At 44.8% G+C, this 72,089-nt stretch overlaps 2 protein-coding genes across 2 annotated transcripts; both read left to right on the top strand.

The window, feature by feature from the left end:
- The first annotated feature begins 23,631 nt into the window (after nucleotides 1-23,631).
- Nucleotides 23,632-31,088, top strand: LOC126481706 (serine protease persephone-like). The gene is made up of 7 exons (XM_050105655.1): nucleotides 23,632-23,719; nucleotides 25,876-26,106; nucleotides 27,443-27,531; nucleotides 29,000-29,115; nucleotides 29,879-30,129; nucleotides 30,649-30,800; nucleotides 30,930-31,088. Exons 1-7 carry the CDS (start codon nucleotides 23,632-23,634, stop codon nucleotides 31,086-31,088), a joined length of 1,086 nt encoding a protein of 361 aa, XP_049961612.1.
- A 26,955-nt stretch (nucleotides 31,089-58,043) lies between these two features.
- Nucleotides 58,044-59,356, top strand: LOC126481707 (serine protease persephone-like). The gene is made up of 4 exons (XM_050105656.1): nucleotides 58,044-58,048; nucleotides 58,110-58,360; nucleotides 58,891-59,042; nucleotides 59,172-59,356. The coding sequence occupies exons 1-4, from the start codon at nucleotides 58,044-58,046 to the stop codon at nucleotides 59,328-59,330; spliced, it is 567 nt and encodes a 188-aa protein (XP_049961613.1). The 3' UTR covers nucleotides 59,331-59,356.
- Nucleotides 59,357-72,089: the final 12,733 nt, after the last annotated feature.

The raw sequence follows: 72,089 nt of genomic DNA on the forward strand, positions 1-72,089 counted from the left end.
TGTCAAACACATTTGTCACATCGGTTATAAATACGCTTCGCCATTCCTCTAAAAGTTCATTGCACTCCAGACAAATAATATGGTCACTACTTAATACGACAATCCTGTGTATTTCGTGCTGTTGTGCATTTCGATATCTATATACCCCAAGGTTTTTGCCTTTCATTAACTAAGGAGCTACCCTTTCGTCTTCATACCAATGAACATGTTATCATCCGCTGAAATTGTTCTCTTACTTTATTGCCCACTCAAACAGACGTCTCAGATGGTCTCTCCATCTCATGTCTCTTTGTTGTGTTGATACGTAACCTCTCCAGCGGCACACTTCTTCCACTGGGAATCTCAGTTGTGATTCTGAACCATTTTGGTCCCACGAGATGATCCACCCAGACAGAGCCCATTTCCTTAGGTAAGCCTTTTTTATAACTGAGTTTCGTCTGGTACCCCAGAGCTCAAGGGCTGTTGTGCTTCAATAGCCATGCATTTCATCGGCGCACAAGACATCTTGAGATTGAGGTATTATTTTTTTGTGGATAACATCCTTGCGACCCAGGCAGATAATCCGAAATCTCTGGTCCCTGTGACACACAGTGTTTGACGACCGTTCAAAGCGGTGGTCGCTGAGCATGTCCAGAACTTAGGGCTCCAGAGGGCTGACGGAGCTTACCAGATCCCAGTTGAGAGGACCCGGGGCTCTCCAAGCCAGAGCGCGAGGTGCCGGCCCATTACACACGACCTGGGCGGCGTGTACGGCCTATCGAGTACCACGGCTGCAGCGAGTAGAACGCTCCTCCTGATCTGCGTAACCCAGTGACGGGTTAGTTTCTCCATTTAAGTCAAGAGCGACTGGTTAACTCCTTCTCATGTAGCGGAACTAGCGCTTCTTGACCTGAAGCTGCTATGAAGTCAGCGCTGTTTCTGTGGAAAGAAGATATGGGCATTAACGTGAAGTGATACGAAGATGACATACTGGCTAAGAAAGGAAAACGTGGAGGACGTCACACTGACTATTATGAAACGAAGTGCAGCTGGATGGAGTAAAGAGCCAGGCTAACCAGAGTGAAACGTGCTACAGAGTTTCTTCAGTGGGTTCCTCGTGACATGAATCGATCTAGTTGACGACGATGACCTAATGAAAGAACGTGTGTGCTGGCACTGTATGTAGTTTTTCTTGTCAGTTCATTTACAACAAGCTCCGTCACAATATTTGTAATACTACATGTATGTATTGTGTGTGTGTGTGTAAGTGTGTGTGTGTGTGTGTGTGTGTGTGTGTGTGAGTGTTGTATGATGTTTGTGTTGTATGATGAAGATGGTGATGATGATGGTGATGGTGATGATGATGATGATGACGACAGAAGGGAGAGGGCTAAAACCAGTGCCGGCGCACAGGCTATTCCTCGCGAGTAGCACCAAGGTGGTTGCCAAGCTTACCGTCCTCATCCGCATGTACCGGCGAACCAAAGTTAGAACCTGACTGCCTGAAACCGGAGAGAGTTACAAGGGGTTGTCATAATGTTTTAATTATCATCTGGAAAATATAAAGGTACATAGTAAATGTTTTTCTTGTTCGTTTTCAGTACACGTCAGCAGTTCTGGAACACACTGAACCACCTGTGCCACAGTACGAGTACAGTAGCACGCCAGCAGAGCAGTGAAGACCAAGCGGCGCTGGACACCTGCGCTCCAGGAGTGAGGTACGCCAGTTCGTCCTTGACTCCTCCAGCAGTGTGTCACGGCACTGTGGCGCGGACAGTACCTATGTACCACGACTCCTGACGTCTGCCTGCAAACAAACAAACAAAATATTTAATACGTGACTTTATACTCTCGAGACGATAGTTAAACTTTTATGACTACTCCTAGTACTATGGCACCAGGAGAAAAAAAAGGCCTGAAAACAACGGGTTACGTTTACACAATGGACACACTGCTTTTACCATGCGATACTTCAGCTGTCATATGTTTCTCCCTTCACTAAGGTAAAGGTCATCATACACTCCTAGAAATTGAAATAAGAACACCGTGAATTCATTGTCCCAGGAAGGGGAAACTTTATTGACACATTCCTGGGGTCAGATACATCACATGATCACACTGATAGAACCACAGGCACATAGACGCAGGTAACAGAGCATGCACAATGTCGGCACTAGTACAGTGTATATCCACCTTTCGCAGCAATGCAGGCTGCTATTCTCCCATGGAGACGATCGTAGAGATGCTGGATGTAGTCCTGTGGAACGGCTTGCCATGCCATTTCCACCTGGCGCCTCAGTTGGACCAGCGTTCGTGCTGGACGTGCAGACCGCGTGAGACGACGCTTCATCCAGTCCCAAACATGCTCAATGGCGGACAGATCCGGAGATCTTGCTGGCCAAGGTAGTTGACTTACACCTTCTAGAGCACGTTGGGTGGCACGGGATACATGCGGACGTGCATTGTCCTGTTGGAACAGCAAGTTCCCTTGCCGGTCTAGGAATGGTAGAACGATGGGTTCGATGACGGTTTGGATGTACCGTGCACTATTCAGTGTCCCCTCGACGATCACCAGTGGTGTACGGCCAGTGTAGGAGATCGCTCCCCACACCATGATGCCGGGTGTTGGCCCTGTGTGCCTCGGTCGTATGCAGTCCTGATTGTGGCGCTCACCTGCACGGCGCCAAACACGCATACGACCATCATTGGCACCAAGGCAGAAGCGACTCTCATCGCTGAAGACGACACGTCTCCATTCGTCCCTCCATTCACGCCTGTCGCGACACCACTGGAGGCGGGCTGCACGATGTTGGGGCGTGAGCGGAAGACGGCCTAACGGTGTGCGGGACCGTAGCCCAGCTTCATGGAGACGGTTGCGAATGGTCCTCGCCGATACCCCAGGAGCAACAGTGTCCCTAATTTGCTGGGAAGTGGCGGAGCGGTCCCCTACGGCACTGCGTAGGATCCTACGGTCTTGGCGTGCATCCGTGCGTCGCTGCGGTCCGGTCCTAGGTCGACGGGCACGTGCACCTTCCGCCGACCACTGGCGACAACATCGATGTACTGTGGAGACCTCACGCCCCACGTGTTGAGCAATTCGGCGGTACGTCCACCCGGCCTCCCGCATGCCCACTGTACGACCTCGCTCAAAGTCCGTCAACTGCACATACGGTTCACGTCCATGCTGTCGCGGCATGCTACCAGTGTTAAAGACTGCGATGGAGCTCCGTATGCCACGGCAAACTGGCTGACACTGACGGCGGCGGTGCACAAATGCTGCGCAGCTAGCGCCATTCGACGGCCAACACCGCGGTTCCTGGTGTGTCCGCTGTGCCGTGCGTGTGATCATTGCTTGTACAGCCCTCTCGCAGTGTCCGGAGCAAGTATGGTGGGTCTGACACACCGGTGTCAATGTGTTCTTTTTTCCATTTCCAGGAGTGTATTAGTTTCCTCTACGGGGAGGATGTAGAGCGCAGCTTTCGTCGGCTGGAGAAGCTGCGCTTGAAACACTCACAGCTGCTGAGTTATCTGGCTTTTCTACAACGTTGTCGTGACAAGGAGGTTGTCCCAAATTTTGCAGTTGTCAAATATCGCATCCGAACTGGTGCAGGTATGAACTGGACGCCAACACTCGCTCCTTGTATACTTACCACCTGTTTTTGTCTGCAGTTTTGTCACCTTGGGACTGGGAATGGGTCGACATGACCTTGGCTGCACATCAGCGTGCTAATTTAAGCCAGACTACAGCAAAACAGGCTGATAAATTTCTGCGCACTGTTATCAACTTCTCCGAGAAGGAAATTGATGGCGCCACCATCTCAGTTCTCAGTAAGGGACTGAACTTTTCTCCAGCTCCACAAAAGCTACCAGTGGCCGAGATTATCAGTGGAGTCGAACAAGCGGTTCGGCACCTTCCTGAAGAGGCAGCACATGAGGTAAGGCTTGCAGACTAGTCGCATTTTAGCAACAGCCAAGCCTCCTAAGTCCAATGTAAGCAGAGTGGAGAAACTGGCATCGAAATCGTTTGGGAAGGACGAAGAGTTAGTTGTACTACCAGCCGACAAAGGGAATGCCACAGTTATCCTCAATGCTACCGATTATCATAAGAAAGTGGCCCTATTATTGGAAGACGCCACGTACCAGATCCCACAGCAGCACTTAGCACGAACACAGGGGAGCTACTGAAGAACTCTGGCCTCCCAGAAGGACTAGTCAAGAATCTACGACTAAGAGCACCAAGGCCACCCAGGTTATATGGTCCACCCAAAGTCCATAAAGATGGGGTCCCGTTGAGACCTATTGTTAGTGCTATTGGGCCTCCTACATATTGGTTGGCAAAATACGTAACCACATTATTAGCACCTATAGTCGACCACTGTAGCCATCACATTAATAACTCAAAAATGTTTGTTGACATCATAAAGCAGATGAGGATAGGTCCGAATGACATCATGATCAGCCTAGATGTGGTCTCTTTGTTTACAAAGGTACCGGTGGAAGATGCGTTGAAACGGTTGGCTACTCATTTCTCTCCTGAAATACTGAAGTTATTTCGACTGACTTTGACGACCACCTATTTTTTGTATGGTGGAAAATATTACGAAATGACTGGCGGAACAGCCATGGGTTCGCCACTGTCACCAGCCATAGCAAACTTCTTCGTGGAGGATTTCGAAGAACGAGCGTTGAACAGTGCTCCCTTACGTCCATCCTGCTTCTTCAGGTCTGTTGACGATACATTTTTAATCTGGCCACATGGCAATGATGCATTGCAGCAGTTTGTTGATAATTTGAATGGCATACATCAGAACATATGATTTACAGTGGAGGTGGAGAAGGATGGGAAGTTACCCTTTTTAGACGTGCTGGTGGAGCGAAAATCAGATGGACGTCTCGGACATTCTGTGTACAGAAAACAGACGCATACAGATTTATATCTAAACGCGCGTTGTTTTCACCACCCAGCTCAGAAGAGAGCTATGCTGAATACCTTGGTACACAGAGCAACGACTATTTCGGACTAGGATCATCTCGGCTCCGAGATTAACCATCTGACGATGGTATTCAGAAAAAATGGATATTCCGATCGTGATATCAGATCTACTCTGGCGAAGAAACCTAGGAAGGACGCTGTTCGAACAGATGAAGAGGACCAACACATCGCACGGCTACCATTCTGCGGTGCAACGACCAGCAAGATCGGCAGAGTCCTGAACCGGCAGGGAATCAGACCAGTCTTCCGGCCACCCAGGAAGATTTAAGGAGATGTTGCGAACCGTGAAAGATAATCTTGGCCTGAGAGTGCCGGAAATTTACAGCATTCCTTGCGAGTGAGGAAAAAATTATGTGGGCCAGTCTATAAGAACTGTCGCCGATCGCTGTGTGGAACATCAGCGTCACCTGAAATACAGGTACATAGAAAAATGAGCGGTGGCTGAGCACAGTTTGTTGGATAAACATAAGATTCTATTCGATGAAACAAGGATACTTGCTCACGCTTCAAACTATTGGGACTGTGTCATCAGGGAAGCAGTTGAAATTAGATTCAGTGAAAATAATTTCAACAGAGACTCCGGTTATGCACTCAGAAATGCATGGAAGCGCGCAACTGATAAAGAAAGAGCGCAGAGGGAGACTTCTTACACTCCTCGCAGTTCTCCGCCTGTTGCGATGGATGGCGCTGCAAGCAACGCTGGATAAAGTGCGCAAACAAAATGTATGGACAGAGGGGCCGCCACCTCCGTATGCGCCGTTTTCACCGAGACGTCGTCTAGCCAATGAGAAGCAGCCCACTGCTTATAAAAGCGGAAGCCTCACCAGTCCACGACAGTCAGCTTTACTCCTGACGAAGATAACGGAGGCAGTCATCGAAAGCTTGGGATGTTACCCAAATTTGACGCGGCAAGTAAACCGCGAACTTTTTACGCATGGACTCCGTCGCGAAAGACTTCGTAATCAAGGTAAAGGTTAGTCTGAAACGTAATCATTCGCTTAAACCGTTATACCGTACACCTTGGTGCGCAGTAATGAGGCGATAATGCAGTATAGCTAACTTGGCGCACATAGGTCGTGACCAAGCTTCGCAGAATTTCTCCGCCATCCGTACGAAGTGTGTGGGAATCGCACACAGCCAACGGCAAGGTGCTGCGGCCTTGTGTGCCGTTGGTCTCCCGCCGGCGGCAGCAGCCGGTGGATCCCCGAGTTCCACTCCACACCGTGCTGCCAGAAAAAATGGGTAGGAGAAACGAAACTACGATGGTGTAGGTTCGAACGAAACGCAAGTGTTACGGAGGTGGTTCGGGAACTCAAATGGGAATCCGTGGAGGGAAGGAGGCGTTCTTTTCGGGAAACACTATTAAAGTAATGTAGAGAACCAGCGTTTGAAGCTGACTTTCGAACGACGTGAACGTAAGGATCACGAAGAAAAGATGCGAGAAACTAGGGCTCATACGGAGCCGTACAGACAGTCGTTTTTCCCTCGCTCTGTTTGAGAGTGGAACAGGAGGGGAAATGTCAGGTAGTGGTACAGCCTATCCGCCGCCACGCAGCTTACGGTGTCTTGCGGAGTTTCTACGGAGATGTAGATGTAGATTCGTTCTTTAAAACTAATTAGCCGGCCGAAGTGGCCGTGCGGTTAAAGGCGCTGCAGTCTGGAACCGCAAGACCGCTACGGTCGCAGGTTCGAATCCTGCCTCGGGCATGGATGTTTGTGATGTCCTTAGGTTAGTTAGGTTTAACTAGTTCTAAGTTCTAGGGGACTAATGACCTCAGCAGTTGAGTCCCATAGTGCTCAGAGCCATTTGAACCATTTTTTAAAACTAATTGTTCTATCAAATTCCAATAAGTATGTGACGTTACTGCAGAAATGAGCTAGTCTGGGTCACGTAGCGTTTTGCACGAGTGTATTGTTCCAAATCATCCGCCTCTAACAGCAAGGACGCAAGATCAGGTAGCCGTTCGCAGCGGTAGGAACGTTTGTACTGTTACCAAACACAGGAAAGTTTGTAATGCCACCACACAACCGGAATTTAGCTAATCAAGCCAACTATGGTAATTACACAGGATGTTTCCGTAAGAGCGAGCAATAATTTAACAGCACACAGAGGATGCTCCACTGAACAATTTGATGTACGGAACCTGGGGTCAGTCAAGCCACCTTAAGGAGGTAGTAGGAATAAAATCACGTTACTGTGTACGTTTTTATTTGTATTTGTTACAGTTGACCGTAAATACCGACATTTACACAGTGAACGTACCATTTGTACTGTATCTAACAAAATGAGCTGAAACTGAAGCTCATCAGCACCAATGCAAGCATGACAAATATGTCTGTTGTGATCCTCGTGTTGTCAGGTCCCTCTTTTCTTCCCAATGAACCAGTCTCCCGCATTTGTCGATCGAGAGAAATAACACACGCCGTGACGGGTGATGCCTGTTAGGAAATCGTTCCCTGTACGGCCTTTCAGCAGCGAGAGCTCTGCAACGCACTTCCCCATACGCAAGGTGCGTGTCAGTGAGTTCTGCGAAACTCTACCGGCACTGCTCCATCGTACTGTACGCCTGCGAATAGCGCCGAGTAACGAATGAGTGTGTCGTTGATTCGTAGCACGTTTGGTCGTGGGACAGTTTGAGAAAGATACAGCAGAGCTACCTTATGGACAGGGAAAGTAAACAAAACCTCCGTCATGATTCCTAGTAATCAGGCTCGTCCTCCATGTTTCCTTGCAGGTAATAAGGAATATGTATGTAAATAAACAGAAGAGTGCATGTAAACTTGTACCCGTGTTAATTGTAAATAAGGTGGAAGACAGTACGGACTCCTACGGAAACGCCCTGTAGATACAGTTCTACAGCAGACCGTGACGTGAGCGAAGGAGGCAACTGAGAAACAGCACGTTCCACGTGGCGCTTGCTTGTGCGTCGTCGTGATGTTGAAAGGACAGGTAACAGAAGCGGCATCATTTAATTCAAACTCGGCGGAGAATGCAACGATAACGTCAGTCTCAGGCCTCGTGCAGAAATCGACGTTACCTGCAACTTTTAACAGACAGAGGTTCTTCTGTCGTTCGTAATGGAGGGGCGTGCCAGCAAGGCTAAGTGGACTGACGACACTGTAGGGGGGAGTGCGGGGGATGCTCTGCAGCTGACCGCCAAGAAGCGGCCGACGACCTTTCTTATGGAACACGAGGCGGCAAGCCAGACTGGGCAGCGTTAAGGAGCACACCTGTCGTAACATGTTCTGCGATGAAGATGATCCTCCGACTCATAGGTAACTAAAGCAAATCGTAATCTGCGCGCGATACAGTTACCGATGTATCCTTGTCGACTCAAATGCCACGTTCATTTTTTGGCATTATGAGGTCATCCGCGCCCCGCTCAGCGATAAGACGCATGCACCGCTGAGGTCACCACAGCTGAAACTATCCACTCTGCACTGTGCAGGTAAATTTCCCGTGCGTAGCAAAACCCTGGCCGTATCGCTCCTCCCATTTCTCCCAGCCCACCGAAATTCTGAGCACTTTTCATTACAGCCCATTCATTGAGATTCATGAACGATTTACACATATTTTACCAGGCTTCTTCCTTCCACAAACTCTACTGCATGACGAGAGGAAGTAAAAGACTGTGTATTACCGTCTCCACCCATCCTGCAGTTCTAGGAAACAACCATAGTCACAAATACCGCTGTACAGTTCTGAATGCATAAGGAACGCTCACATGAAAACAGAACACCGGCCACAGCGGACCTTGGACTGGTTCGATTGAAACGTTGTCACCACACACGTTTAGACATTCATCTCACTGCGAGGGGAGACGACCAGTTCCTGTTTCGCGGAACGCGTTCGGCCGCTGACGGATCTACAACCGCACCCAGTCTAGCATTTCCTCGTTCGACAGAAACAGACGTCCAAGTATGTCATTCTTCAGGTCGGCAAGAATGTGGAAATAAAACGGTGGAAGCCCGGGTCTGTGGGGGGGATGTTACAGAGTTTGCCAGTGAAATCTGTGACGCGTAGCCTTTGTCAGATTCGCAGCGTGGGGACGGGGGTTAGCGCACAACGGGATGATTCCGTCCAGAGACATTGCAGGCCGTTCTGACCTTACGGCGCTTCGCAGTTTCTGCAGAGTGTCTTCATACACTGCGTATTAAGCGTGGTTCCACGCTCGAGAAACTCGAGGAGCAGATGGGGCATCCTGTGCACGATAACGCCCGCCCTCACACTTCCAATCAGATGGAGGTTACGCGTCAGAGATTTTGTTGGGAAACACTGCAGCTTCTGTACTGTACCTCCTGTAGTGTACCTAATTTCTTTAATCGTTTCTCTCTCTCTGTCTCTCTTTCTCTTGATTTATAGAAAGGTAAACATAACAAGATTATACAACATGTGGTATACAATCAATGTTCTCAGTAACTTCAATTTCTTTAAATGTCCTTTTGTTAAAAGTTTTCTTTTATTAATGTTTTCTCTTGTTTCGGACGTCTCCATGTTAGGATGTTTTATGGAGACGCTCCATCTTTTGTGTGAAGCAATAACAGCGGAAGCTTGCATCTCAAAAAAGTTTTTATTACAAGTTTCGAGTGGTGTTATATTAATAGGAGCAGAACCCCACGTGCATTAAGATTCCTTCTACAAAAATTTTATATCATAAAGACGATGCGTTATCACGATGACACGCTGAGAAGAAATTTATTTATCTAGTACAAGGAAGGTCGCGGAAGAAGATTCTAGAGCTGCTGCTATCAAGAAAAAACGAGGTAAAGTGATGACTTCCGCGGACAATACTTCACAAGACATTACTGTGAATTGCTAGAGTTTCAGGTGAACGTAACAGCAGCCGCTGTTCCGTCTGCCACCTTCTCGACATATCTTCAAAGAGTTATCATTATTTATACAAATTGTAAAAATAACTAAATCACGACGCCTCCATTTCACACCCACCGTACAGTCCGTCTCTTTCACCGTGTGGTTTTCACATCTTTGACGATCTGAAGCAAGATCTGCGCGTACGTCGGTTTCAGCCTGACGAGGAAGAACAGGAGGGGTGCGATTGTGGATCCGTCAGCGGCCGACCGCGTTCTGAGAAAAAGGAATCGAGCGCCTCGCCTCGAAGTGAGATGAACGTATTGCCGGGTGTGGTGATTACTTATGAATGGAACCATTCCTAGATCCCACTGTGGCGGATACTCTGTTTTCATTTGAGTGGCCCTTATAATATCGAGCGATGGCCATTTATCCTGAGCATTTCTGCGAATACTGCTTCTATTAATGTGACCGGCTTCTCTTTCCGAGGAATGCTAGACTAACATTTATCTGGAGACCTTCTTTTGTTCGGGTATTTCAAATAGCTATAGAGGCAAGGAGAGTGATGAGCTGTTAATTAATCCTAAGCAAAGACCGACGAATATTCCAATACTTTCTTACTCGAGCACAGGCGCGGCTCGTAATTAAAGGCTCTGAGGCGGAGCCGCCCCAAAATATATGTTAAAGTAAATTTCGCAAGAGCATATTACAAAATTTAAATTATCAGGAAGAATTTCGCACATTTCCCATTCCGATTAAAATAACGACGGCCAACGTTTTTGGAACTGTTTGTATCGATAGATGTTTTCGGAACGGTTAGTAGTGTTTAGGCTGCGCCTTGGAACGTCCGTAAGCTGCATGTAGTAGCGGTTTGGGGGCGTGGCTTCTACATAGTACCGCTCTTTATGGGCGACCCGAAGGCTCAGAGCTTGCAGCCTACGGGTGTCATACCAACCACCACACGTTTTTCACGTTCCACTATCTATGTAATAAAGGAATGCAGAGTGGCCGAAACTTCGCTATCCAATCTCTGTCTCTGCACATCTCTGCTACGCTTCGAGGCGTCATTAATCGACGTTTAGTATTATTGTTTTGATAATGTTTTACATTGTTGTTTTGTTTCTACCATTGGCTATTTTATCCACATTTAGAATTAGTTTGCAAATATCCCGCCAGAGTGCACTAGACTACCGTAACTACAGGCTCTCTAACCGTAACAACAGTACTGCCATCTAGCGAGAGTTTCGTAAGCGATTAGAGGACAAAGCGCGCGAAATTTGTCCCGTGACTGTACTTTCCTTGCTTGCTGGTGCTGACTGCTTTTGTTGATATCGTGTGATATTAGCAAGTTTCTTTTTCGGAGTGTATTTTGCAAGATTTTAGTGAGTTTTACTTGCTTGTGAAACCAGCGCAATATGAATTCAGTGTGCAATTCAATAGGTAAAAACTTGGAACACGGCCATAGGATGCAAGTGAAAGAACTTTGTGCACCCAGACCCGATCTAACGATCAATCAAGAACAGAAACAGTGCAAATCTAGGCAAGGATACAACCGCAGTTTTAATAGAGCAATGTACGATGCAGCCGAGTGGTTGTGTGGTTGTGAAGTGAAAAATGCATTTTTCTGTTTCACCTGTCTTCGTACAAATAGTACTGACAGTGCCTGGACTGAAACTGGTATCACTGACTTAAAGAATTTTCACGTAAAGGTGAAAAAACTTAATTCCAGCGAAAAACATTTAACTTCGAGCTTTGGAGGTAAACTACAATAAACGCCTTAAATTTAGAACTGAAAACACCAAAAATATTAAGCAGCCGCAAAGTTAACATTCATCGCATTAAAGATCTCTCCGAAACGCGTCTTTTCATATGATTTGCTGCAAAGTGTCAGAAAATGTAATGATGACGTAGAAAAACACTAACCAAAGATTTTAACTCGAAGTTAGCCTCTAATGATATTTAATAAATACCTGATTATAGAAGACACAGTACGTAAAATTATGGGTAGAGAGTGATCTGCCCACCCCCCTACCCCTGAATTCTTAGTTGTTTATGTCAGACTAATCTGTAACGTAACCAGAGGTCTATATTGGCTCCGATTGATAAATGCCGCAGCCTTCCCCAGTATAGAAACCACGAGCCGCGCCTGCTCGAGCATCTGCTTCCAGATGTGGTTTCTGAATAGGTACATCTTCGTTTAGTGTGTGGGTGCCGCTAGTAGCTGGTCTCAAGCGGCAGAAGTCTGCAGCAAGTGCCCGCTGCCACTGACGTACGAGCACCGTGTACTGCGCCCTTCCCTCCTACACCTCTTGGCAGGGACTAGTTCACGGAACGTTGTCTGCTATGCAGAGGTCGGCGTGTTGCTGCAGATAGCGGGTCAAAATTATTCATCCATCACGTTTCAGGTTTGACAGAGGGAGTCATTTTCATTTATGTCACTAAAATACGCTCTAACAAACAAGAAAAAAGAAAAGACAAACCATGAAGCAATTATTCGAGTGGCTCGGAAGATATGATGTCCATGTACAAACAAGCAAAATAGAATGATTTATTCAAGAGAAAGGGATTCACAAATCGAGCAAGTCAATAACATGTTAATACAATTCGTCTTGGCATTCATTGACAGATTTGTTGGGTGTCTCTTGAAGGATAACATAATAATAATAATGGCATCCGTCCATCCTTGAGGGATGATGGTGTAGCATGCTTGGTTCAGAGTCTGCAGCGTCTGCTGTGGCTAAAAAGTCCCACTCGAGAGTGGCAGTCCCTACTGCGGTTTGGACATGTGAAATTTGAGGGACTTCCAACAGAAGCCGCTCTGTCTCTTCGCGTTGTCCTCTTCCTGATTTGTTCCTGTGTACGTTCGTCCTCTGAGAGCTTGGCGCCGTTGCGCACAATTACTCGCCACTTGACACGGTCATATCAGCAATGCTTTCCCAAGCGACTTGGACCGATTCTGGTATCGGTCAGGTCTCTCTTGCAGACATCCTCGAAACCAAGATGCGGTCGTCCTACTGGCCTTACACCCTCCTGAAGTTCTCCGTACAGCAGTTGTTTCGGTGTCCGTTCAGGATCCATGCGCCTGACATGTCCCAACCACCTTAGACGTCGATGACTCAGGAGTGCAAAGATGCTGGTTGTGCTTGCATGATGAAAGACTTCGGTGTTGGGTACTCTATCTCTCCAAGAGATCTGAAGGATCTTCCGGAGACAGTGGAGATGGAAGCTGTTGAGTCGAGATTCATGCCTAGAGAGAGTTGTCCATGTCTCACAGCTATAGAGAAGGGTGCTTATAACACAAGCGTTGTAGACTTTTAATTTAGTTTTTGTGGTAAGCAGTCCGTTGTTCCATACTCTGTTTTTCTGTCTAGCCATGACAGATGATGCCTTTGCGATTCTGTTAGTAAGTTCAGTGTCCATGGACAAGTTGCTACATATTGTGGATCCCAAGTAGGTAAAGTCATCAACTATCTGGAGAGGATTGCCATCAATGCTAATGGATGGAAGGTTGGTAGTGCTCTGCGCCATGATCTTAGTCTTTTGAAGGCTGATGAGTAGACCAAACTTTTCACAGGCATTTGATAATTTGTTGATTGTATACGGCAGCTCATCTTCTGTGTTCGTTACCAGAGCTGCATCGTCCGCATATAACAACTTACGGATAACAACTGTATTTACTTTGGTCTTGGCCTTGAGGCGAGCAATGTTGAAAAGATTTCCATCAGACCTCGTATATAGATACACTCCCTCCTCACAGTCTTCAAAGGCAAATCTGAGCAGAAGGGAAAAGAAAATCCCAAATAATGTAGGAGCTAACACACACCCCTGTTTCACACCACTATTAACAGGGAATGCTTCTGATGTTTTACCGTTGAAGCAAATTGTTGCTTGTGTTTTCTCATGGAAAGAGAAAATTATCTGTAGTAGTTTAGGTGGGCATCCAATCTTCTGCAACAGCTTGAAAAGCCCATTTCTGCTCACTAAATCAAACCCTTTAACAAGGTCAATGAAAGCAATATAAAGTGGCCTCTGCTGCTCACGACATTTCTCTTGTAGCTGTCTTAAGGAGAAGATCATATCTACGGTTGATCGGCCAGGCCTGAAGCCACACTGAGATTCTGGGTAGATTCTGGAAGCTAAGATCTATAATGGCATTAGGATGACTCTTGAATAAGCTTTCCCGGCTACACTTAGTAATGAAATGCCTCGGTAATTGTTACAGTCACTTCTGTTCCCTTTCTGTTTATATTGAGTAACTATCCTCGAATTCCGCATACTCATCGGGACATAACCTTCTTCCCAGCTGGTTGTGGTAAGTGAATATAAATGATTGAGAAGAACAGACTTGTTATACTTAATAACCTCTGCAGGGATCCCATCTTCACCTGGGGCCTTTCCGTTAGCTAGAGAATCTATTTCTCTACTAAGTTCTTCCATAGTAGGCATTGCATCTAGTTCTCCCATAACTGGCATTTGTTTGATGGCGTCACATGCATCCTTGCTAACTTCATTCTCGGCTGCATACAACTCGAGGTAGTTTTTAACCCAGCGTTCCATTTCTTTGCCTTCATCAGTAATGACTTAACCCGTCTTGGACTTCAGATGAGCTGTTTGTCTGACAGTTGGTCCAATTGCTTTCTTAATACCAAGGATATAGTGCCCAATTCTGTCAAACTGGCGCAACAGATTGTCAAAATCCCGATATGTTTGGAGGGCGCTGCACATAATGCTCAAATAGTTGTCAACTGTGCAGAGATCCAGCCACCTGTCTGGCTAATGGAGGGTTTAGCAAGCGTGAACACAAGCAGTAGAAATTCTCGCCATGTGCGGGCAGCCGGCCGGAGTGGCCGAGCGGTTCTAGGCGCTACAGTCTGGAACCGCGCGACCGCTACGGTCGCAGGTTCGAATCCTGCCTCGGGCATGATGTGTGTGATGTCCTTAGGTTAGTTAGGTTTAAGTAGTTATAAGTTATAGGGGACTTATGACCTCAGAAGTTGTCCGCCCCAGTAGCTGAGTGGTCAGCGTGACGGATTGCCGTCCTCTGGGCCCGGGTTCGATTCCCGGCTGGGTCGGAGATTTTCTCCGCTCAGGGACTGGGTGTTGTGTTGTGTTCATCATCATTTCATCCCCATCCGGCGTGCAGGTCGCCCAATGTGGCGCCGAATGTAATAAGACCTGCGATATGGCGGCCGGACCTGCCCCGCGAGGGGCCTCCCGGCCATTGACGCCAAACGCTCATTTCCATTTCCATACCTCAGAAGTTGAGTCCCATAGTGCTCAGAGCCATTTGAACCATTTTTTTGCGGACAGTCATTATCTTGCTGTAATGTGAGTCCCGGGTGGGTTTCCACGAAGGACAACAAATCGGGATTCATCATAGCGTCGACGCACCGTTTTGCTGTAAGAGTGCAGGGGACGTCAACTAAAGGTGTCCTGCTGTGAAATAAATTTGCAGTCCTGACCATCACTCTTGGTTTTCGGTTCGCACGCCGTGTGACAGCCAGGTTGGTATGACACGGTTGTCCAGGGCGTGGTTCGGCCTGGAACATCAATGACTTGAGTAGAATTATCTCCAGTGATAAGTCCTACTTCGAATGGAGTACCGGTGGCCAGCGATGCCATGTGAGAAGACCTTCCCCCATACAATGATGGGATACCAAACTAGCACCCACCATACGGCTCGACAACCAGGACCAATGGTCTGGTGTGCCATTTCTTTTCGTAACAGGACTCCTTCGGTTGTCATCCGCGGAACCCTTACAGCACAGCGACACGTCGAGATGTCCTACATCCCGTTTTGTTGCCCTTCAAGGCAAGTTATCCCGTGTTTACATTTCCTCTACATAATGCCCGCTCGCACACGGCAAGAATTTTTACCGCTTTTCTTCATGCTTGCCAAACCCTACACTGCTCAGCAAGGTCCTCACATCCCTCCCCAATTGGGAACGTTTGGGGTTATGTGGTTAAGGATTTCCGACCAGCTCGGGATTTTGGCGCTTCAATGCAGGAATTGGAGACAATCTGGTACGATATCCCTCAGGATGACATACAACAACTCTATCACTCAATGCCAAACGGAAAGACCAGAGCTGCACCAACACTTTATTGAGTTGATCAATTTGTCAAGGTCATTCTCTTGAATAAATCATCCAATTTTTATGATATTTTAGTCATTCGTTTGTCTGTATAGCACATGTAACGAATTCCGTTCGATTCTGAGAACTCCTTCACGACGTAGCATTCTTTTTTTCCTTTATTGATGCACATCCCGCGCACAAGAAATTTGTGTAACACGTTACCAAACTTATCTGGGAATATCCTAAAAATTAGACAACGCTTACTATTCAAATACATTGCGGCCGCTATGCTATCTAAAGTACTTGTTGGTGACCATCTAAAAGCGTAGGGCTGACAAGTTTGGGCCGTGCGCTACCCTCTCACTGTAGCTGCACGTAATGGCAACAGATTATTTTTTGGGATGAAATTTAAAGTGACTGTTCTATGAAATACCGTAACATTCTCTCGTCTCCCAGAAGAAACAGAAGCCGCAGCGCTGCTGTAATAGACATGAACTGTTGTTGTTGTGGTCTTCAGTCCTGAGACTGGTTTGATGCAGCTCTCCCTGCTACTCTATCCAGTGCAAGCTTCTTCATCTCCCAGTACCTACTGCAACCTACATCCTTCTGAATCTCTTTAGTGTAATCATTTCTTGGTCTTCCTCTACGATTTTTCCCTCCACGCTGCCCTCCAATACTAAACTGATGCCTCAGAATATGCCCCACCAACCGATCCCTTCTCCTGGTCAAGTTGTGCCACAAATTTCTCTTCTCCCCAATTCTATTCAATACCTCCTCATTAGTTATGTGATCTACCCATCTAATCTTCAGCATTCTTCTGTAGCACCACACTTCGAAAGCTTCTATTCTCTTCTTGTCTAAACTATTTATTTCCATGTTTCACTTCCATACGTGGCTACACTCCATACAAATACTTTCAGAAACGACTTCCTGACACTTAAATCTATACTCGATGTTAACAAATTTCTCTTCTTCAGAAACGTTCTCCTTGCCATTGCCAGTCTACATTTTATATCCTCTCTACATCGACCATCATCAGTTATTTTGCTCCCCAAATAGCCTCTCATTTCCTAATCTAATTCCCGCACCATCACACGATTTATTTCGACTACATCCCATAATCCTCGTTTTGATTTTGTTGATGTTCATCTTATATCCTCCTTTCAAGACAACGTTCATTCCGTTCAACTGCTCTTTTTCAAGTCCAATGCTGTCTCTGACAGAATTACAATGTCATCGCCGAACCTCAAAGTTTTTATTTCTTCTCCATGTACTTTAATACCCACTCCGAATTTTTCTTTTGTTTCCTTTACTCCTTGCTCAATATAGAGATTGAATGACATCGGAGACGGGCTGCAACCCTGTCTCACTCCCTTCCCTTTCATGCCGCTCGACTCTTATACCGGCCATCTGGTTTCTGTACAAATTGTAAATAGCCTTTCGCTCCCTGTATTTTAGCCATGCCACCTTTAGAATTTGAAAGAGAGTATTCCAGTCAACATTGTCAAATGCTGTCTCTTAAGTCTACAAATGCTAGAAACGTAGGTTTCCCTTTCCTTAATCTATTTTCTAAGATAAGTCGTAGGGTCAGTATTGCCTCACGTGTTCCAGCATTTCTATGGAATCTAAACTCATCTTCCTCGAGGTCGGCTTCTACCAGTTTTTCCATTCGACTGTAAAGAATTAGTGTTAGTATTTTGCAGCCGTGGCTTATTAAAGTGATAGTTCGGTAATTTTCACATCTGTCAACTACTGCTTTCTTTGGGATTGGAATTGTTATATTCTTCTTGACGTCTGAAGGTATTTCGTCTGTCTTGCTCACTAGCTTGTAGAGTTTTGTTAGGCCTGGCTCTCCCAAGGCTGTTAGTAGTTCTAATGAAATGTTTTCTACTCCCGTGGCATTGTTTCGACTTAGGTCTTTCAGTGCTCTGTCAAACTCTTCACGCAGTATCATATCTCCTATTTCATCTTCATCTAAATTCTATTCCATTTCTATAACATTGTTCTCAAGAACATCGCCCTTATATAGACCCTCTATATACTCCTTCCACCTTTCTGCTTTCGCTTCTTTGCTTAGAACTGGGTTACCATCTTAGCTCTTGATATTCATGCAAGTGGTTCTCTTATTCCGAAGGTCTGTTTAACTTCCCTGTAGGCAGTATATATCTTACCCCTAGTGATATGCACCTCTACATACTGACATTTGTCCTCTAGCCATCCCTGTTTAGCCATTTTGCACTTCCTGTCGATACTATTTTTGAGACGATTGTATTCCTTTTTGCCTGCTTCATTTACTGCATTTTTAAATTTTCTCCTTTCATCAATTAAATTCAATATTTCTTCTGTTACCCAAGGATTTCTACCAGTCCTCGTCTTTTTACCCACTTGATCCTCTGCTGCCTTCACTATTTCATCTCTCAAAGCTACCCATGCGTCTTCTACTGTATTTCTTTTCCCCATTCTTGTCAATCGTTCCCTAATGCTCTCCCTGAAGCTCTCTACAACCTCTGGTTCTTTCATTTTATCCAGGTCCCATCTCCTCAAATTCCCACCTTATTGCAGTTTCTTCAGTTTTAAAGTACAGTTGATAACCAACAGATTGTGGTCAGAGTCCACATCTGCCCCTGAAAATGTCTTACAACTTAAAACATGGTTCCTGAATCTCTGTCTTACCATTATATAATCTATCTGAGACCTTCCAGTATCTCCAGGCTTCTTCGATGTATACAACCTTCTTTCATGATTCTTAAACCAAGTGTTAGCTATGATTACGTTGTGCTCTGTGCTAAATTCTACCAGACGGCTTCCTCTTTCATTGATTAATCCCATTCCATATCCACTTACTACGTTTCCTTCTCTTCCCTTTCCTGCTATGGAGTTCCAGTCACCCATGACAATTAAATTTTCGTCTCCCTTCACTGTCTGAATAATTTCTTTTATTTCATCATACATTTCATCAATCTCTTCGTCATCTGCGGAGCTAGTTGGCATATGAACTTGTACTACTATGGTAGGCATGGGCTTCGTATCTATCTTGTCCACAACAATGGGTTCACTATGCTGTTTGTAGTAGCTTACCCACATTCCTATTTTACTATTCACAATAAACCTACTCCTGCATTACCCCTATCTGATTTTGTGTTTATAATGCTTTAGTCACCTGACCAGAAGTCTTGTTCCTCCTGCCACGGAACTTCACTAATTCCCACTATATCTAACTTTAAATTATCCATTTCCCTTTTTAAATTTTCTAACCTACCTGTCCGATTGAGGGATCTGACATTCCACGCTCCGATCCTTAGAACGCCAGTTTTCTTTCTCCTGATAACGACGTCCTCCTGAGTAGTCCCCACCCGGGGATCCGAATGGGGGACTATTTTACCTCCGGAATATTTTACCCAAGAGGACGCCATCATCATTTAACCATACAGTAAAGCTGCATGCCCTCGGGAAAAATTACGGCTGTAGTTTCCCCTTGCCTTCAGCCGTTCGCAGTACCAGCACAGCAAGGCTGTTTTGGTTAGTGTTACAAGACCAAATCAGTCAGTCATCCAGACTGTTGCCCCTGCAACTACTGAAGAGGCTGCTGCCCCTCTTCAGGAACCACACGTTTGTCTGGCCTCTCAACAGATACCCCTCCGTTGTGGTTGCACCTACTTTACGGCTATCTGTATCGCTGAGGCACGCAAGCCTCGCCACCAACCGCAAGGTCTATGGTTAATGTGTGTGGGGGAAAGACATGAATATCAATTAAAATTAAGCAATACTTGCACATATCGCCATCGAGGTAGGTAAGAGTTGAAAAGGTAGGTTAGAAATAAACTCAGGGGGCAAATCCTAGGTCATTAAAGTATCACAGTAGTACTTAAACCTAATACTTCTCTGATATGCCTACTTCACAATTCTTTCTACCTTACTCCTCTGCTATCTCTCATTTTCGTCCTCGTGGTCACACTGTTGATGCGATTAAATTTAAAGCTTGCTCTGAGCCCACGGTACGATGCCGTTTAAGGTGTGATTAGTGGTTAACGCAATGTCCACCAGGGCTTTGCCTCTGACCTTCTAAACCAGCGGCTCCACTCTTCTTTCGTGTAGCTTATCCGCCGTCCTCATGAGGTACATTGGCCTCGGCTTCTCTGACCTCACACAGTGGACTCCCTCGGCACTGCCGAAGATCACGTGCATGGCTTCCGCGACACGAGCAGGGCCGCTGACCACTGAGGCAGGCATCCGGACTCTTGCACAAGATTTGTCCAGCGTAAGACGGCGTGCCGGGAAGGGAAGCAAGAGACCCGGAATTATATCCACGTTGGCTGTCACATGACTCATTTCTAGCGGAGAAGACGAATTTTGCCTCACGAGTAAGCAAATGCGCAGACGCTTGCATCAGATTGGCGTAACGGTCTCACAGCGGCGCCGGTAGGAAAGCAGAAGCTTCCTGCCGTGATTCGCGTGTGAGGGGGGACCCCTGGCCAGTCTCTCGTACACATGTTGCGTCACTCAGAGCTTCAGAAGCACCTCGCTTACTGCTCCGTATTCTGTCTTCCTTCCACTCCCTAACAGATTAGATCCGATGCACTGTCGGGTTCCGTTGGCCTAGAATGAGCATAGTATGTCAGAATCGCAGAGTGTTGTCGCCGAAAACAAGTACGCTCTCATAAACTAAAAAATGTTGGTGAACAAGGTGGGAATATATTGTGAAGAACGTGTAGACCGTAGTAGGATGATTTTATTCTGTGTTTTTAGGGCTGTAATACAAATGACAATTCTTGCAGGGCAACAAGTAAGTAGGACTCGAACCACATCGACTCTGGAAACAATACAAATCTGGTTTACGACTGTGCAACTAAAATTTTGTTACAGTACAACATAAACAGATACTGACCATATTTTCGAACCCGTATAGCTTCGTACAACTAAATTATAAGGTTGTGCACAGCATAGAACTCATTATGCATGTTCACAATATCTACACGGAAGCTAACCATCTACCTGTAAAAGTGTTTTTATCTCTATATCTGCTGCATGTGAAGAGAGCAAAAATTTACTGTTATTGAAAGAGATATTTTCCAGTCAAAATGAGTACATTCATGAAGTGTTACGATAGAATTGTGTAAAAGTAATCGGTATGCATGCCACACTATGCGTGCCTAATACGTTCCATAGCGTCTCGAATGAAAACGGTATTTTCCGGTGTTAATATCTCGGACTCTATTACTGATAAAGAGGTGAGGCCAAGTGTTAAGGGTAGCCCATCGGCTGGAGACCATTTGTATGCCAACAGAAGGATCAACTTAGTGTCACTATCCTACAGTATAGGGGCAAAGTGTCACTACTGCACTCTTACTCCTACAGTACTTAGAAAATAGAGCGAATCGGTTCGTTCTTTTTGCATTTGATGTCGTCTGCGGATGGCTTGATGGAACTTATGGATGCACCGTTAGATCTTGGGCGGTTCCTCGTAAACCCAACAAAACAGATTTTTGAAATTATATCTTCGCTGCTACCAGTAGACCAAAAGCGAGCCCGGGGTTTCGTATTCGTTATGCACAACAAACGTCCGTAATTTTTGCGGTGTACTCCTAACATCCCGATTTTCATCCATTTCCGATATAAAGAGGTTCAGAGTTACAGTACTTTTACATGTGAAATACATACGCAAAATGCAGTGCGACGCAAATTCGTTGCTCGTAAAGTACTGAAGAACATGCAACATTTTTATGCACAGAAAATCCGGTCACAGGTTTCATGTAAGTTGCATACCCTGCAGTAACACGGCAAAGAACTGAACCAGCGGAAAAATGCTGCTATTGGTGCACAAAAAATGCGAATGTGTTCCTCTTTATTTAAACGACTCTGACTGAAAACTGTGACACCAGGTGGCTCATTCTGGTTTCCACAGCATCTTTAATAATTTTCCTGGATATTTTGGAATGCGAACGTATTCGCGCTTTCTTATCCTGAGAGAGAATACAGTGGCAACAACAGAAAAGTGAGAAGAGTCAGCAGCAGTAGGAAGGAAGGAATGACATACTAGCAGGAAGAGAGAGCAAGAGCGAGACGGTGGTAATGAGAGGAGACTGTAGTAGTAGTAGTAGTAGTTGTAGGGTAAAACGAAGAGAATGACAGAGATACACAAAGAGATAATGACGTTGTGTTGGGCTGAATGAGTGAGTGAGAAATTGCAACTGTGAGTGGATGGGTATGAGCGACTCACAACGATGGACTGGTGGGTGTAAATGAGTTACAGTTGGGGGAGCTTATGGGAGTATAAGATGAGTTGCATGTTTAAAAAAGGGGGAATATGATCGTATGCAAAAATTTTTGGGAAATTTTTTGAAGGTACTAACGAATGTAAAATGAAGCGGCTGGTATGCCACTTTTCAGTCAGAGACTTTTAAAAACACAAGGAACTCATGGTCAGATTTTGTGCTCCGATAGGAGCATTTTTTTGCTCGTTTGTGTTTTTATTCGTAGTATCCACTTGTCTTATTTTAGTCTGTAACTGAATCTTTTGCTTTCCTTCATAAGATTACAATGAAGAGATCTATTTAGTCGATACTAATTACTGTGGAAGATAATTTATAGGTCAAATGTCATGTATTATGTGCTAATGGATGATGCTATACTCGATGAATATCAATAAGGGTACTTGATGGTCCACGGGGTTTACTAATTTGCCCCTCACATTTGTGAATGTACAGCAAAGTCTCTTCGAAAAGATACTGCACGAAGAGTGGTGAAACTTGCTAGGATGACCTGGAATGCTCTGTACTGGTGCAACAGTGTGTGAAATATGGTGTGCCATGAAATACAACTGTCCATTTCTGTAGCTAAGGGGACGCCGTAGCTGACTACTGCCATGTGCGGGACCGGTGTTCGATTACCGAACCTATCATGTATTTTTCCTTGGTGGTACGGCTGCAACGGGTCGCTCTCAGCCTTGTGATGTCAACTAAGGAGGTATCTGACCCACTGCACTAAGGAGGTACCTGACCCATTAGACTAGAGAGGAACCTAACCCATTAGACTAAGAAGGTACGTGACCCAATGGTGGCGGCAACAGATCTACTAAGCCACAAACTGCTGGGAGTGCGGTGTGATGACCCTCCATCCTTTCATACTACACCCAAATGAAACCATTTACATCGAGTGTAGAAGGATGACACGGCGGTCGGTCAGTCCCGCCTATCACCTCTGTGGCCAGGAGAGTGGTACTACTGTTACTATGAAATTCAAGTAATGTTATTGAGCGCAGTCGAATCTTGTTCCAACCTACAAGACTAATAATGTATCAAGCCACAAAAGCGAATAACGAGTTATGCTGAGAGGTTAAGGAATGTCGAGTCGAAGATCCGACCCTTTACGTGGAATGAAAGTATTGCACAGGATCAGTGCCAGTGGAGATTGTGTAACTTGCCATGCAGTTTGACAAACGTGCATTTTCGGGATAATTACCGTGAAAGAAGGAAGTGTAAGGATAGACGAAAAGAGCGTTGTGGGCCCGGAACAACGGGCATCGGTCACAGCTTCCTTCCTTCCTTCCTTCCTTCCTCGCTTGTTTCCGTGAGCCCGCCGCGCGTCTCTCGGTGGCAGGACGCGGGAGCAACGGTCTGGGACCCCTCCCCCCTCCCCCTCCCCCCTCACCAAAATGACGCGCGTCATCTGCCTTCGCCCACGATTTTCCTCTTCAGCTCCACCGTCGCTATATAGCACGCCTCACCAGCACTCGCAACTCAGTCCACAAAATCTGACAGTCGAGCACTCACACAATGGCGACAACGGCTATACGTGTTACTGTGTCTTGCGTGTTGATGCTGCTGTTGGAATTTGCAACGTCTAGCCCTCTCTTCCTCCAAGGTGAGTCTATGCACAAAACTTTAGTTGGCTTTCACTATTTCAACCTAGTAGCATTAGCTTTTTCTTTTTTTTTTTCTCTCTGTCCGCAGCCCGTGGTCGTGCGGTAGCGTTCTCGCTTCCCACGCCCGGGTTCCCAGGTTCGATTCCGGGCGGGGACAGGGATTTTCTCTGCCTCGTGATGACTGGGTGTTGTGTGATGTCCTTGGGTTGGTTAGGTTTAAGTAGTTCTAAGTTCTAGGGGACTGATGACCATAGCTGTTAAGTCCCATAGTGCTCAGAGCCATTTGAACCATCAGTTTTTGTCTTTCTTGGGGACAGGACACAGGGAAATATTCTCTAACTCGTACCTCTCTTACGGTGCTACTATAACCAAATAATTTTATCGGATGAGGAAGCTCTCAACAGTCTAAAATAACATCCCCTGTAGAACTTTAAGCTGTCAACAGTCTAAAATAACATCCACTGTAGAACTTTAAGGTCTGCTTCTGGTTAAGAAAGTGAAGATTTTTTTCCTAATCCGCGATGCTGTTCTGTGAAAACTAGCGAGTAAGACGTACTTAAGGTCCTCCGCAGGACCAGAGATAAGTGGATGAAGATATTAATTTTAAAACGATGTCCCTCAATTGCTCGACGAAAAGGTACTACAAGATTACTGTAGCCTTATTCCACGTCACAGAGTAGAACAGTTTTCTACGAATCCTAATTTACCAAAGATAATCTGTTGGTATATCCAGACGAACTGTGCAATGTGTCTACAAGGAATGCTGTCTAGACTCCCCCCGCTATATGTACATGGACGGATCAAAGCATTTGAATACTATGCGGTACAAGTATTCAAAGTATTCGTGGTGCAGCATAACTATGCTCTCCCTCCAGTTGACACAATACAACGGTTTTCTGCGAAGTCTGATTTACTACAGTTCAAAACAGGAACTATTAGTTATCCCATTAAAAGAGGACACGGGTTGCTTTAGAATACAGTACATGTCGAAGGAGTGGCACCAGGTACTCGTGTGGCCGTTGTCCACTGTTGTAAGTCATGACAGCAAAGCGGTGCATATGTGCGAATCGGGTTTGTAGAATCAGCACATTTGAAGGCGCGATGCAAGGGGAATAAGGAACCATCGTGAATAAACGTGTTCGTGACCACACTGTCAATTTGTTCGCACAGCGACGAGAAGTTACGAGTCTGTCTACAGGGAGTGGTGTACCACTCATGGCCATGACAGACGGCATAAGGTCGGCGGTCGTGAAAAGGTCCCAACCAACAGGGACCCCTGCACGAGTATCGCGCCTTGTCAACGACAAACGGTTTGAAAAGCGACAGGGAGTGTTGTTGTCAGTGAAGGCAAGTCCATTAGTAGCACTTACCAGGTGAGCATTGCAAAGAAAACGACTTGTTACGGACGTGAGGAGTCGGGTACTTTTCTAAAGGTCCTCGCTAACGCAGCTCAACTTCGCTGGGGCAATCAACCCGAAATTGGACAGTAGGTCAGTGGAGGCATCTTGTGTGGTTTGAAGATTCATTTTTCCGTCTAAAAATGATGCAAGACATCGAATTCGACCACGATTTAATTATGTATGTTGAGACTATATTTCAGGTCAGGGGCGATTCTTTGAAATCTGGACGGTGTTTATCGTACCACAGCTTGGTCCGCCCATTGACAGTTGTGAGAAGATGAAGCACGATATTTACTTTAGTGTTCTCGGAGACCAAGTGTCACCCATTGTTCATCTTGGTGATGAGTACACTGTGGAAGATGACAAACGCATTGTTCACCGGACTTGAAGCATAGTGTCCCAGTTTGATGAAAATTTAGCCAGCCCATTACATTTCATTGAGAGCACAAAATCACCCAATGCTAATCTTACAGGAAATGTCTCGGAGTGTTGTGAACTTACGAAACAATATTCGGGCAGTTCGGTTGTGCTATGAGATTTAATCATTAACGTGTCACATGATCTGGTTACGACGTACGTGAAGAAAACTGCGGGTAATCCTCGTCATACAAATAAGGATTTTACAAGGGGCAGAAGCGGCCTTAGACGGTATTAGCAGTACGAGTCCTGGGGCCCTGTGTGCTCGTCACTTAACTCGGCCGCTACAGCTGAGCTGACCCACCTGACAGTGGAGGTAACTCCCCTGGTGTCCGCAGAGGGCTCTGCCTGCGCCTCCGGCAGCTGCCGCGGAGTGCACCACTGCCCGGCTGCGCTGCTCGCCATCCGCCATCGCCGGCCGCTGCCCCCGCGCTGCGGCTTCTCCGGCCTGGAGGAGGTCGTCTGCTGCCCGGAGGCGGAGGTGGGGGCGGAGGAAGGGGACTCCAACGACATCCCCAGCGGCGACGCCTGGGCCTTCCCTGCGGCAGAGCGGCGGCCCAGCGAGGCAGGTGAGTCCGCCGCACACTCTGCCCTGCCCTGCTCTACCCCCACAACTCCTCTGGCCTCACACAGTGGACCAGCACTGCCCACTCGTGCTGCTTTACTTGTTATCCTTTACATCTGACTCACTACCTTCTTACTAGTAAAAGTCGTCTTTTCACTATATCATATTGTATATATACTAAAAATGGAGCTAATTTGTTTATTGTAACTGAATCAACTGTGGGTTCTTGGTGAAACATTCTAACTTAACAAACCAAACACTAATTTTTTGCCTTGATTCACAAATATGGTTTCTGAATGTTTTATGAAACTTGTAGCTTTTTTATGGGTGAAGCTTTAGAGTAATTATGGAGAGTAAGTGTTTAAAATTCCCAATTTAAGTATTGAGAGCACGTCTGTAATGTTTTCACCCTGTCGCTCACAAGTGGCGCGGCCTACACTTATACTCAGTTCCTTTTTTTTTTCATCTACTGTGAAGTCGAGGATTTGCCATCCATCCCCTGTAATCTACTATTAGTGTCTAATGTACGACTATTTCATGACACGCTCGTGTCAGACACATTTAATTACAACCTCTCGAGTCTCTCTCCAAATACTCCATTAACATGTATTCAGGACGTCATACATCTTCTGCCCACACTTAATTACTCCGTATGGTATCGCAAGACAGTGAAAAGCCCGTTGCTGCTTTCACTAACATCTCTGCCCTTCACGCAAACGTCATCTGTGTATAAGAACACATCCAAAGAATACAGCAAAAATTAACGTCGCTGTATTTTCAAACAAGAATGAGAAAAACTCATAATTTCTATGAATTCGATGCGGCCCACATTGGCAAATACCTCGTGTCCCTGGAACTATGCAAGCACCATAGTAGTCACCAAATGGCCTACAGTTACTTCCAGACAATAGCGCGCCTGGAACCAATCAATGAAAAGAATATATAAACAATTATACAAGAATTCGACAGCTGTAATGATATCAACCACATAGTTTCTGTCAGATAGGTGCTTAGTATTTCGGCATTCGCACATTTATGGCACCGGATATCAGAGTTTGAACTAAGCTACTCGGAACTCCAAAAGTGATAAGTATTCCGCAAGAGAACGGTCGTAGCCTACAACAAATATATTTCACATAATCCAGTAATTCTAACTTTTCCATTTAGAAATGGAACAATTATATTCTTAAAATCTTCCATTCCATTATTTCTTGAAGGTAATTTATTGCATTATGAAAATTATACATCTCTTAACGTAAGTCATGATAATGAGGTCTCTTACATGAGTGGAAAGGCTATATGTAACGTGTATTACATTACATTCTTTCTCTTATCTACAGCGTGCAGTTCTTACAAGGATATGCAGGATGTTCTGGAAGAGTACATTCTGCCTGGGAAACTGGCTGGTCCGCATGAATTTCCACACATGGTGAGTCCGAAAAATTTTAAAACGTCGTTCACCTCTGCATGAATCGCGTCATTGTAAATTCACTGGTCGTAACGTAATACAAGCATAAATTTGAAGATCCAATGAATCAGAAATTCGTAGAATGGAGAACGGAGAATTTCTACAGCAGCAAACTGCTAACGATAGCACATCGGTTCTGGTTCAGTGGGTCTGCATCGATTTCTTTTCTTGGCTCTCTTATCACACTTTGTTCCTTGATTAAGGCACATAAGCGACACTGATTTATTCTTTGCGAGTTATTTAAACAAGAATATTCACCATAGTTACGCTCACCCAAAGAATTGTGGTTACACAAAAATTCAAATGGTTCAAATGGCTCTGAGCACTATGGGACTTAACATCTGAGGTCATCAGTCCCCTAGAACTTAGAACTACTTAAACCTAACTAACCTAAGGACATCACAGACATCCATGCCCGAGGCAGGATTCGAACCTGCGACCGTAGCGGTCGCGAGGCTCCGGACTCAGCGCCTAGAACCGCGAGACCACACCGGCCGGCGTGGTTACACATCAAGATTAAACGTCTATACTTTCTCTAAAATATTGACAGAAAATCTTTTCCCTTATGCTACGTCAATTTTACGGGAATATTAATTTCTGCACGTACTGTGGACCAAGACACAAGTTATCGACCCCATTTTCTTTGATTACACTGCGTTTACTGTAGCAACCGTATTAGTTATGAATGCCCTAAATAATTACACTTTGTCATCAGACGTAACATTGTATGGGAGAGTGGCCTGCTATCGTTATGAGGGAGCTTAATATGAGGCTCGCTACTCAACAAACACCTAATTTCTCTCATGGTAAGCAAACTATGAGGCAGACGAACCACAGCATTACTCATTTGGTTCGCCATTCCAACCTTTTTACCATCTTTGGATCCAATATCAGTGTTGCTAAATGTTAAAAACAATGTCCTTTGATTGCCAAAAGTTAGTAAAATGCATCTCTTGTTGGATTGAATGTAGTGGGAATCGAGCTCAGAGTAAGGAGGGATGGCCAACGGTCGATGTCTCTGGATTGCTGGGGGAGCGGTTTGGGGGAGCGAGGAGCATATGATTAGGGGCAGTGGCAAGTGTAGCAAGCTTTAGGGCGACTTTAGTAGTACTGTACGATACAGATGCGGAAGGATTCAAGTGTGTTCTTTTGCATTACGCCTTTGTGAGTTAGGGAAGCCAGAGAAAATCTGAAGCAGTATGATCATAGGAGGATATGATCTGGCGACCTGCCGAATGATACTCCAGAGTCGAAACAAATATACCCTCTCGTTCGGTCTCAGTATTTCCGCTTGATATTCATATTATAGAAAATAAGTAATACTCTCAACAAATGCATGGTGGTATTTGTGTGTAGGATCTGTGTTTGCCTGTTACAGCGAGGACAAAATGCTGGATCAGACTCTTGAGACGGCTGTGGTGTGTTGCAGGCGGCGCTGGGCTTCAACGTCCCCAACACGGAGGGCCTCAGCTGGCTGTGCGGAGGGACCCTCATCAGCGACCAGTTCGTCCTCACCGCGGCCCACTGCTGCGCCAACAGGGTCACGTGAGTAGCCTCCTCCGTAGATTTCCTTAAGACCACAGAAAACTGAAAATGCACATTCCACATGTGTAAAGAGATGGTGTTCCACTCACGAATCGCGTACATTCACTTTTGGTAGTTCGCTGAACTGTGACCAGGACTCGGGACTCGAGCACATGGTTAGTTCAGTGTCTCACGAAAAGTGTCACTTTTACTATTGTAGAGGTACGAAGCACTTTCCCATGATGCAAGACGTAGTAAGCACACTGGCATAGTTGACAAACCTAGCACATCTCGTAAAGACAGCGAATGTAGAGGTGGAAGGACAGACGGAGGAAGTTTCAAGCAGGGAGCATAGATCAGTGATCAGACAACGGATCGTATTAAAGAAAGTTAGACTTGCATTCGATTCGGACCCTGATGCCTTTATCCACAATATGCCACACATGTCTGGGAACAGAGTTTGTTATTTGCGACCTACTTCTGCTCTCTGTTACCATTTGGGGGGTCAGAAATGTGACGTTCGAGGTACGAGAGATTAGGGAAGCCATGGATCTTTATTTTGGTATATTATGGACAATGGTGCGCCCATCTTCAGTGTCCTCTAATTACGAAGCATGTGTTGATTAGTTAACTGGCGGTTCAAATTTCTGTTGTTTACGTCTTCGCTCTGACCCTTTAATAGGAACGAACATGATAGCTCAGTATTTCAGATGCAAGTATGCAGTAACTCTAGGTCAAGAGCGGTCAAAGCAGCTGTGAGAACCGCCACGTACGTGTGTTCCAGGGGAAGGCCAGTCACGGTGCGCCTGGGAGTGAACAACCTCACGGCGACAGCAGACGGCGCAGACTACGGGATCTCGGAAATCGTGCTGCACCCCAGCTACAGGAAGCGGCAGTATTACAACGACATAGCGCTGCTGAGACTGGACAGGAGGGTGGAGTTCAGCGACGCCGTCTTCCCCGCCTGTCTCAACACGCAGGACGGAGACCCGCCCAGCTTCACTGCCGCTGGCTGGGGAGCCACGAACGCTGCCGGTAAGCGAAGGAGGCCGTCTTGTCTGAAGTCCCACACAAGTACAGCGTTGTAATCCAGTGAATATTTTGTAAACTACGTCAGCTGAAAATTATTCCTTTGTTTCTCTCTTTCACACTCAGACCCACTCTAATAATTACAAGGTTCTGCTCATTCCCTTAGAGGTTGACAATCGTTACTTGAAATAAAAAGTTGCTCTTTCCTGATTGAAAATTAAGCGCTTTTATCATCTTCAAAACACTGTGGTGATACGATTAACAAGTGTTAAAACGAAGCAATATGAGAAAACATTCAGTGTTCATGAGGTGTGGATGTATGGTCATTAAAAGTGGAATAATCGCTTGACATTAAAATCAGAGTATCTTTATATCCAACAATTTATCAACGTCCACTCAGCTCACATGCCATACCCTCCTACTCTCCTTTTTTGACACTTTCTCATTCATACGGTACAAGCCACACCGTTAGCATACCATAATTTACAACTAATAAACAAAGTCGTTACTCTCTCTTTGTTCCAGGAACGCGACTGAGCTCTGTGCTTCTGAAGACCACCATCTACCCACGTGCGTTATCACAGTGCCAAAATGCCTACAAGGACAGATTTCCACAGGGAATGGACTCGTCAGTGATCTGTGCCGGAGACCCACAGGGGAAGACTGACACCTGTGATGTAAGTACTCACTTTCTACGACCAGACGGATGACACCTGATGTGTCCCACAGTGACAGACAACTGGAGACTCCTCCAGTGAGCTGTGCCCAACGACCGCCCCTCAGTACGGCGTGCTCTCGTTTTCCAGGGCGACTCCGGCTCCCCTCTGGTGACTGGCAGCTCCGCCCCCTACACGGCGGTGGGCGTCACCAGCGTGGGTCCCCGGCCCTGCGGCGGCGCCCTGCCCGGCGTCTACACGCGCGTCTCCACACACCTCGGCTGGCTGGAGGGGCGCGTCTGGCCCTAGCCACTGGCCCTCCCTAGCGTCGCGTCTCCACTGCTGCGCTCGTGGCCAAAGAGAGGCCCGGAGATCCAACTCGTCTGCACTTCGTAGCCTGTGTAGTACACAGTACCTGCCAATCTGTGATACGTTACGTGTGATATATTTATGTGTTTATACTGCGTTACCTGTTAGTTGAGAATCGTGTTTCATAACGTTTGTTGTATAATATGTATTACACGTAGAAGGACTTCAAAACCTATGTTGGACTGCTGCTCGATTAACAGTTAGTTTTACAGCTCACTACAACTCCCTCTTTTATTTTTGCTACCATTTATTCTGAGTATTATTTCCTGAAGTAGTTCGCTAGCACAGTTCGGTGGTTCATTATATTTGTGAGAAGCGTATCGAACTAAAATGCTACAGGCTTTCACATACACATAAATTCAAAGCTGACAGAAACTGTATCGTGCATATTGCACATTAAGGTCCGACAATAATTCAGAAAAAGTAAAAGTGGTACAACGACGCCAAGCATTCGTATGAAATTGCTATTTATTGTATAAATCCTATGATATAAGTAAAGAAATGGTAATTTTTTAATGTGCTCGAGAAACAATTACGACAACTCACTACTTGCCCATTTGCTATCATTTCTGCAATGGGAAGAACATATCTGCTCTTCAAAACGCTTAAACACTGTTTTATTTCAACTACCTTATGACGATAATTTATTAACTTTTAAATATTTTTGTAGTTGCATATTAAAATATCATCATCATCAGCATTATCGTTATCTACGACTCTACTGTGTATATAACATTATTGTTTAGTGACCATCACTTTTCTTAATAAAACAGTTTAATAAAATTTTCTTCTGTCTTATATCTTTTAGCAACCACAGCTGTCATCTGAATGTTGAATCTGATATTAGTAACTGCAGGAATTGTGTGTTTTGGGCAACGGATATTTCTAGACGTAATACACAGAGAGCACACAAATTGCTGCAGTTAAAGACAGGTTAAATCACTGTAGAATCGCTCCTTTTTATTGGTTTTGTTTTGAAGCAGGTGTTCCTGTAAGGGCAAGCATAAGTCTCAATCGTACTTGAAAGGGCATCCATTAAGTAACATCTTTGTAGGTCTTGAATTTATTCTCCATTTTTCACACATTATTTCACAAGTTCACAACCAAAACTAATCGATAAGGAAAGTAGACTGCTTAGCTGTAATCGAACAGGTAAATGTTGCCTGTTCGTTTAGCAATTTCATTTTAGCGGCTACACTTCCACTTTGCATACATCGTGACCTCATCTTTCCTACACGTCCTGTTTTTTCCGCTCTACTCAACACTTAATGATGGAAATAAGCTTTCTGAGCAACCTCTTGATATAACCATTGAGACATTCTCGCATCTTTGGGAGGTGGGTTTGTCTATCAGCCAATGGAAAGCTTTCAGTCGTTTGGAAACCAAGGGATGTTCCTCATTTGAATATCCATTCGGCATTCTGGTGATATTTTTCGTCGTGTTCAATTCTATTCAGCTTAGAAAGAGGAATGGCTTTGTCTAGTTGGGGCGAACTCCATCGGAGTTTTTAGAACGATGAACAAAACAAGGTAGATAATTTGAGTTACATTCCGGGGGAATGTTAAGCGACTGGTTAGCACATTCCTAGGGTATTTTCTAAATATTCGTGCAGTTTAATTCTTGATTATTTTGCGCTCGAGGATGTGAAAATATTCTTCCGCTACGCGAAACGTAACTTCACAGTCTGCTAACTTTCTATTACGTGGAAACTAATTGGAGGAACAAACGTTACCTCTTCGACGCTTACCGCTGTAGATTAAACACTATCCTCTCCCGAATTATAAAGCAGTCGCTGCCCTGTGTAGAGTGTGTATTGCGAACATATTCTTCCCTTTAAGCTTTGTGAGAATCACATTTGTTCAAATGGTTCAAATGGCTCTGAGCACTATGGGACTTAACATCGATGGTCATCAGTACCCTAGAACTTAGAACTACTTAAACCTAACTAACCTAAGGACAGCACACAACACCCAGCCAAATCACATTTGTATTTGCTGTTCTGGCCGCCCATGTGCGGTCGTGAATGATCGGCATTCTTTCGATTACAGTACATCTGTCTGCTTATGAGAATCTTTTCTGAATTGTTTCTGCCCAGCTCATTCTTTTGTTATTTGTACGTTGTGCGGTGGAACACTGCCACGCACCCATATTGCTGTAATGAGTTGACCCTAACTTTGTGATCCCAAAGAAGACACGTGGATATTCTGGTACATCAAACGATATTCACTGAATAAAGCGGCAGTTACGATGTATTAGCAGTAAGTTACATTTCCTTGCATGAAATTAGGCTTCAGGAGCAGAAAGAGAGAGAACAGCTGCTGTCTGTTTCCTCAATACACTACAGAGTGATCAGGTGCTGTAATGAGGTATTAGTTGAAAGTGGTATCCATAACTTGTGTGTTGATCTTGCTGGTTCATTTATTCCTTCGTGGTTAGAATTAATGTTTAGAAGTCTGAAGAGATATCCACGTCTGTACTGCCGGAAGCTGTAAGCCGTAAGCAGCTACATCATTCCGTGTTGACAGTCTCTCTGTGAAAATTACGATTTCTCTTGCAATGAACTGTAAATTATAGCCCACAAACACAAAGTAAGTGCTTGAATTATTCCAAAATCTCCAACTTCTAATCAAACTAGAAAGAAATCATATTTCTGAACTTAAAATTGGTTTAGTGTGAAATTAAAATTGCAACAGAAATGCAGCAGTTTCGCTGTGTGGCTGAAGAAGGGAATAGTGCGAGAGCCTTTGTCGGCTTTAGTGCAGCTTGCAGAAGCAGCTGATAGTAAATGACTGATTGTAGCGCCGCATCTCAGGAGCACATAACTGATCCTCAGTTTTTTATTAGTTACTGAGTTATGGACCACCGTCACGCAAGGTACCGTGGCATGGAAGCAGAACGTTTACGAATACATATTGATGACATCGTAGCACGAACTTTGCTACTTCAATTGCAGTACAATACTCCGAACAGTAGGAAGCAGTACCACGAGTCTTAAGTTGTTTTGGAAGATTATATTCTCTAAAATAAGGGACAACGAAACATTACTATTCATTTGTTACGAGAACAGGTAGCAAATCTGAAAATTATACGCATCACGTTTATCCTCGTTTACGCACAAGCAAGTTATCAGAGGACAGTAAATGTACTATCTTCGCTACGAATGCCTTAGAGAACTTGTTACCAGACGTTAACGAAAACTGCGCATATATTTTACTTTGAAACCAAGTGTTCGTTTTGCTCGTGCTTTATGATCCAGATAGATCGAATCACACGCAAGTCAGAGAAATAAATCATATGCAGATCAGATGTAATAGACCCCAGGAGGAAATCTGGACTGTGAACCACTACAACAGACCACAACTACTTGATGACAACTGATTCTCAATCCAAAGTACAAGGTACAGTCGTTTTACGGTATCGGAAAGCAGTGTGTGTGTGTGTGTGTGTGTGTGTGTGTGTGTGTGTGTGTGTGTGTGTGTGTGTATGTATGTATGTGTGTGTGAGAGAAAGAGAGAGAGAGAGTGACTAGATTTGACAATATTTTTGTACATTGTGAGTCTCTTTGTGCTGAAACGGAGTTTTCGTTTAGTTCTATTATAATTAGGTAATTATTGCGCAACATGTAACTTTAAAATTTTACCCTCCTGTTTATATGACACATATACTGTGAATCGAGCGTTTACTCAATAAAAGGAACTATGGATTAATATTACACTTTCCTAATACACATGGTGTTTCAGAATTCCTATTACAGGCATCTAGGGTTTGTAGAGGGGATTTAGTAGATGAGGTACTGTTGAGGAACCACTGTCGGTTTGGATGTGCATCAAGTTTGGAGATCAGAATATTTTGAAATCTTCCGCTTCATGGTACGATACCTAATGTACAATCAACGTATCTGGAACGGTTCTGGATCACTCCAGTCCTTCACATACCATTTTCTTCCATCTAGAACAACGACTACGAGAAGCTGGTACGTTCGGAACGCGGAAGGTTGACTGTTGTGCTCCACGGACGCTCCGGACCCTCGCCTTTGTAGAGGCGGCGCTTCGTCACACGGAAGTGATCCCGACGACAAATGCTAGACACGCTCGCTATGCCAGCGGCGCCTGTAGAGCACACACTGGTCTGACTTCATTCACTCCGCTGTGTGCGTGCCGCAAAGCGGATGGTTCGACAGCGATCCTATTTTTAAACATTTTTCACATCGGGACCGATACAATTCAGGATAGGGGTGCAGTATAAGAACTTTGTCTACTAGGTGCTCTCTACTACCTCTGGAAACCTGCATTTCGAAATGTGAAACTGCCAGCAGTAATGGTTTCATTGTAATTCTCCGAAATGCGTATAATTATTCAGGGACTGATGCTGCCGTAAATTGGGTCCACTGATCTTGCGTGGCTTAGATTGGAGCACACGGACAGGTGATTTGCGGGGTATCTACGTAAATGTAGAGACGGTTACTATGTTGGCCTCTCATTTACTGGCGCTTCTTCAGAAGAAGCAGTGAAAGCTAGCTGTGGTGACACAGTGGAGTTAAAAAAAAAAAAGAGAAAATAAAATAAAATAAAATAAAAGAGGGCCACATGTGAGTAGGTCTCGCACTTTGAGGGTTCCTCACAAACTTAATTATGTATGGTAGTTCATCTGTTCCTCTAAGCGAGAATGTCCACCATCTTTACGTGTTACCGACGCCGATACTGGCGAGATATCATTCCTGGGGGTTCCAAGCTTAACGAGAATGTTTTAATTACAGTAACATAAATGTGACATAAAATCATGCAGGATTCCAAGCTTTACGAGAATGTTTTAATTGCAATAACATAAATGTGACATAAAATCATGCAGGAGGCAGACGGCTGAGTCGTAATTGTGAAAGCCAAACTTCGGACAAGGAATGTCTTTATTGTTTATATGACACATTTCGGAATTTATCCATCATCAGACATCCAGGAGCAATTACTGCACGTAGAGATGGAGCTTCAAGTTGTAGGTGAGACAAACATTCGCAGACCAGACTTCAGTATGTATTGTGAAATAAATTTCAGCCTGATACGTCGACCCGTTCATGAGGAAAAGGGTTTTTAGCAGTCGGGGAGACGCTGACTGATGGACAACACAGGCACACTGTAAAGATTCCGCTATTACCGACTGAGGCACGACGGAACCATAAAAATTGGAAAAATCTGGGCAAATGTTTTGTCTGAAAGGAAAAAATATACAGTATGTCAGCGAAGCATTTTACCTGCCCCACTTACTGTACACGCCATGGAGAATCATTGACAGGAGTGTAATGCGTTTCTCTACTCTACTGTATTTCTTAGATTTAGACAAATCATTTTACAAAATATATGACCGGATTTTTTGCGTGACTTTTTTATCTTCAAGTTTATTCAGAAGACATGACGTATAACCTATTTCAATACCGATCACTATTGTATTATTATTGAAGCGTACAGATCAAGAGCGGAGTTTCAATCTATGCTGTAATTTAACTTGACGGAAACTAATACGTTCGTGTCGATACGCTTTGGATAAGGTAGCGGCGGTGCTTTGATTCGGAACTCTGGCCCACGGCGTGTAGCTGGCTGTGGGTGATGGGGTGCCACTCAAGCAGGGAAGAAAGAGGGGAGGTCTCTGCCGCTACAGAGGGGACCACCCTGTTAGCAACGAGGTGGTCCAGGGCAGTGGGTGGGGGGGGGGGGGGGTGCTGATGCTGGTAGGCGGTAGGCTTTCAAGTTTGGAGGTGGCAACGCTGTGTGTAGTCACACGTGAAGTCGTCGCTTCTTTCGGCGACCTCCTTCGCTGTTGCGGAACATTCAGTGTGCTAAAGCCAGATTCTAATTCTACCACGAGTGTACGCTGTTAAGCATTACGTACAGAGAGGCAGTTGGCAGTCATCACCTCCGTAACGCAAGATAATGGTGAGCTTTTTTGTGCTGTACTGCATAATAACTGAGTTGTGCCAAAGGCACGTGTACTTGTTGGGTCGTTGCTCCAACAATAAGTTCTTTTTCTCCTTTCAAACTGTAAAGGAAGTGCCAGTGATAACTTGTGTGTGTTTTGGGGTTTGTGAGCGGGCCCATAACCGCTTGCTTGGTACTTTGCCGTAAACATCTTTTGGATGCTCTTACTCAAATGCCCGCTGTTCTGCCAAAGAGTCCGCGCAGTAACTACTTCGTCATAGCTCAGTTTATATGGGCAGTTCAGGGATGTTAAGTATGCAAAAATGTTTCCTTCTTTTAAATGATATGGATTGTTTTAAGGTACTACTGTCTGCGTGGTAACATTCTTTTCTATTTCAGAGCCCTAAAACTTAACTGTTCTTTTGCTGCACGCGTTAAACCAGCGACGACAATTTGCGACCGGTATCGAATGAATCTACCAGCCGGAGAAAATTTCTAAGCGCGGCGCTGGCGTTCTTCGTCGGCATGAAATCTGGTTTGCAGTTTAACCTGCGTTACTGGAAGTCTGTACAAAGTGTAAATCCATGGAACAGTACAACGTTTGCTCTAATTCTTGGCACCTGTACAATAGATTTTGATATTACATTGGCGAATTCGGCCTCTGATATCTTTTGATGCTAAAGTATCTTAATATTGGCGCCTTGAAAACAACCTTTTGGTTGTACATTGTCTGATTTAGTCTTTGCTGCTTTTAAAGATTTCTGAAAGCAAACTATCCATTTCTTGGCGTCTGTAAACTATTTTGTCAGCAGTGATTTCTGATCCAGTTATTGGGACCCATTTAATTAATTCTGGTGTTATATGGTATGGCTATATACTTGGGGTTTGATGTGAAGTTGACACTTTAAGAAGTGTCGCTTTAAATAACGGTTAGAGTGTCAACCTATCAGACCATTTATTGCCAACATGGCAGCATTTTTTAAGTTTTATATCACTTGATGTATGATACACATTCCGTTAATAGTTTGCACTTATTTAACTGAATAATTAAATGTGCTCAGTCTACGCGCTTGTACCTCGTCTAAATTTTTTGTGTTAAATAAAGTAGTGAAATTTTGATTGAGAGTGGGTTTAGTGGCTTACCACTTCCTTGATAACCTCATTCTATACAGTTTCACACTTTCCACAGTAACGTAACTTTTTACGCGCAGAATAGCTAGCCCCGGGAAATATGAACTGTTTGACACTTCATTTACACAGCAGCTGTCGCTAAACATTTCACTAATAAGGTGTTTCTTAACTACTTCAAGATATTAAACCATCTTTCACAACTAGATCTTTGTTTGTCAGTTTGATATCTCATTTGTCTATTTCCCACTCTTCGTTTGGCTATGAAAATTCGGACAAAAACCCGTTATATTATTTTATATATTTTTGCTCAACTCAAATATTTGATCAAAAAAGTTGGGCAGATCGAAAGCATTTACTGCTTAATTGACAATAATTGTTTAATGAATGGAGATGGACTAAAATTAGCGGTGTTTACGCTAGTGCAACTGATGAGAGAATAAAAATACGCAGCATGATTGTTTTGAATTCATAAGAAAACTCAAATCTTGCAGGAACAAACGTGAAGAAACACTTTAAAACGAGACAATAGAAATGGCCGCTAGCATTATTAGTATTCATATAGTCGTCATGTATTTCATAGTGAATGTCGCAAGTGTAACTACGCCCTTTAGTCTATGGCGTTCACGAACGTATTAAAAATATCACAGAGAGAGAAATTGGAGAATCTGGACCCAGTGGCAGCGTAGAACCTACGCATCTCCAATTTCATCCCACGATTGCACTCGATGGGAACGTACGAAGAGGCAGAGACTGAACCAAAGACCTAGGCTGACTGTTTGGCGAAAAGGCAGAGAACTACAGTACTTTCCTCCCATTAGCGGGATATACAGCAGAGATTAAAATCTCTCCCGGCGGGAGAACCAGCGCCGGCTGTCTGCCGTTCGAGCGCCAGCGCCGGCCGCTGCCCAAACGAGTCCAGACTGCGCCCAGCACCCACCCACTGCCCGCCTGCCCCTCGCCTTCATCTGCGTCACGGCGCAGCGCACATTAGCGTCGCCGCAGCTCCGAGGCGCCCGATTAGATCTGAAGGCGTGGAAGTGTCGTGAGGCGTGACGTCTGCTCGGAACGTCACTCTCAACTGTGGAACAAATGCAGTACGATGGAGTAATTAAGTTTCTTGACGCCTTGAGGGGGAATGACATCAGAACGTGTGTTACGTAGCCTGCACGCAAAGCAATATGAGACAAAACTCTACCAATTATATCGTCATTCTGTGGTATGTCACCATAAGCTACTTACTCGTCTCTTCCTAGACACAGACAGTACGATCCACTGACCACACCCGATGCGCACCTCAGCAATCAACACTACAGTGTGTTAGTGTACACAGCGTACTGGATCGTGACCATCTGGACCACATGTATGACAAGTTGGTTTCCCTTGCCCGTTTCACACTGGGACAGTGCGTCCAAATTTCTGGCCCTAAAGCAGCACATCGGATTGAGGACATACGGATGGACTGTAATACGTGGGAAACCATCCTTGATGTATTCAGGCAACGTGGGTACTTAAAGATGAGTACCAAGATAGGTGTTTCTTCTAATTCATCACTTACCTGTGTAAATACATTTTTCACATCGGTTACTATTATGCTTCGCCATTCCGCTAAAAGTTCATTGCAGTCCAGACACATAATTTAGTCACTATTTAATAGGACAATTCTGTGTAATTGGGACTGTTGTCCATTTCGATATCCACATACCCCAAAGTTTGTGGCTTTAATTAAGTAAGGCGCTTGAGTGGATATCATTGCCTCTGACGGGAGGCTACCAATCGTAATCTTTTAATAGACATAGGAGCTCCCTTTTGTATACATATTGGGATATTCTCTCAAATGTGCCCTCTTTCCTCTTCATACCAATGAACATGCTATCATCCACTGAAATTCTTCTCTTACTTTATTCCCCATTCAAACAGATTTCTCATATGGGCTCTCCATCTCGGGTAGGTAACCTCTCCAGCGGTACACGTCTTCCACTGGGAGTCTCAGTTGTGATTCTCAACCATTTGGGTCCCACAAGATGATAGGCATTCATTCATCCAGCCAGACAGAGCCCATTTCCCTATGTAAGCCTTTTTTATAACTGACATTCGGCGGGTCCCCCAAAGGTTGTCCCCAAGGGCTGTTGTACCTGAATATCCATGCGTCTCATCGGTGCACAAGACACCTTGAGATTGAGTGATTATTTTTTTGTAGATGTTTATACCATCCTTGCCACCCAGGCAGTTAATCCAAAATCTCTGGTCCCTGTGACACACAATGTTTCATGACTGTTCCAAGTGGTGGTCGCTGAGTAAGTCCAGAACTTAGGGATGCAGAGAGCGGACGATACTTACCAGATCCCACTTCAGAGGACCCGGGGTGTCCAAGCCCGTACCCAGAGCGCGAATGCTGAGCTCAGTGAGCTGCTGGGCCATTACGCACTACCTGGGCGGCGTGTACGGCCTATCGAGTACCACGGCCGCAGCGAGTAGGACGCCCCTCCTGATCTGTGTAACCCAGTGACGGGTTAGTTACTCCATTTAAGTCAAGAGCGACTGGTTAACTCCTTCTCATGTAGCGGTACTAGCGCTTCTTGACCCGAAGCTACTATGAGGTCAGCGCTGTTTCTGTGGAAAGAAGATTTGGGGATTAACATGAAGTGATACGAAGATGACGTACTGGCTAAGACGAAAACCGTGGAGGACATCACACTGATTATTATGAAACGAAGTGCAGGTGGATGGAGCCGGCCGATGTGGCCGTGCGGTTCTAGGCGCTTCAGTCTGGAACCGCGTTACCGCTACGGTCGCAGGTTCGAATCCTGCCTCGGGCATGGATGTGTGTGATGTCCTTAGGTTAGTTAGGTTTAAGTAGTTCTAAGTTCTAGGGGACTGATGACCACAGATGTTAAGTCCTATAGTGCTCAGAGCCACTTGAACCATTTTTTTGCAGGTGGATGGAGTAAAGAGCCAGCCTAACCAAAGCGAAACGTGCTACAGAGTTTCTTCAGTGGGTTCCTCGTGACATGAATCGATCTAGTCGACGACGACGACCTAATGAAAGAACGTGTGTGCTGGCACTGCATGCAGTTTTTCTTGTCAGTTCATTTACAACAAGCTCCGTCACAATATTTGTAATACTACACGTATGTATTGTGTGTGTGTGTAAGTGTGTGTGTGTGTGTGTGTGTGTGTGAGTGTTGTATGATGAAGATGGTGATGATGGTGATGATGACGATGATGATGACGACAGAAGGGAGAGGGCGAAAACCAGTGCCGGTGCACAGGCTACTCCTCGCGAGTAGCACCAAGGTGGTTGCCAAGCTTACCGTCCTCATCCGCATGTACCGGCGAACCAAAGTTAGTACCTGACTGCCTGAAACCGGAGAGAGTTACAAGGGGTTGTCATAATGTTTTAATTATCATCTGGAAAATATAAAGGTACATAGTAAATGTTTTTCTTGTTCGTTTTCAGTACACGTCAGCAGTTCTGATACACACTGAACCACCCTGTGCCACAGTATGAGTACAGTAGCACGCCAGCCGAGCAGTAAAGACCAAGCGGCGCTGGACAACTGCGCTCCAGGAGTGAGATACTCCAGTTCGTCCTCCTCCAGCAATGTGTCACAGCACTGTGGCGCTGGCAGTACCTATGTACCACGACTCCTGACGTCTGGATGCAAACTAACAAACCAAATATTTAATATGTGACTTTATACTCTCGATACGATAGTTAAACTGTTATGACTACTCCTAGTACTATGGCAGCAGGAAAAAAAAGAGGCCTGAAGACAACCGGTTACGTTTAGACAGTAGACACACTGGTTTTACCATGCGATACGTCAGCTGTCATATGTTTCTCCCTTGCCTAAGGTAAAGGTTAGTCTGAAACGTAATCATTCGCTTAAACCGTTATGCCGTACACCTTGGTGCGCAGTAATAAGGCGACAATGCAGTATACTCTATCAGGATGCATAGCTAACTTGGCGCACAAAAGTCGTGACCAAGCTACGTAGAATTTCTCCGCCATCCGTACGAAGTGTGTCGGAATCGGCACACAGCTAACGGGTCGGCTGCGGCGTCCTTGTGGGTCGTTGGTCTCCCGCAGGCGGCAGCAGCTGGTGGATCCCCGAGTTCCACTCCACACCGTGGTGCGAGAAAACACGGGTGGGAGGAACGAAGCTACGATGGGGTAGGTTCGAACGAAACGCAAGTGTTACGGATGTGGTTCGGGAACTCAAATGGGAATGCGTGGAGGGAAACGTTATTAAGGTAATGTAGAGGACCAGCGTTTGAAGCTGACTGTCGAACGACGTGAACGTAAGGATCACAAAGAAAAGATACGAGAAACTAAGGCTCATACGGAGCCGTACAGACAGTCGTTTTTCCTTCGCTCTGTTTGAGAGTGGAACAGGAGGGGAAATGTCAGGTAGTGGTACAGCCTATCCGCCGCCACGCACCTTACGGTGTCTTGCGAAGTTTCTACGGAGATGTAGATGCAGATGCGTTCTTTAAAACTAATTGTTCTGTCAAATGCCATTACGAACCTAAGGAGTTAGTAGGAATAAAATCACATTACTGTGTACGTTTTTATTTGTATTTGCTACAGTTGACTGTAAATACCGACATTTACACAACGAACGTACCATTTCTACTGTATCTAACAAAATGAGCTGAAACTGAAGCTCATCAGCATCAATGCAAGCATGACAAATATTCCTGTTGTGATCCTCATGCTGCCAGGTCCCTCTTTTCTTCCCAATGAACCAGTCTCCCGCATTTGTCGATCGAGAGAAATAACACACGTCGTGACGGGTGGTGCCTGTTAGGAAATCGTTCCCGGTACGGCCTTTCAGCAGCGAGAGCTCTGCAACGCACTTCCCCATACGCAAGGTGCGTGTCAGTGAGTTCTGCGAAACTCTACCGGCACTGCTCCATCGTACTGCACTGTACGTCTCTGAATAGCGCCGAGTGACGAATGGGTCTGTCGTTGATTTATAGCACCTTCTGTCAAGGGACAATGGGAATACGACACAACACAGCCATCTTATAGACAATCAACGTAAACAAAACCAGCATCATGACATCGTAGTAATCAGGCCCGTCCTCCTGGTTTCCTTGCGTCAAATAAGGAATGTGTGCGTAAATAAGGAACACAGTACCAGTAGACTTGTATGCATATCAGTAGTAAATAAGCTGGAAGACAGCTGGCTTCCGAGACCCCTGGTTCCTTACCACAAATGGTTCAGTGGAGCTGTCTCTATGTGCTGTTCCATCGTTGCACGCTGCTACGGACATGCCCTGAAGATAGAATTTTACAACAGGCATGACGTGAGCAAAGGAGGTAACAGAGAAATAGGAAGTTGAACTTGGCCCTTGTTTTTGTACCGACGTGCTGTTGAAAGAACAGGTAACAGAAACGACATCATTTAACTCAAACTCGGCGAAGAATGCAACGATAACGTCAGTCTCAGGACTCGTGCACAAATCGACGTTACCTGCAACTTTTAAGAGAGAGAGGTTCTTCTGTCGTTCATAATGGAGGAGAGTGGCAGCAAGCCCAACTAGGTTGACGTCACTGTAGGGGGCGAGTGCGGGGGATGCTCTGAAGCTGACCGACAAGAAGCGGCCGACGACCTTTCTTATGGAACACGAGGCGGCTGTCAGACTGGCAGCGTTAAGGAGCCCACCTGTCGTATGACATTCTACGATGAAGATGGTCCTCTGACTGACAGGTAACTAAAGCAGATCGTAACCTACGCGCGATATAGTTACCGATCTAATCTTGTCGACTCACGAAAAAGCCACGTGCATTTTTAGGCATTATGAAGTTATCCGCACCCTACCCAGTGATAAGACGCATGCACCGCTGAGGTCACCACAGCTCAAGCAATCCACTCTGCAGTATGCAGGTAAATTCCACGTGCGTAGCAAAACTCTGGCGGTATCGTTCGTCCGATTTCTCCCAGCCCTCCGAAATTCTGAGCACTTTTCATTACAGCCCATTCGTTGAGATTCATGAACGATTTACGCATATTTTACCAGGCTTCTTCCTTCTACAAACTCTACTGCATGTCCAGAGCAAATAAAACATTGTGTATTGCATTCTCCACCCGTCCTGCAGTTCTGGAAACCAACCGTAGTCACAAATACTGCTGTTCAGTTCTGAATGTATAAGGAGCACTCAAACGAAAAGAGAACACCGGCCGCAGATGGACCGTGGACTGGTTTGATTGAGAAGTTGTCACCACACACGTTTAGACATTCATCTCACTGCGAGGCGAGACGACCACTTACTGTTTCGCGGAACGCAGTCTGCCGCTGACGGATCCACAACGACACGCAGTCTAGCATTTCCTAGTCCGACAGAAATCGACGTCCAAATATGTCTTTCTTCAGGTCGCCAAAAATCTGGAAATAAAACGGTGAAAGCCCAGGTCTGTAAGCGGGATGTTACAGAGTTTGCCAGTGAAATCTGTGACGCGTAGCCTTTGTCAGATTCGCAGCGTGGGGACGGGGGTTAGCGTACAACGGGATGATTCCGTCCAGAAACACTGCAGGCCGTTTTGACCTGACGGCGCTCTGTTCCTGCAGAGTGTCTTCATACACTGCGTATTAAGCGTGGTTCCACGCTCGAGAAATTCGAGGAGCAGATGGAGCATCCTGTGCACGATAACGCCCGCCCCCACACTGCCAATCAGACGGAGGTTACGCGTCAGAGATTTTATTGGGAAACACTGCAGCTTCTGTACTGTACCTGAACTGGGATACCTGAAGGAGTGTAATTTCTTTAATTGTGTCTCTGTCTCTCTCCCTCTCTGTCTCTCTCTCTCTCTCTCTCTCTCTCTCTCTCTCTTTCTCTCTCTCTCTCTCTCTCTCTCTGTGTCTTTCCCATGATTTATAGAAAGGTAAACCTAACAATGTTATACAACATGTGGTATAGAATCCATGTTATATCAGTAATTTCAATTTTTTTAATGTCCATTTGTTAAAAGTTTTCTTTCACTAAAGAGTTCTCTTGTTTCGGACGCTTTCATGGTAGTATGTTTTAAGGAGACGCTCCATGTTTTGTGTGAAGCAAAAACAGTGGAAGCTTGTGTCTCAATACAGTGTTTATTAAAAGTTTGGACTGGGGTTTCATTTAATAGGAGGAAAAACCTAAGTGCATTAACATTCCTTCTACAAAAATTTTATATCATGAAGACGATGCCGTATCACCATGACACGCTGAGAAGAAATTTATTTATCTAGTACAAGAGAGGTCGCAGAAGAAGATTCTGGAGCTGCTGCTATCAAGAAGAAACGAGGTAAAGTGATAACTTCCGCGGGTAATACATCACAAGACATTAATGAGATTGCTACTGTTTCAGGTGAACGTAACAACAGCCGCTGTTTCGTCTGTCACCTTCCACACCTATCTTGAAATACTTTTCATTATTTACACAAATTGTAAAAATAACTAAATCACGACGCCTCCATTTCACACCCACCGTACAGTCCGTCTCTTTCACCGTGTGGTTTTCACACCTTTGGCGATCTGAAGCAAGATCTGCGCGTACGTCGGTTTCAACCTGACGAGGATGTACAGGAGGGGGTGCGATTGTGGATCCGTCAACGGCCGACCGCGCTGTGCGAAAGAGGAATCGAGGGTCTCGTTTCGAAGGGAGATGAATGTCTTTTGAATGGAACCATTCCTAGTCCGCGCTGTGGCGGATACTCCGTTTTCAGTTGACTGGCCCTTATAATGTCGAGTGATGCCCATTTATCCAGAGCTTTTCTCCGAACACTGTTTAGATTAATGTGAGCGGGTTTTCTTTCCGAGGACTGCTCGAATAACATCAATCTGGACACCATCTCTTGTTCGAGTATTTCAAGTAGCTTTACTGGCAGAGAGAGTGATGAGCTGTTAAATAATCGCAAGCAAAGACCGACGAAGTGTATTACAGTACTTGATTACTCGAGCATCTGCTTCCAGATGTGGTTTGGGAACAGGTACATCTTCGTTTGCTGTGTGGGTGCCGCTAATAGCTGGTCTCAAGAGGCAGCAGTCCGGGGCAAGTGGCCGCTGCCACTAAGGTACGTGCACCGCGTACTGCGCTCTTCCCTCCTACACCTCTTGGCAGGGACTCGCTCACGGAGAGGTCGGGGTGTTCCTGAAGATAGCTAGTCAAAATTATTCATTAATACCGTTTCAGGTTTGCTAGAGAAAGTCTTATCCATTTATGTCACAAAAATACGCTCTAACAGACAAGAAAGAAAAAAGACGAACCATGAAGCAGTTATCCGAGTGGTTCGTTAGGTATGATTTCCATGTACAAACAAGCAAAATAGGATGATTTATTCAAGGGCTTAACAAATCGAGCAAGTCAATTCGTCTTGGCATTCATTGACAAATTTGTTGGGTGTTTCTTGAGCGATATAGTGCCCAATTCTGTCAAACTGCACGACAGGTCGTCAAAATCCCCAGATGTTTGGAGGGCGGTGCCCATAATGCTCAAAAAGTTGTCGACTGTTCAGAGATCCAGCGACCTCTCTGTTCAATAGAGGGTTTAGCAAGCGCGATCACAAGCAGTAGAAATTCTCGCCATGATCGAGCAGGCATTATCTTGCTGTAATGCGAGCCCAGGGTGGGTTGCCACGAAGGACAACAAATCGGGGCTCATCATAGCGCCGACGCACCGTTTTGTTGTAAGAGTGCAGCGGATGACAACTAACGGTGTCCTACTATGAAAAGAAATTGTAGTCCTGACCATCACTCTTGGTTTTCAGGTCGCATGTCAGGTGACAGTCACGTTGGTATGACACCGCTGTCCAGGGCGTGGTTCGGCCTGGAACATCATTGACTGTGGAGTAGAATTACTTTCAGCAATAAGTCCTACTTCGAACGGAGTACCGGTGGCCAGCGATGTTGTGTCAGGTGATCCCCCCACACAATGATGGGATACCAAACTAACACCCACTGTACGGCTCGACAACCACGATCAATAGTCTGGATTGCCATCTCTTTTCGTAGCAGGTCGGCACAGCGGTTGCCCTTCAAGGCAAGCTATCCTGTGTTTACATTTCCGCAAGATAATGCCTGCTCGCACACGCCGAGAGTTTCTACTGCTTGGCTTCGTGTTTGTCAAACCCAGCACTGCCCAGCAAGGTCGGCACGTCTCTCCCCAACTGAGAACGTTTGGGGTAATATGGTTAAAGACTTCCAACCAGCTCCGGATTTTGACGACTTAATGCAGGAATTGGAGACAATTTGGTGCGATATCCCTCAGGACGACATCCAACAACTCTGTCAGTTAATGCCAAGCCGAATAACTGGATGCATAAGGACCAGAGGTGCATCAACACGCCGGCCGGAGTGGCCGAGTGGTTCTAGGCGCTACAGTCTGGAACCGCGCGAGCGCTACGGTCGCAGGTTCGAATCCTGCCTCGGGCTTGGATGCGTTTGATGTCTTTAGGTTAGTTAGGTTTAAGTAGTTCTAAGTTCTAGGGGACTGATGACCTCAGAAGTTAAGTCCCATAGTGCTCAGAGCCGTTTGAAGCAACCATTTGCATCAACACGTTATTGACTTGATCAGTTTACGAAGGTCATTATCTTGAATAAATCATCCAATTTTTATGAAATTGTAGTCATTTGTTCGTCTGTACAGCACATCTAGCGAGTTCCGTTCGATTCGGGGAACTCCTTCGTGTGATGGGCTGTTTTTTTCTTTTTTTTCGTTTATAGATAAACATTCTGCGCACAAGGAATTTGTGTAACACGTTACCAAACTTATCTGGAGGAGGAGGAGGAGATTAGTGTTTAACGTCCCGTCGACAACGAGGTCATTAGAGACAGAGCACAAGCTCGGATTAGGGAAGGATGGGGAAGGAAATCGGCCGTGCCCTTTCGAAGGAACCATCCCGGCATTTGCCTGAAGTGATCTAGGGAAATCACGGAAAACCTAAATCAGGATGGCCGGACGCGGGATTGAACCGTCGTCCTCCCGAATGCGAGTCCAGTGTGCTAACCACTGCGCCACCTCGCTCGGTCAAACTTATCTGGGAATATGCTTCTAAAAGATAGACAACGTTTGCTGCTCAAACACATCGGGGCCGCTGTACTATCTGAAGTCATGTTGGGGACCATCCAAAAGCTTAGGGCTGACAAGTTTTGGCAGTCCACTACCCTCTCACTATAGCTGCACTTAATGGCAACAGATTATTTTTTGCGATGAAATTTAAAATGACTGTTCTACGAAATACCATAACATTCTCTCGTCTCCCAGAAGAAACGGAAGCCGCAGTGGTGCCATAATAGACGTGAACATCAATTAAAATTGAGGAATACATGCACATATCCTCATCGAAGTAGATAATACTTGAAAAAAGTTAGAAATAAACTCAGGGGGCAAATCCTAGGTCATTAAAGTGTCATAGTAGTACTTAAACCTAATACTTTTCGGATATGCCTACTTCACAATTCTTTCTACCTTACTCCTCTGTTATCACTCATCTTCGTCCTCGTGGTCACACTGTTGATGTAATGAAATTTAAAAACTTGCTCTGAGCCCACGGTACGATGCCATTTAAGGTGTGACTAGCGGTTAAAGCAATGTCCACCAGGGCTTTGCCTCTGACCTTCTACACCAGCGGCTCCACTCTTCTTTCGTGTAGCTTATCCGACGTCCTCACGAGGTACAGGGGCCTCAGCTTCCCTGGTCTCACACAGTGGAGTCCCTCGGCACTGCCGAAGATCACGTGCAGGTCTTCCGGGACACAAGCAGGGTCGCTGACCACTGAGGCAGGCATCCGGACTCTTGCACAAGATTTGTCCAACGTAAGGCAGCGTGCCGGGAAGGGAAGCAAGTGACCCGGAATTATATCCACGTTGGCTGTCACATGACTCATTTCTAGCGGAGAAGACGAATTTTGCCTCACGAGTAAGCAAATGCGCAGACGCTTGCATCAGATTGGCGTAACGGTCTCACAGCGGCGCCGGTAGGCAAGCAGCAGCTTCCTGCAGTGATTCGCGTGTGAGGGGGGACCCCTGGCCAGTCTCTCGTACACATGTTGCGTCACTCAGAGCTTCAGAAGCACCTCGCTTACTGCACCGTATTCTGTCTTCCTTTCACTCCCTAACAGATTAGATTCGATGCACTGTCTGTTCCGTTGGCCTAGAATAAGCATAGTATGTCAGAATCGCAGGAGTGTTGTCGCCGAAAACAAGTACGCTCTGATAAACTAAAAAATGTTGGTGAACAAGGTGGGACATATATTGTGAAGAACGTGTAGACCGTAGTAGGATGATTTTATTCTGTGTTTTTAGGGCTGTAATACAAATGACAATTCTTGCAGGGCAACAAGTAAGTAGGACTCGAACCACATCGACTCTGGAAACAATACAAATCTGGTTTACGACTGTGCAACTAAAATTTTGTTACAGTGCAATAAAAACAGATACTGACCAAATGTTCGAACCAGTATAGCTTCGTACAACTAAATTATAAGGTTGTTATGCAAATTTACAATATCTACTGGAAACCTAAGCATCTATCTGTAAAAGTGTTTTTATCTCTATATCTGCTGCGTGTGAAGAGACCAAAAATTTACTATTATTGGAACAGATATTTTCTAGTGAAAATGAGTACTTTCATGAAGTGTTACGATAGAACTGTGTAAAAGTAATCGGTATGCATGCCACACTATGCGTGCCTAATACGTTCCATAGCGTCTCGCATGAAACCGGGATTTTCCGGTGTTAATATCTCGGACTCTATTACTGATAAAGAGTTGAGGCCAAGTGTTAAGGGTAGCCCTTGGGCTGGAGACCATTTGCATGCCAACAGATGGATCATCTTAGTGTCACTACCCTACAGTATAGGGGTAAAGTGTCACTACTGCACTCTTACTCCTACAGTACTTAGGAAAATGGGGCGAATCGGTTCGTCCATTTTGCATTTGATGTGGTCTGCGGACGGCTTGGTGGAACTTATGGAGGCACCATTAGTTCATGGGAGGTTCCTCGTAAACCCAACAAAACAGATTTTTGAAATTATATCTTCGCTGCTACCAGTAGACCAAGAGCGAGCCCGGGGTTTCGTTGTCGTTATGCACACATCCCGATTTTCATCCATTTCCGATATAAAGAGGTTCAGAGTTACAGTACTTTTACATGTGAAATACATACGCAAAATGCAGTGCGACACAAATTCGTTGCTTGTAAGGTACTGAAGAACATGCAACATTTTTTTGCACGTAAAATCCGGTCACAGGTTTCATATAAGTTGCATATCTTGCAGTAGCACGGAAAAGAACTGAAACAGCGAAAAATGCTGCTAATGGAGCACAAAAAATGCGAATGTGTTCCTCTTTATTTAAACGACTCTGACTGAAAATTGGGACAGCAGATGGCTCATTCTGAATGAAGGGTAGAACCACGGATCGTAACACATCTGAAATGTAGCGTCTACTGTTCAAAGTGCTGTCAATGTGAACCAGAGATGACAGAGACGTGTAACCAATGGCACCCCATACCATCACACCGGGTGATACGCCAGTATGGCGATGACGGAAACACGTTTCCAATCCGCGTTCACCGCGATGTCGCCAAACACGGATGCGACCATCATGATGCCGTAAACAGAACCTGGATTCATCGGGAAAAAGACGTTTTGCCATTCGTGCACCCAGGTTCGTCGTCGACTACACCAGCGCAGGCGCTCCTGTCTGTGATGCAGCGTCAAGGGTAACCGCAGCCATGATCTCCGAGCTGATAGTCCATGCCGCTGCAAACGTCGTCGAACTGTTCGTGCAGATGGTTGTTGTCTTGCAAGCGTCCCCATCTGTTGACTCAGGAATCGAGACGTGGCTGCACGATCCGTTACAGCCGTGCGGATAAGATGCCTGTCATCTCGACTGCTAGTGATACTAGGCCGTTAGGATCCAGCACGGGCTTCCGAATTACCCTCCTAAACCCACCGATTCCATATTCTGCTAACAGTCATTGGATATCGACCAACGCGAGCAGCAATGTCGCGATACGATAAACCTCAATCGCGATAGGCTACAATCCGAACTTTATCAAAGTCGGAAACGTGATAGTACGCATTTCTTCTCCTTACACGAGGCATCACAACAACTTTTCACCAGACAACGCCGGTCAACTGCTGTTTGTGTATGAGAAATCGGTTGGAAACTTTCCTCATATCAACACGTTGTAGGTGTCGCCACCGGCGCCAACCTTGTGTGAATGCTCTGAAAAGCTAATCATTAGCATATCAGAGCATCTTCTTCCTGTCGGTTAAATTTCGCGTCCGTAGCACGTCATCTTATTGGTGTAGCAATTTTAATGGCCAGTGGTGTATTAGTAGGTATGAAAGAGTTACAGTCAGGGGAGCTTATGGGAGTATAAGATGAGTTGCATGCGTAAAGAAGGGCGATTATGTTCGCGTGCTGAAATTTGTGGGAACGTTTTTAAAGATGCTGAGGAATGTAAAATGAGGCGGCTGGTATCCCACTTTTCAGTCCAAGTCTTTTAAATAAACAACGAACTCAAGCTCAATTTTTGTGCTCCAATAGGAGCATTTTTACGCACATATTTTATTTTATTTGTAATATGAATCTGTCTTATTTTAGTATGTAACAATTCTTTTGCTACTCTTCATAAGGTTATAATGAAATCTGTTTAGTCGATACTAATTACTGTGGAAGATAATTTATAAGTCCAATGTCATGTATTATGTGCAACTGGATGACGCTATACTCGATGAATATAGTTAAGGGTACTTGACGGTCCATTAGGTTTTTTAATTTGCCCCTCACATTTGTGAATGTATTACAGCAAAACGTCTTCAAAACGGGACTGCGCGAAGAATGTTGAAACCTGCTAGGAAGACCTGGATTGCTCAGTACTGGAGTAACAATGCGTGAAATATGGTGTGCCACGCAATACACGTGCCCATTTCTGTAGCTAAGTGGACTCCTTAGCTGACTACTGCCACGTGGGGGGCCGGGGTTCGATTACCGAACCTACCAGGGGCTTCTCCGTGATGGGAGGATTGCAGAGGGTCGCTCTCAGCCTTGTGATACCAACTAAGGGGGTACCTGACCCACTGCACTAGGGAGGTACCTAACAATTTGGACTAAGGAGGTACGTGACCCTTTGGTAGCGGCAACAACGTGCAAAGTCATCAACTGCTGGGAGTGCGGTGTGATGACGCTCCATCCTTTCATAATGCACCCAAATGAAGCCATTTCCATCCAGTGTAGGAGGATGACACGGCGGTCGGTCAGTCCCGCTTATCCCCTCTGTGACCAGAAGAGCGGTACTACTGTTACTATGAAATTCAAGTAATGTTATATATCAAGCCACAAAAGTGATTACGAGTTATCCTGAGAGGTTAATGAATGTCGAAGATTCGACCCTTTACGTAGAATGAAAGTATTGCACAGGATCAGTGCCAGTGCAGATTGTGTAACTTGCCATGCAGTTTGACAAACGTGCATTTTCGGGATAATTACCGTGAAAGAAGGAAGTGTAAGAATAGACGAAAAGAGCGATGTGGGCCCGGAACAACGGGCGTCGGTCACAGCTTCCTTCCTTCCTTCCTTCCTTCCCCGCTTGTTTCCGTGAGCCCGACGCGCGTCTTGCGGTGGCAGGACGCGGGAGCAGCGGCCTGGGACCCCTCCCCCCTCCCCCCTCTTCCAAATGACGCGCGTCATCTGTCTTCGCCCACGATTTTCCTCTTCTGCTCCACCGTCGCTATATAGCACGCCTCACCAGCACTCGCAACTCAGTCCACAAAATCTGACAGTCGAGCACTCACACAATGGCGACAACGGCTATACGTATTACTATGTCTTGCGTGTTGATGCTGCTGTTGGAATTTGCAACGTCTAGCCCTCTCTTCCTCCAAGGTGAGTCTATGCACAAAACTTTAGTTGGCTTTCACTATTTCGACCTAGTTGCATTAGTTTTGTTTGTTTTTTTTCTCTCTGTCCGCAGCTCGTGGTCGTGCGGTAGCGTTCTCGCTTCCCACGCCCGGGTTCCCGGGTTCGATTCCCGGCGGGGTCAGGGATTTTCCCTGCCTCGTGATGACTGGGTGTTGTGTGATGTCCTTAGGTTAGTTAGGTTTAAGTAGTTCTAAGTTCTAGGGGACTTTCGACCTAAGATGTTGAGTCCCATAGTGCTCAGAGCCATTTGCGTAGAATCAGCACATTTGAAGGCGCGATTCAAGGGGAATAAGGAACCATCGTGAATAAACGTGTCCGTGACCACACTGTCAATTTGTTCGCACAGCGACGAGAAGTTACGAGTCTGTCTACAGGGAGTGGTGTACCACTCATGGCCATGACAGACGGCATAAGGTCGGTGGTCGTGAAAAGGTCCCAACCAACAGGGACCCCTGCACGAGTATCGCGCCTTGTCAACGACAAAAGGTTTGAAAAGCGATAGGGAGTGTTGTTGTCAGTGAAGGCAAGTCCATTAGTAGCACTTACCAAGTGAGCGTTGCAAAGAAAACGACTTGTTACGGACGTGAGGAGTCGGGTACTTTTCTAAAGGTCCTTACAAACACAGCTCAACTTCGCTGGGGCACTCAACCCGAAATTGGACAGTAGGTCAGTGGAGGCATCTTGTGTGGTTTGAAGAGTCATTTTTCCATCTAAAAATGATGCAAGACATCGAGTTCGCCCACGATTTAATTATGTGTGTAAACCACAATATGCTGAGACCACATTTCAGGTCAGGTGTGATTCTTTGAAATGCGGACGGTGTTTATCGTACCACGGCTTGGTCCGCTCGTTGAGAGTAGTGAGAAGATATTTACTTTAGTGTTATCGGACACCAAGTGTCGCCCATTGTTCGTGATGTGTACACTGTGGAAGATGGCAAACGCATTGTTCACAGGACTTGAAGCATAGTGTCCCAGTTTGATGAAAATTTAGCCAACCCATCACATTTCATTGAGAGCACAAAATCACCCAATGTTAATCTTACAGGAAATGTCTCGGAGTGTAGTGAACTTATGAAACAATATTCGTGCAGTTCGGTAGTGCTATGAGATTTAATCATTAACGTGTCACATGATCTGGTTACGACGTACGTGAAGAAATGTGTGAGTAATCCTCGTCATAGAAATAAGGATATTACCAGAGTCAGAAGCGGCCTCAGACGGTATTAGCACTACGAGTCCTGGGCCCCTGTCTGCTCGCTACTTAACTTGGCCGCTACAGTGGAGGCGAGTCTCACGGTGCCCCTGGTGTCCGCAGAGGGCTCCGCCTGCCCCTCGGGCAGCTGCCTCCGAGTGCGCCGCTGCCCGGCTGCGCTGCTCGCCATCCGCCAGCGCCGGCCGCTGCCCCCGCGCTGCGGCTTCTCCGGCCTGGAGGAGGTCGTCTGCTGCCCGGAGGCGGAGGTGGGGGCGGAGGAAGGGGACTCCAACGACATCCCCAGCGGCGACGCCTGGGCCTTCCCTGCGGCAGAGCGGCGGCCCAGCGAGGCAGGTGAGTCCGCCGCACACTCTGCTCTGCTCTGCTCTACCCCCACCACTCCTCTACCCCCACCACTCCTCTGGACCCACCTACAGTGGACCAGCACTGCTCACTCGTGCTGCTTTACTTGTTATCCTTTACATCTGACTCACTACCTTCTTACTAATAAAAGTCGTCTTTTCACTATATCATACTGTATACATAGTAAAAATGGAGCTAATTTGTTTACCGTAACTGAATCAACTGTGTGTTCTTGTTGAAACATTCTAACTAAACAAACCAAACACTATTTTTTTGCCTTGATTCACAAATATGGTTCCTGAATGTTTTATGAAACTTGTAGCTTTTTATGGATGAAGCTTTAGAGTAATTATGGAAAGTAAGGGTTTAAAATTCCCAATTTAAGTATTGACCATACCCCTGTAATGCTTTCACCCTGTCCCTCACAAATGGAGCGGCCTACACTTATACTCAGTTCTTTTTTTTCTATCTATTGTGAAGCCCAGCATTTGCCATCCATCCCCTGCAATCTAATATTAGTGTCTAATGTACGACTATTTGATAACTCGCTCGTGACAGACACATTTAATTACAATCGTTCTCTCTCCAAATACTCCATTAACCTGAATTCAGGACGTCATGCATTTTCTTGCCACGCTCAATTACTCTGTATGGAATCGTAAGACAGTCTAAAGCGCGTTCCTGGATTCAGTAACATCGATGCCCTTCACACAATTGTCAGTTGTGTATAAGAACACCGCCAAAGAACACAGCAAAAATTAACGTCCCTGTATTTTGAAACAAGAATCTAAACAAGTCATAATTTCTATGAATTTGATGCGGCCCACATTGGCAAATACCTCGTATCCCTGGCACTATGCAAGCACCATATTAGTCACCAAACAGTCTACAGTTACTTCCAGAAAATAGCGCGCCTGGAACCAATCAATAAACAGAATATATAAACAAATATATCAGTATTCGACTGCTGTAATGACATCAGCCACATAGTTTCTGTCAGATAAGTGCTTTGTTTTTCGGCATTCCTTCATTTATGGCACCAGATATGAGAGTTTGAACCTTCACTGCTTACCTACTCGGGACTCCACAAGTGATAAGCATTCCGCAAGAGAAGGGTCGTAGCCTACAACAAATGAATTTCACATAATCCAATCAGTCTAACTTATTCATTTAGAAATAGAACAGGTATCTTCTTAAACTTCCATAATTTTCTGAAGTTATTTTACTACATTATGAAAATTATAAATGTCTTAACTTAAGTCGTAGTAATCAGGTCTCTTATATGAGTGGAAAGGCTATATGTAACGTGTATTACATTATATTTTTTCTCTTATCTACAGCGTGCAGTTCTTACAAGGATATGCGGGATGGTCTGGAAGACTACATTCTGCGTGGGAAACTGGCTGGTCCGCACGAATTTCCACATATGGTGAGTCCAGAAGATCTTAAAAGAACGTTCACCACTGCATGAATCGCGTCATTGTGAATTCACTGGTCATAACGTAATACAAGGATAAGTTTAGAGATCAAATGAATCAGCAATTCGTAGAATGGACAACGGAGAATTTCTACAGCAACAAACTGCTAACGATAGCACATCAGTTCTACTGCAGTGACTCTGAAATGGTGTGCAACGATTTCTTTTCATGGCTCTCTTATTACACGTCATTTCTGGAATGAAGCACATAAGCGACACTGATTTATTCTTTGCGAGTTATTTAAGCAAGAATAATTCAGCATAGTGACGCTCACCCAAAGAATTGTGGCTACACATCAAGATTAAACCTCTATACTTTCTCTAAAATAGTGACAGTAAATCTTTTCCCTTATGCTACGTCCATTTTACGCGAATATTCATTTCTGCACGTACTGTGGACCAAGACACAGGTTATCGACCCCATTTTCTTTGATTACACTGCGTTTACTGTAGCAACCGTATTAGTTATGAATGCCCTAAATAATTACACTTTGTCATCAGACGTAACACTGTATGGGAGAGTGGCCTGCTATCGTTATCAGAGATCTTAATATGAGGCTCTGTTCTTAACAAACACCTAATTTCTCTCATGGTAAGCAATCTATGGGGCAGAAGAACCACAGCATTACACATTTCGTTCGCCATTCCAACCATTTTAGCATCTTTGGATCTAATATGAGTGTTGCCAAATGTTAAAGACAATGTCCTTTGATTGCGAAAAGTTAGTAAAATGCGTCTCTTGTTGGATTGAATGTAGCGGGAATCCAGCTCAGAGTAAGGAGGTATCATCAACGGTCGACGTCTCTGGAATGGAATGCAGAGGGGGGGGGGGGGGGGGGCTGTGGCAAGTATGGCGAGCTTTAGGGCGACATTCGAAGTACTGTACGATTTGTTTATACTTCCGAATCATTATTAAGGTTTAACGTACCGTTGACGTCAAAAGGTCATTAGAAAGGGAACGGAAATTCGAACCGGATACATATGCGGAAGGATTCAACTGTGTCGTTTTGCATTACGCCTTTGTGATTTAGGGAAGCCACAGAAAATCTGACTCAGTATGATCAGATGAGGATATGATCTGGTGACCTACCGAATGATACTCCAGAGTCGAAACAAATATACCCTCTCGTTCGGTCTCAGTATTTCCGCTTGATATTCATATTATAGAAAATAAGTAATACTCTCAACAAATGCATGGTGGTATTTGTGTGTAGGATCTGTGTTTGCCTGTTACAGCGAGGACAAAATGCTGGATCAGATTCTTAAACGGCTGTGGTGTGTTGCAGGCGGCGCTGGGCTTCAACGTGCCCAATACGGAGGGCCTCAGCTGGCTGTGCGGAGGGACCCTCATCAGCGACCAGTTCGTCCTCACCGCGGCCCACTGCTGCGCCAATAGGGTCACGTGAGTATTGTTCTGCTGCTTCTATGAAAATGTGGGGAACACAGCGTTCCCATCTACACATATTGCCCTGAACATCTGAGTTAGTTTTGGAAAGATGGTCATACCACTATAACGACACGAGTATATTCCACTACACGAATCGCTTACGCGATGGCCGTCTCTTTGGGCTCAGTCGTTGCAGGCGACAGTAAGGGCCGTTCACTTACGACAGAGTCAATTCGTCAAGTTCCCCTGTCCAAGAAACACGTATATGTCTTGTTGTTTGAGGTGTATATTTGGTCTCTCTTGTCGGTCGGAGATCTACGCACTCTTAAACCTTCAGTGACAGATCTCAGCGGAGCAGTTAACCTTAATTTCACTCTCTTACGGTCCAACAATTTTCACTCCCCTAGCAATTAATTATGAAATGGTCAGTTACATGGAGGCTTGTTCAGATATGTGTCATTTACGCATGTGCTCTGTTCGTTTGAAAGTAACAAACGCGATACCTCAGTGTCTCAGCTGCAAGCATGCAGTAACTCTAGGTCAAGAGCGGTCAAAGCAGCTGTGAGAACCGCCACGTACGTGTGTTCCAGGGGAAGGCCAGTCACGGTGCGCCTGGGAGTAAACAACCTCACAGCGACAGCGGACGGCGCAGACTACGGGATCTCGGAGATCGTGCTGCACCCCAGCTACAGGAAGCGGCGGTCCTACGGCGACATAGCGCTGCTGAGGCTGGACAGGAGGGTGGAGTTCAGCGACGCCGTCTTCCCCGCCTGTCTCAACACGCAGGACGGAGACCCGCCGAGCTTCACTGCCGCCGGCTGGGGCGCCACGAACGCTGCCGGTGAGTGAAGGAGGCCATCTTGTCTCAAATCCTATCACTGTATGCCACTGAATATTTTCTCAAATACGTGAACTAGAAAATATACCTTTCCTCGTATCTTTGCCATTTCGAGCCACCCAAAGAATTATCATCTTTCACTCATAGTTTTAAGCCTCAAAAATAGTTACTAGAATCAAAAAATTACGCTTGCCTGACTGAGAATGAAACTCTTCAAATCAGCTCAAAATACTGAACAGTGCGATTAACAGCTTCCTAAAGTAATAGATGAAGCAGTATGAGAAAGCATTCAGTCTTCACGAGATGTAGACCTAGGATGAGTTATGCATTGACACTGGAAGTAGAGTGGTATGTATGGAAATATTTATGAACGTCCAGTCACTTCTCACCGTTACTTACCCCCGTCCCCATGCCTTCTGACTCTCCCAGTGTAAGACAGAGACAAGGTCATATCGTTCTTGGTACAAGCCGCGCCCTTAGCATACCATAATTTAAATGTAAGAAACAAAGTCGTCACTCTCCTTTTGTTCCAGGAACGCGACTGAGCTCTGTGCTTCTGAAGACCACCATCTACCCACGTGCGTTATCCCAATGCCAAAATGCCTACAAGGAGAGATTTCCACAAGGAATGGACTCGTCAGTGATCTGTGCCGGAGACCCACAGGGGAAGACTGACACCTGTGTTGTAAGTACTCACTTTCTACCACCAGACGCATCGTACCTGATGTGTCCCACAGTAACAGACAACTGGAGACTCCTCCAGTAAGCCGTGCCCACAGACCGCCCCTCAGTACGGCGTGCTCTCGTTTTCCAGGGCGACTCCGGCGCCCCTCTGGTGACTGGCAGCTCCGCCCCCTACACGGCGGTGGGCGTCACCAGCGTGGGTCCCCGGCCCTGCGGCGGCGCCCTGCCCGGCGTCTACACGCGCGTCTCCACACACCTCGGCTGGCTGGAGGGACGCGTCTGGCCCTAGCCACTGGCCCTCCCTAGCGGCGCGCCGCCACTGCTGCGCTCGTGGCCAAAGGGCGGCCCGGAGATCCAACTCGTCTGCACTTCGTAGCCTGTGTAGTACACAGCACCTGCCAATCTGTGATACGTTACGTGTGATATAAGACGATTTACTTATACTACGTCCGCCCCAGTAGCTCAGTGGTCAGCGCGGCCCTCTGTCACGCAAAGGGGCCCGGGTTCGATTCCTGGGTGGGTCGGAGTTATCTCCTCTCAGGGACTAGGTGTTGTGTTGTCCTTACTATCATTTCATCAACATCAGTGGAAGGCAACGGGAAACCGCCACTGGAATCACTTCCCTAGACGCTCATGCGATGGACCTCTCTAACGAGGCTTCCTCCATGACATGACCTGCCGTAAGGCAGAACACAACGTTTTTTTTTTTTTTTATATATACTGCGTTACTTGTTGGTTCAAAATTGTGTTTCAGAAAGTCTGTTGTGTAATACTGTATTGACAACAAGTAGAATGTTCTGCAAAAACTATGTTGAATTGCCGCTCGATTAACGCTTACTTTTATATCTCACTACAACTCTCTCTTACGTTTTTGCCATTTTTTATGCTGAGGGTATCATTCACTGAAGTAACTCGCTAGCACAGTTTGATAGTTCATCAGATTTGTGACAAGTGTATCGAAGTAAAATGCCACAGACTTTCTTGTACACATAAATTCAAAGCTGACACAAAGTGTATCGTGCACATTGCACATGAAAGTGCGACAGTTAGGCAGAAAATCGCTTAAAGGTATAACAATGCCAAGCATTTATATGAAATTGTTATTTATTGTATAAAACCTGTGATTAAATTAACTATCTGCTAATAGTTTAATGCTTAAGGAACAAACAATGCTTCACTACTTGCCAATCTCATGATTTCTGCAATGGAAAGCATGAAACTGCTCTTCGCAAGAATTAAACACTGTTGTATTTTAACTCCCCTGTGGTAATAATTTATTATGTTTCATTTTTATATTTTTGTGCTAAAATATCATCATCACCGTCTACTGTGATACTGCATCATTGTTTAGCCATCATCACACCTTGTAATAAAAGTATATTTCATGGAATTTCCTTCTGCCTTTTCTTTCTTAGCAACCAGAATTGCCGCATGACTATTGACTGTGGCATTACTAACCACAGAAATAACATGTTCCTAAAATTCAGGCATTAGATATGTCGGGAAAAACATATTTCTAGACACAATACACAAAAACAACAAAAGTTATTGTGATTCAGTGCAGAATTTTTCCTTTTTATTGGTTTTCTGTTGATGCAGTTGTTTCTATAATGGCCTGTGGAACAAATTTCATGTTTTTAGAAAAGTATGTGTTTCCATCGTACTTGACAAAGCATATATTTAGAACTTCCTAGGCCTCCTCCTTATTTTTCATATTTCTCATATTGCTAAGTTTGCAGCCAGAGTTAATCAGTAACGTACATAACCCACTAAGTTGTGGATAAACAGATCATTCTTGCGACTTCATTAGGAAATTTAATTTTACCCAATATAATTTTCCTTCCATATACCACCACATCATCTTTGCCATTCTTTTTCTTTCTACTACACTCAGCTTCAACGGACGGAAATAAGTTTTTCAAACTACAGATATGCCCACTGAGACATTTTCGAATATATGGTAGGTCGTTCTATCAGCCAGTGGGAAGCTTTCGCGGTTTATAAGCAACGAGATGTTCATTTTTTGGATGTGCATTCGTCTATCTGGTGCTAATTTTCGTCGAGATCAGTTTTACTTGTGCTAGACGGCTTTGTCTATTAAGTGCGAGATGCATCGAGTTTCTAGGATGATGAAGAAATCGGGTGAAATCATTTGAATTATTTGCCTTGGAGAAATCTAAGCGACTCGTTAGGTTATTTCAGCAATTTATTCTAAATATTTGTACAGTTTAACTCTCGACTACTTCGCGCTCAAGCTTGCGGAAATATACTTCCGCATGATGAGATGGAACTTCACAGCCTTCTCACTTTTGATTACATGGAAGCTGATTGTAGGAACAAATGTTACCTCTTCAATGCGTAGCAGCGTAGATCAAACATTAAGTCCCTTCGTTGTTTAAAGTCGTGTATTGTGAACGTGTTCTTCCGATTACGCTTTTCGCGATTTACACTATGTGATCAAAAGTATCCAGACACCCCCAAAAACATACGTTTTTCATATTAGGTGCATTGTACTGCAACCTACTGCCAGGTACTCCATATCAGCGACTTCAGTAGTCGTTAGACATCGTGAAAAAGCACAATGGGGCTCTCCACAGAACTCACAGACTTCGAACGTGGTCAGGTGATTGGGTGTCACTTGTGTCATACGTATGTACGCGAGATTTCCACACTCCTAAACGTCCCTAGGCTCACTGTTTCCGATGTGACAGTGAAGTGGGAACGTGAAGGGACACGTACAGCACAAAAGCGTACAGGTTGACCTCGTCTGTTGACTGACAGAGACCGCCGACAGTTGAAGAGGATCGTAATGTGTAATATGCAGACATCTATCCAGACCATCACACATGAATTCCAGACTGCATCACAATCCTCTGCAAGTACTATGACGGTTAGGCGGGAGGTGAGAAAACTTGGATTTCATTGTCGAGCGGCTGCTCATAAGCCAGAAATCATGCCAGTAAATGCCAAACGACGCCTCGATTGGTGTAAGGAGCGTAAACATTGGACGATTGAACAGTGGAAAAACGTTGTGTGGAGCGACGAATCATGGCACACAGTGTGTTGATCCGATGGCAGGGTCTGAGTATGGCGAATGCCCGGTGAAAGTTATCTATCAACGCGTGTAGCGCCAACAGTAAAATTCGGAGGCGGTGGTGTAATGGTGTGGTCGTGTTTCTCATGGAGGGGGCTTGTACCCCTTGTTGTTTTGCGTGGCGCTATCACAGCACAGTCATACATTGATGTTTTAAGCACCTTCTTGTTTTCCACTGTTGAAGAGCAATTCCGGGATGGCAATTGGATCTTTCTACACGATCGAGCACCTGTTCACAATGCACGGCATGTGGAGGAGTGGTTACACGACAATAACATCCCTGTAATGGACTGGCGTGCACAGAGTCCCGACTTGAATCCTACAGAACAGCTTTGGGATGTTTTGGAACGCCGACTTCATGCCAGGCCTCACTGACCCACATCGACAGCACCTTGTGAAGACTGGGCTGCCATTCCCCAAGAAACCTTCCAGCACCTGACTGAACTTATGCCTCCAAGAGTGGAAGCTGTCATCAAGGCTAAGGGTGGGCCAACACCATATTTAATTCCAGCATTACCGATGGAAGGCGCCACGAACTTGTTAGTCATTTTCAGCCAGGTGTACTTTTGTATTTACTGTTCTGAGGAACCATGTGGGCTTCTAAATTAACTACATTCTTTTGGTAACTATATGTCCGTACATTAATCAGATTCTTTTCTGAATTATATCCTTCCAACCGAAGCCAGTTCTCTGTTATTAGTAAGTGATGTAACGGCACTCTGCCACGCCATATTGTCGATCGTTGATCCCAGTGACGGCACGTGAGTATTCTGATGCGTCAGAGACAACTCACAGAATTACGTTTTCAGTTGCAATATATTAGCAACACGTATTTTCTCTTTGCATGAAATTAGGTTCCAGACGCAGCAAGGAAGTCAACGGCTGTTGTCACTGACGGGCTCTGCTTTCTCTATATAGATCTGCTACTGGGTGACCTGGTACTTTGCTGATACGTGAGGTGCAAATGGTATTTCACAACCTGCGTGCTGATCTTTATCGCTCAGCTATTCTTCCATGCCTAGAATTAATGATTAGATTTCTGAGGGGTCACACATGTTTGCACTGCTGGAAACTATAAGTCGTAAGCAAACACGTTGTTCAATTCTTTGTCAGTTTATTGATGAACCATTTATCATTTAATGTTCGAACTGAATTTATGTTAAGTCAGTTTTCGTTGCACTTAGATTCCGTAAGCGTGTGTGTGTGTGTGTGTGTGTGTGTGTGTGTGTGTGTGTGTGTGTGTGTGTGTGTGTGTGTCTGAGTTTATTCTGTTAAATGCATGAGGTCAGATCGTGCTTCCAAATTATTTTCTGGGTTGTGAAGGTTCATACTTATCTTACACAGCCTGAAAGTTCATTGCAGTAGTTCAGTTTTCTACCACACACACACACACACACACACACACACACACACACACACACACACACAAACTAACAGAGAGATGCGTGAGAATTCAGAAAATATTTCGAAGGACTATCTGTGTATGCATTTTACGATTTTTCCTTCATTGAATTGTAAACCATAGCCTATAAAAACAAAGTAAGTTCTTCAATTATTCAAAACTGTTTTTTCCTCTTATCAGTCATGAAAAGCTTGTCATCTTTCTGAACTTGAAATTGATCTACTGTATAATGCAAATTCCAACAAAATCGCAATGTTAGATCTTGCGGTTAAAGAAGATAATGGTGTAAGATCTTTTGCTGGTTTTAGAGCAGCTTACGGAAGCAGCTGATAATAAATGGTACAGCGCGGAATGTCAGAAGCACATAATTAAGTTCTCAATTCTTTCTTAGCGACTGATTTCTAGACCTACGTCATGCAACGTTCATTGGGGCTGGACTTCGATATTTACGAGGACTTAAAATCGTCTTCATTGGGGCTGGACTTCGATATCTACGAGGACTTGCAATCGTGATACAATCACAGTACGAACTTTTTCTGCTTTGATTGCAGTGGAATGTACATAGCACCAGAAAGCAGTGCCCCGTGTTTCAGTAGCTTTTCCAAGACGATGTTCTCAAAAATAAGGTACAATGAAACATTATTTTTTTCGAATGTTTATTTGTAATGCGAGAAATGTGGAAACACTGTCGTAGTTGGAATATTGTTTTACTATGCTGTTGCAGTCACATGCCATCGGAATGTCGTACATGTGTTCGCATCGTCAAGAAAGCGTTGCATAAGTTGCAGCCCTTCCGCTGTTTGTTATGCTCTCGTTCTCGGCTGTGTGTAATATACTTTAGACCCATGTAATCACAATTGAATAAAACAATTTTTTTCTTGTCATTCTCGTGTTGTATTTATTATTAGCAAGGTTTCTTCATTACCGTTGAATATATACATTATTAGTTTTAAACGTTTTCGCCTTACATTTCGATCGTTTTAGCCTGAGGTTATAAACAGTTCTGACACTTTCTGTTCATTTATCATGTAGTGATAGAAAAAAATTCTATTCATAAATCTCGTAGACGCTGGTCTACACGTGATCTTTTTCCTAAGAACACATTCTGCTTAGTGTGATATAAATAAAAAATTACCAACATAACAGGAGTTTTTGTGCTGAAGTGGGCCTTTTGATTAATACCAGTAGAATTAGATAGTTACCACATAACATTTAACTGTAAAATATTACGCTGGAGTTTCCATAACACACACGTTGTAAAACCTCGTGCTCTGTTATCCCTCTGATACGAGCCACCTGCTTCAGGGAGTGAACACGCTGCTGGTGCCGAGTGAGGGCGAGCAGTACTCAGGGCACTGGCTCAGACAAAACCGTCCGGCCAGCCACGTATGCGTTTCCGTTTGGTTTCCTAAACCGATTACGGCGAATACCTGAACGTTCCTCCCCCATCCTTTTTACCTGTTCACTTCCCCATCCCTTTCTCCTATCCGAGCCCGTGTTCCGCCATTAACAACCTTGTCGCTGAACTGTTTCTTCTTTGGTATCAGAGGTACTTAGAAGTGTTTCACAGCAGACGTCAGGATGAGATTAACTGTGAACAAACCTTTTACTCTTTAAAGGAAAATATAGATTTATTTTAGAGCTGCTTTATATACAAGATGTTTCACAATTCTTGTGACAGGTTCCTTGAGGTTGTAAAAGTGGTTTAGTAAATAAAATGTTGGCGAGGAATCCGTGTCCGGAAATGTACTGTTTGCCTGTGAAGTTAGATTGGATCACTTTCAAATGTCCCGCTTCATGGTACGTTACCTAGTGGCAGAGCTGCACAATCCACGTATCGAGAACGTGTTCAGGATCACCTCAGCCCTTCACATACCTTTTCGTCTGACTAGAACAATGAGTGCAAGAAACTGGTAAGTTCGTAACCAAGAGGGTTCAGACTTTGTAGTGGAAGTCGGTCGTCACGTCGAGGAGAACCCGACGACAAGTGCTGCATACATTACCTGTGCTATGGGCTTCTATAGGACGCACATATCTGAGCTTAGTATGTCCGCTATGTGAGTACCGTGAGGCGAGTGATTTGTAAGTTATCCGATCTTCAAACCTATATTACGTCCACAAAAAAAATGCTTCAAATGGCTCTGAGCACTATGGGACTTAACATCTGTGGTCATTAGTCCCCTAGAGCTTAGAACTGCTTAAACCTAACTAACCTAAGGACATCACACACATCCATGCCCGAGGCAGGACTCGAACCTGCGACAGTAGCGGTCGCGCGGTTCCAGACTGTAGCGCCTAGAACCTCTCGGCCACTCCAGCCGGCTATTACGTCCAAATGAGACATTTCTCTACAGGCCTTCCTTATCAAAACTTTGTCTATGTTGTGTTCTCTGCAACCACTTAAAGCCTGTAATAGGTATTGTGAAACACCCCGTACTTACGGTTTCATTGTCGTTTATCTAAAGGTGTACAATCATACGGTGGTTTACGTTGCAGTACATCGGTACCTGTGATCCAGGGTCATCATCTAGCGTTGAACACAGAAATAATGAGTAAGTCGACCACTCATATAACACTCAACTTTCACATGAAGAAGTGAAAATTATCTCCAGAGACAATACAGAAAAAAAGTACTTTGAAAAAAAATCCCAAACACATATTTTGTGAAACGATGTATTTAAAAGTAAGAAATAAAAGAAGTGAAAATATTAATCAAGTGACTTAATTGAAGCTGACTTCAAGCACAGTAAATGTATCATTTCAGATGTTTCGCTTATCTATTTTGTTTCTTACTCTTACACAAATCATTTCGAAAAAAATTTTGATGGATTTTATTTTCAAAAATTATTAATTTTAAATTTTTGTTCAGAACCCGTGAAATATAATATAATTTAGTTACGTTCCGTTTCCTGTTACTCTTAAACCGTATACCGATCAAGAGAAATTACAGAAGTTTCAATTTATGTTGATGAGGCGACCATTTCCCATTGAAGGAACTATTTGTGAAATACTTCGATTATACCTCAAGTGATTAATTAAGATTTTCTTAATCAGTCAGACTACTTTCAAGAAGTTGCATCTCTTTTTGCGCTGCTAGAACTCACGCTGTTGTTGTTGTGGTCTACAATCAAGACACTGGTTTGATGCAGCTCTCCATGCTACTCTATCCTGTGCAAGCTTCTTCATCTCCCAGTACCAACTGCGACCTACATCCTTCTGAATCTGCTTAGTGTATCCATGCCTTGTCCTCTACGATTTTTACTCTCCTTGTTTCCCTCCAGTACTAAACTGATGATCGCTTGATGGCACAGAACGTGTCCTGCAAACCGATCCTTTCTTCTAGTCAAGTTGTGTCACAAATTCCTCTATTCCCCAAATCTATTCAGTGTCTCCTCTTTAGTTACGTGATCTCCCCATGCAATCTTCAGCATTCTTCAGTAGAGCCACATTTCGGAACCTTCCATTAACTTCTTGTCTAAATTATTTATCGTTCATGTTTCACTTCCATACATGGCAACACTCCATACAAATACTTTCAGAAACGACTTCCGGATGCTTAAATCTCTACTCGATGTTAACAAATTTCTCTTCTTCAGAAACGCGTTCCTTTCCATTGCCAGTCTACATTTTATAACCTCCCTACTTCGACCATCATCAGTTATTTTGCTTTCCAAATAGCAAGACTCATCTACTACTTTCAGTGTCTCATTTGCTAAGCTAATTCTCTCTGTATCATCTGATTTAATTCGACTACAATCCTCGCTTTTGCTTGTGTCGATGTTCGTCTTATATCCTCCTTTCAAGACACTGTCCATTCCGTTCAACTGCTCTTCCAAGTCCTTTTCTGTCTCCGACACACTTACAGTGTCATCGGCAAACCTCAAAGTTTATATTTCTTCTCCCTGGATTTTAATTCCTACTCCTAATTTTTCTTTTGTTTCCTTTACAGCTTGCTCAATATACAGATTGATTGAAATCGGGGAGAGGCTACAACCCTGTCTCACTCCCTTCCCAACCGCTGCTTCCCTTTCATGCCCCTCGTCTCTTATAACTGCCATCTGGTTTAAGTACAAATTGTAAATAGCCTTTCGTTCCCTGTATTTTACCCATGCCACCTTCAGAATTTGAAAGAGTATTCCAGTGAACATTGTCAAAAACTTTCTCTAAGTCAACAAATGCCAAAAACGTAGGTTTGCCTTTCCTTTACTTATCTTCTGGGATAAGTCGTAGGGTCAGTATTGCCTCATGTGTTCCAACATTTCTACGGAATCCAAACTGATCTTCCCCGAGGTCGCCTTCTCCTAGTTTTTCCATTCGTCTGCAAAGAATTAACATTTTGCACCCGTGACTTATTAAACTGATAGTTCTTGCTTTCTTTGGAATTGGAATTATTATATTCTTCTTGAAGTCTGAAGGTATTTCGCCTGTCATCTAGCTCATCAGATGATAGAGTTTTGTCAGGGCTGGCTCTCTCAAGGCCACCAGTAGTTGTAATGGGATGTTGTCTACTCCAGGGGGCTTGTTTCGACTTAGATCTTTCAGTCCTCTGTCAAACGCTTCATGCAGTGTCATATCTCCCATTTCATCTTCATCTTCGTCCTCTTCCACTTCCATAATATTACCCTCAACTACATCGCCCTTGTATAGACCCTTTATATACTCCTCTCACCTTCGTGCCTTCCCTTCTGCCCTTAGAACTGGTTTTCCATCTGAGCACTTGGTATTCATACAAGTGGTTCGCTTTTCTCCAAAGGTCTCTTTAATTTTCCTGTGGGCTGTGTCTACTTACCCCTGGTGATACATGGCTCTACATCATTACATTTGTTCTCTAGCCATCGCTGCTTAGCCATCTGGCACTTCCTGTCGATCTCATATTTTTGAGACTCGTGTATTCCTTTCTGCCTGCTTCATTTACTGTATTTTTATATTTTCGCCTTTCATCAATTAAGTTCAATGTTTCTTCTGTTACCCAAGGACTTCTACTAGCCCTCGTCCTTTTACCTGCTTGATTCTCTGCTGCCTTCACTATTTCATCTCTCAAAGCTACCCATTCTTATTCTACTGTATTTCCTTCCCCCGTTCTTGTCAATAATTCCCTAATACTCTCTCTGAAACTCTCTACAACCTCTGATTCTTTCAGCTTATCCAAGTCCCATCTCCTTAAATTCGCACATTTTTGCAGTTTCTTCAGTATTAATGTACAGTTCATAACCAATAGATTGTGGCCAGAGTCCATATCTACTCCTGGAAATGTGTTAGAATTTAGAACCTGGTTCCTAAATCTCTGTCCTACCATTGTATAATCTCTCTGAAACCGTCCAGTGTTTCCAGGCCTCTTCCACGTATACAAACTTCTTCCATGATTCTTAAACCAAGTGTTAGCTGTGATTAAGCTATATGGTCTGTGCACAATTCTACCAATTGGCTTCCTCTTTCATTCCTTACCCGCATTTGGCTGTGAAAATTCGGACAATAATCCGATGTGGAACTTCTAGTGAGTGTTGTTTTCGTTGTGTTCAAACATTTGCCTATAAAAGACAGATATATCTAAACCATTAAGTGCGTGACAGAAAATAACTACGTAATCAATAGAGATGGACTGAAAATGGCTGTTTTATGTTTGTCCACTTGCTGAGAAAAATGTTTTAAAATGTTGTTGTTGTGGTCTTCAGTCCTGAGACTGGTTTGATGCAGCCCTCCATGCTACCCTATCATGTGCAAGGTTCTTCATCTCCCAGTACTTACTGGAGCCCACATCCTTCTGAATCTGCTTAGTGTATTCATCTCTTGGTCTCCCTCTACGATTTTTACCCTCCTCGCTGCCCTCCAATGCTAAATTTGTGATCCCTTGGTGCCTCAGAACATGTCCTACTAACCGGTCCCTTCTTTTTGTCAAGTTGTGCCACAAACTCTTCTCCTCAATTCTATTCAATACTTCATCATTAGTTATGTGATTTACTCATCTAATCTTCAGCATTCTTCTGTAGCACCACATTTCGAAAGCTTCTATTCTCTTCTTGTCCAAACTATTTATCGTCTATGTTTCACTTCCATACATGGCTACACTCCATACAAATACTTTCAGAAACGACTTCCTGACACTTAAATCTATACTCGATGTTAACAAATTCCTCTTCTTCACAAACGCTTTCCTTGCCATTGCCAGTCTACATTTTATATCCTCTCTACTTCGACCATCATCAGTTATTTTGCTCCCCAAATAGCAAAACTCCTTTACTACTTTAAGTGTCTCATTTTCTGATCTAATTCCCTCAGCATAACCCGACTCAGTTCGACTACATTCCATTATCCTCGTTTTGCTTTTGTTGATATTCATCTTATATCCTCCTTTCAAGACACTGTCCATTCCATTCAACTGCTCTTCCAAGTCCTTTGCTGTCTCTGACAGAATTACAATGTCATCGGCGAACCTCAAAGTTTTTACTTCTTCTCCATGGATTTTAATACCTACTCCGAATTTTTCTTTTGTTTCCTTTACTGCTTGCTCAATATACAGATTGAATAACATCGGGGAGAGGCTACAACCCTGTCTCACTCCCTTCCCAACCACTGCTTCCCTTTCATGCCCCTCGACTCTTATAACTGCCATCTGGTTTCTGTACAAATTGTAAATAGCCTTTCGCTCCCTGTATTTTACCCCTGCCACTTTTAGAATTTGAAAGGGAGTATTCCAGTCAACATTGTCAAAAGCTTTCTCTAAGTCTACAAATGCTAGAAACATAGGTTAGCCTTTCCTTAATATTTCTTCTAAGGTAAGTCGTAAGGTCAGTATTGCCTCACGTGTTCCAATATTTCTACGGAATCCAAACTGGTCTTCCCCGAGGTCGGCTTCTATCAGTTTGTCCATTCGTCTGTAAAGAATTCGCGTTAGTATTTTGCAGCTGTGACTTATTAAACTGATGGTTCGGTAATTTTCACATCTGTCAACACCTGCTTTCTTTGGGATTGGAATTATTATATTCTTCTTGAAGTCTGAGGGTATTTCGCCTGTCTCATACATCTTGCTCACCAGATGGTAGAGTTTTGTCAGGACTGGCTCTCCCAAAGCTGACAGTAGCTGTAATATAATGTTATCTACTGCCGGGGCCTTGTTTCGACTCAGGTCTTTCAGTGCTCTGTCAAACTCTTCAAAAGTATCGTATCTCCCATTTCATCTTCGTCTACATCCTCTTCCATTTCCATAATATTGTCCTCAAGTACATCGCCCTTGTATAAACCCTCGATACACTCCTTCCACCTCTCTGCTTTCCGTTTTTTGCTTTTAAAATACGACTCCACAAGTATGTGTAGCACGAGAGATTGAAATTCAGAAGTAACGGAGACCTCACAGGGACGGGTGGGGAGAATCACCCAAAAGCGTCACGAAAGAGATGTGGAAGTAGCACTATTTGTCTTCCTTTAATCTCACGTATTTCATTATGAAATAAGTTTATGTCTTCAGTGTAACTACGTCACTCAGAGTCTGTGATGTGTATGTGTACAGCGTAGAGTCTAGTGAGTATGACAGAAAGCAGTGCGAGGGATGTGGGGGAGGGCAAACCCAGTGACAGCTGAGGTCCTACAGTCGATGAGGCCTGCGGGGAGGCGGAGGCCGAACCAAACTCATTGGATCACAGTTCGGTGGTCAGCAAGAGTATGTCAGCACTGTTCCTCCACCAGGCCAAACACCACAGACTAAAATCTCTCTCCCAGCAGCACAAAACGCGCCGGCTACCTTCTGCTGGGGCGTCAGCGCTGACGGGTGCGTAAACGAGTTCGTCTGCCGACGCGAGTCCCAGGCTGCGCTACGCACGGCCGCCACCACCCCCTACCCCTCCCCCTCCTCCGCCATACCGCGCTGCACTCTGTAGCTGTGACCTGCGTCACGGCGCACAGCACATCACCGTCGCTGCGGCTGTGGGGCGCCCGATGAAATCTGGAGACGGGGAAGTGCCGTGGATCGCTACGCCAGTTCGTGACATCACTCTCACCTGTGAAGCAAGGACGAAATAATTCACTACCTTGTCGCTTCCGTAGGGGACTGACATCAGAACACGACTGACGTTGGACACCTGGACGCACTAGAATACGAGACAAAATTTTTCCAGTTTATTATGCCGCCGTTCTGTGGTATCTCAGTCGGACCATTCTGTGATATCTCAATCGTGAGTTTGCAACCGTAAGAGGGAGGAATAAAGGAAATATATTCTCGCTTTCGTGGTTTACGTCGTCAAACGTATGGAAACGACCGAGGGGGGCTGGAGAAAGTTTGGGACACTTGGGTATGTATAACTATGGGCTTGTATCACATCTATCGGAAAACATGTATTAGCAGATGAAACTCAAATGAGATCACTACAAACGCTTGGCAGTTAACGTCAAAATGAATTATCCTGTTCTCAGAAATAATTCTTACCTAAAATTGGACACAGAACAAATATCAATAATAATAATAATAATAATATAATAAATACCAGAACAGATAAATGCAGACTTTGAAAACAACAAATAGAAACAGTAGATCACACCACAAGCGGATGTACAATACTAGC

Source organism: Schistocerca serialis, chromosome 5 (genome assembly GCF_023864345.2).
Source record: "Schistocerca serialis cubense isolate TAMUIC-IGC-003099 chromosome 5, iqSchSeri2.2, whole genome shotgun sequence".
NCBI lineage: Eukaryota > Metazoa > Arthropoda > Insecta > Orthoptera > Acrididae > Schistocerca > Schistocerca serialis.

Coding starts and splice junctions, on each gene's coding strand:
- LOC126481706 (XM_050105655.1), top strand. CDS start 23,632: ATGGCGACAACGGCTATACGTGTTACTGTGTCTTGCGTGTTGATGCTG. Junction 23,720..25,875: donor TAGCCCTCTCTTCCTCCAAG/GTGAGTCTATGC, acceptor TGGTGTCCGCAG/AGGGCTCTGCCTGCGCCTCC. Junction 27,532..28,999: donor CGCATGAATTTCCACACATG/GTGAGTCCGAAA, acceptor GGTGTGTTGCAG/GCGGCGCTGGGCTTCAACGT.
- LOC126481707 (XM_050105656.1), top strand. Junction 58,361..58,890: donor GGGCGCCACGAACGCTGCCG/GTGAGTGAAGGA, acceptor CTTTTGTTCCAG/GAACGCGACTGAGCTCTGTG. Junction 59,043..59,171: donor GGAAGACTGACACCTGTGTT/GTAAGTACTCAC, acceptor CTCGTTTTCCAG/GGCGACTCCGGCGCCCCTCT.